The 72089-nt window shown below is 41.7% G+C and overlaps 1 protein-coding gene across 6 annotated transcripts; it reads left to right on the top strand.

The window, feature by feature from the left end:
• The first annotated feature begins 23707 nt into the window (after positions 1-23707).
• On the top strand, positions 23708-66016 carry CEP43 (centrosomal protein 43). Of its 6 annotated transcripts, none has more exons than XM_011751026.3 (13): positions 23716-24001; positions 24552-24605; positions 29020-29074; positions 29547-29635; positions 30079-30216; positions 36565-36645; positions 39272-39331; positions 48740-48966; positions 51183-51292; positions 52936-53004; positions 58532-58571; positions 59779-59875; positions 65589-66016. In XM_011751026.3, exons 1-13 carry the CDS (start codon positions 23900-23902, stop codon positions 65661-65663), a joined length of 1197 nt encoding a protein of 398 aa, XP_011749328.1. In that variant the 5' UTR covers positions 23716-23899; the 3' UTR covers positions 65664-66016. The 6 variants fall into 6 exon arrangements, 5 of the variants coding, with proteins under 5 accessions (XP_070952322.1, XP_011749328.1, XP_011749330.1 ...); XM_011751025.3 differs by having other exon boundaries at positions 23724-24001; positions 51180-51292; XR_011623238.1 differs by lacking the exons at positions 59779-59875; positions 65589-66016 and adding an exon at positions 54258-54383 and having other exon boundaries at positions 23708-24001; positions 51180-51292.
• Positions 66017-72089: the final 6073 nt, after the last annotated feature.

Here is a 72089-nt window from a genome sequence, read left to right as displayed (position 1 = left end):
GATTCTCCTGCCTCAGTCTCCCGAGTAGCTGGGACTACAGGCATGCACCATCATGCCCAGCTAATTTTTGTATTTTTAGTAGAGATGTGGTTTCACCATGATGGCCAGGCTTGTCTTGAACTCCTGGCCTCAAGTGATCTACCCACCTCAGCCTCCCAAAGTGTTGGGATTACAGGAGTGAGCCACTTGCCCGGCAGGTTTGATTCTTTTGACAAAACTACTTCATGGGTGGCGTTCTATTCATCTTCAAGAGGAACATATTGCCTTGTATCTTTGTGTGTGTGTGTGTGTGTGTGTGTGTTGCAGTCTTTACTGCTCAATGACTAGACCCTTGGAGGCTGAACAATAGTACTATCCCAATTCTGTCATTCTTTATTTGTCAAAATATTTCTATAAAGTGAAACTTTCCCACATATACTCTTTTCGAACTGAATAGTACAGTCTGAATAAAAAGGCATAATAAATTTTGTCTCAATTCTCTTTCTTTTAATTTTCAAAATAAAGAGTTGATTCTCTAGTGTCTTTTTTTCTTCTTCTTATGAGATGGTATCTCACTCTGTTGCCAGGCTGGAAAGCAGTGGCACAGTCATAGCTCACTGCAGCCTTGGACTCCTGGGCTCAAGCCATCCTCCCACATGGCTGGGATTACAAGCATGAGCCATCATACCTGGCTAATTTGTGTTTCACTTTTTGTAGAGACAGGATCTTGCTATGTTACCCTGGCTGGTCTCAAACTCCTGGCCTCAAGCCATCCTGTCATGGCCTTGCAAAGTGCTGGGATTCCAGGTATGAGCCAATGTGCTCAGCACCTAGCATCTTTTGCAGGTGGCCAGACACGTGTTTGTGTGTGTGTGTGTGTGTGTGTGTGTGTATGTTTGTATGTTTTAGAGGCTTTAGTAATTTTGAAGGTGTTTTCAATCCATTGCAGTTAACATCTTTATTGATGTTCAAATTGTCCCATTTTGGCAGGTGGAACGTCTTCAAGTCGGCTTCTGAATCCCATGGGTATGACGCTTGCAGTCTTTGCTTTCTGGCTCTCTAATACAATGTTCCAGGCTCATTTTGTACATATTATGCCTCAGACCTGGAATCAGCTACTTCTCCAAAAACTCTTGGAATTTTTTTTTTTTTTTTTTGAGACGGAGTCTTGCTCTGTCACCCAGGCTGGAGTGCAATGGCGTAATCTCGGCTTGCTGTAACCTCCGCCTCCTGGGTTCAAGCAATTCTCCTGCCTCAGCCTCCTGAGTAGCTGGGATTACAGGCTCCCACCACCATGCCCAGCTAATTTTTGTGTTTTTAGTAGAGATGGGGTTTCACCATGTTGGTCAGTCTGGTCTCGAACTCCTGACCTTGTGATCTGCCCACCTCAGCCTCTCAAAGTGCTGGGATTACAGGTGTGAGCCACCATGTCTGGCCTTTGGAATTTGTTTCCTTTTTTTTTTAAGTGAGAAATGTTATTCTAAGAGAAAAATGTGAGAATGAGGAATATTCATTTCTATTGGATTGATCATTGTTTTTGAGTTTTTCCACTGAACACATTCATCTATCATATATCTACATCTATCTATATGTATACATTCATTTATTCATGTGTATATGTGTGTATATATGCACATAGCTGATGAATTGATATGCGTGGGCACACACACTTAGATAAAGATAGACCTCATGAGTTTAAACTGATATTTGTAATTAAAATTCAAGACACAGGGTATTTAATTAATTTGTCTTATATCTGGTGTCCTCTTTTTCCAACACCAAGAGTCCTGGTTTTCTTTTTCTGAGATGGAGAATCTTGCTCTGTTGCCTGGGCTAGAGTGCAGTGGCATGATTTTGGCTCACTGCAACCCCTGCCTCTTGGCTTCAAGCAATTCTACTGCCTCAGGCTCCCAAATAGCTGGAATTACAGGCGCCCGCCACCACGCCTGGCTGAGTTTTGTATTTTTTAGTAGAGACAGGGTTTTCTCCATGTTGGCCAGGCTGATCTAGAACTCCTGACTTCAAGTGATCTACCTGCCTCAGCCTCCCAAAGTGCTGATATTACAAGTGTGAGCCACCATCCACAGCCGAGTCCTGGTTTTCAAAACAGAGAGGATAACACAACTGAATGTATCATATGATTATTTATTTACTTTAATTGACCTTGCACACACTCCATTCTCGGAATAACAATGCCATCACTATCACCCAAAATGATTACTGAAAGGCTAAAAAGACAATTTTCATATGCTCTTCCAGTGCCCTCCTCATATGTCTTCAGAGTGGTGGTGTATCTACATTGTCAAGTCATGCATCTGTTGCATACTATCTTCTCTTTTTTGAATCCATTGATGTGCTAGGATATGTTTAACAAGCAGCTCCCAGAAAAAGGGGGAAAAAGCCCTGATTCATAGCATTTTGCAGCTTTCCATGGAGTAAATACTTTCATCATTGCAGGTGTGAGCTATCAAGGTGATGTCATTAAATGTGGAGTTCGGGAAAAGATGTGTAGAAGCTGACCGTATCCCCACCATTCGACACAATCAATGTAAATAACCTCAAAAGCATAGATAATTGTAAAATGTAGTAAAATAATTATGAAGTGATGTGTTTTTAGTGTTTATTGTTTTTAATATAATTTATTTAAATGTATGTTCGTTTATATACTTTAACTGTTCATAATGTCTGTGTTTAATAACCAACTCATAAAATTCTTGAAAAGTTAATTGGCTCTCATAAGCTTGTCCAAATTGCCTCCAGCAAACAGCTGGTCATATCTATACCTGTGTCTACCTACCCACCCACTTAATATTTGCCATCTGTCTTTATGTCAATGTCTCTGCAGTCATTGTGACTGTTTGAAACTTGTTTACTAGTTGATTCCTTAGGAATCGCTTATGGTAACTGTATTTCCTGAGTCTTCGCATTTTGGTAACAGTTTGCTGCTTTTATACCTGAAAATTATTTTAGCTCATCTTTACTTTCCTCGAGTATCTTTTTTTATTTTATGTATTTATTTATTTATTTATTTTTATTTTTTTTTGAGATGGGGGATCGCTCTGTCGCCCAGGCTGGAGTGCAGATCACAGCTCCCTGCAGCCTTAAGCTCCTGGACTCAAATGATCCTTTCAGCTCAGCCTCCTCAATAGCTGGAACTACAAGTGCATGCCACCATGCCTGGCTAATCTTTTGTAGAGACGGGGTTTTGCCACATTGCCCAGGATGCTCTTGAACTCCTGGGATCAAGTGATTCACCCACCTCAGCCTCCCAAAGTGCTGGGATTACAGGTGTGAGCCACCACACTTGGCTTGAATATGTAATTCCATTTTGTTCTGATGTAAGGCATTGCTGTTGAAAAATTTGATGTAATTTTCTTTCAAAATGTCACTGCATCTTCTTTTGGTAGGGAAAGGAACCCCAAGAAATTTTATTTCTTCCCTCTTTCCCTTTCTTCCTTCCTTCTTTCCTTTCTCTTCCAATAATTTTACTAGAATGTCTTGGTATTGGATATTTGGACTCCATTTTCCAAGGTGTATAGATAATCTTTCAATATGTCGTTTCAAGTATATGATTATTTCAGGAAACTTTTCCTGAATTATACATCTTGTTTGTTTGGATCTATTCCTTTGATTTTATTTCTTTAGGAACTAATATATCTGTATGTGTGTCTGTGTGTGTGCACGTGTGCACGTGCACGTGTCCGTGTGTACAGGGTCTTCCTTGCCTGTTTCCTATATCTGTATATCTCTCATTTCCTCTTAAATCTTTTTCATCTTGTACTAATTGTCTACTGCTGCTGTAGCATATCACCATAAATTTAGTGTCTTAAAAAACACATTTATTATCTTACAACTTTGCCTTTCAGAAGCCCACCATGGGTCTCACTGAGCTAAAACCAGGGTGTTAGTAGGTCTGGATTTCTTTCTGGAGGCTTTAGGGCAAATCCGTTTTCTTCCCTTTTCCAGCTTCTAGAGATAGTACACATCCCTTGGCTCATGACCACTTTCCTCCATTCACAAAGCCAGCAATGTTTCATTTCTCAGACCATTTCTTCCACAGCTGCATTTCCTTCACACCACTGCAGTCAGCTCTCCACTGTTCAGGACCCATGTGATTAGGCTGGATTCAGCTAGATGATGCAGGATCAGGCTTCTTTCTGGAGATCCATAATGTAGTCACATTTGCTGTCACTTTGCCATGTCAGGTGACACAGTCACAGGTTCTGGAGATTAGGATGGGGACATCTTTGGGTGACCGTTATCCTGTACCACACATCTCTTTTATAGCCTCATATTTTTTCATATTTTCTTTTAATGCATTATCCGTTCTGTTTATTTACTCGTGTTTCTTTCTGTCTTCATTTCTGAAATGTTTTTCAAATTTTTACTTCTTTTCTGAGTTTGTCATCTCCTTTCTGTATTTTTCTAAATCTGACACATGTCATCTTTTCATGTCTTACGTCATTTTAGATGTTTATTAACTTATTTTAAAATATTTTAGTTTTCATCTGTTTCGAAGCCCTGGCTTTCTGCCACAATTTATTTTCTATAGAAATTATTTTTTATTCTTTTTTTCTTCATAATGACTTTGTATGGGATTTGACCTTAACTTTTTTGTTACTCACCTTTATGTAATGCTAGTTTTCCTGACGGGAAGACTTAATTAGGGTAGTTTTTCTAATTTCATGGCTCTCTTTTTTCTTTATTGATTCATCTCAAATTCAATAACAATTCAATAGGTTGGCCCTTGATAAACTGATTCAGTATCTTATCTGGATGAGAAAAGGCCTAAGAATAGCCAGAGAATTCCTAAAAGACAAGAATAAATGAAAGATAGCCCTATCAGATGTCAAAACATATTATACAGTTTTAATAATTTAACACTGTTATTAGTGTAGTTATAGAAACACATACAAATGAAACAGAATGGAGAACCCAGGAAAAAACCTGACATATATCAAGCTGATTTATGTTAGTGTCAGCATTGTAGCTATCTGGGTAAAGAAGCGACTCCTCAGTATAAGAGATGCTGCAATAATTGGTTATGTATGTGGGAAAAAATGAAAGTTGATATCTCCCTCACTCCATACACTAAACTAAATTCCAGAGAGATTAAGGATTCAAATATAAATAGCAACACTTTAAAATTTTCAGCAGAATACACAGAATAATATTTATAGACAGCAAGTTTGGTTTCTGAATACCATTCTCCACTAGAAGAAAATAGGGATCCGTGGAGAAATGGCTGGTTCCAGAGCTGGGAGAGGGAAGATATAAGATTAACCTGAGTGTCTTGTGCTGGGAAGGAAGAATATGCTCAAAGACGACGGGACTCTGTCAAAGGACAAAGGAGTCAGAAGGACACCAGCCAGGGCTGGGACAATCTGAGCAGCAACAATGAAAATAATGGATTATAACTCACTGAGTAAAATAGGAGTCTATACACCAAACTGATATAAATAAATAAATAAAACAAGAAGAAAAAGCTCTTCTTTAGAGTAGATGCCAACTAATAAATGCAGATGTTATAACGAAGTAAAACAAAACAATGAAACGTCACCCTTTTGCAGCCATCTTATTAGTAACTCATTCAAGAAAATAGTTTTCTTTTCTTTTCTTTTCTTTTTTTTTTTTTTTTTGAGATAGAGTCTTGCTCCATCACCCAGGCTGGAATGCAGTGATGGGATCTCAGCTCACTGCAACCTCTGCCTCCCAGGTTCAAGCGATTCTCCTGCTTCAGCCCCCCAAGTAGCTGGGATTACTGGTGTGCACCAACACGCCTGGCTAATTTTGTATTTTTAGTAGAGACAGGTTTTTGCCATGTTGGCCGGGCTGGTCTCTAACTCCTGACCTCAGGTGATCCACCTGCCTCAGCCTCCCAAAGTGCTGGGATTACAAGCGTGAGCCACGGTACCTGGCCAAGAAAAAAGTTTTCAATGGATGCTATATTAGTTATCTACTGCATATCACAAATTACTCCAAAACTTAGTGGCTATTTATTACTTATTTTTGGACAGTTTTTGTGGGACAGGAATTTGGGAATGGCTTTCCTGGGTGATTCTGGCTTGGGCCTACTCATGAGATTGCAGTCCAGATGCTAGCTGAGGCTGCAGTGATTTGAGGGCTTGATCAGGGCTATGGGAGTATCTCTATGGTGGCTCACTTACATGGCCATTGGCAGAAGGCCTCAATTCTTCACCATGTGCACATCTCCAAAGGGTGGCTTGAGTACCCTCATGACATGACTTCTGGCTTCTCCAGAGCAAGTGCTCCAAGACTACAAGGAGGAAGACACAGTGTCTTTCTTTACAACTTAGCCTCAAAAGTCAGACTGCATCACCTCCTCAACATCCTATTGGTTACGTAAGCCATTCCTATTCAGTGTGGGAGAGGACCACACGGACATGTAAGTGTCAGGAGATGGGATCACTGGGGCCATTTTGGAGGATGGCTACCAGATGCTAAAGTTGGTGGAGAAAAGTTTGATGAGGGAGAGGATATTTGCGTAGTCTCAAAGTGTCTCATATTAATCACAAAGAGGAAATAACAGTTTTACAATGAAAAAACCTCACACACGTCACTTAACCCAGTGGCCAAAATTGGAATTGGTATCACCAATAACGGGATAAACGGACATCATTGGCTTCTGATCCAGAGAACCAAGTAAACATCGTGTACATGGTATTCCTGCCAAAAATGCATAATGTAAATCTAATCCAGAGAAGACACTGGGTAAACCCTAATTGAAAGGCATTCTGCAAAACACCTTTTAGGAACAGCAATGCCCCAGTAGACAAAAAGAGGCTGGAACCACTCCAGGTTAAATGATACTAAAGAGATGTGACAAATGATGATACAGACCGAATCATGAACTTGGAAAAAACATGACTATTAGGGACATTATTGGAGCAGCTGGTAACTTTTGCATATGAACCATGGATTTTTTAACAGTAGCTTTGTGCTTACCAGTTCACTGATTCCCTGAGAGCTAGCTGATTGTTAAACAGCAAAACATGTTTTGAGCTGGTTGTTAAGTGGTTGATAACCTGAAATCAGCCGTCATAAGCCACTTACTATGGTATTTTGGGAAAACTCTCTCAAACTGTGTTTTTCCTCTGCTCTCACACTACAATAGCAATCATTAACACAGAAGACTCCTGTGACCATATGTGTGGGAACTTCTTTCCACCACCAAGCGGCAGACAAAGCTGGGACCTCCACCCCAGTTCCTTTACTATTTCTCTAGAGGTAGCATCAGATCCCACAGATTGAGGGCTCAGACCCCAAGACTGCCCTCACCCCAGTTACAAGTTGCAAATCTGGGCCTCAGGAACTTCTGATTGAGCTTCAAGTTGGGGTTCCCATGACCCCCTCTTTGAGTTTGATTTGCTGGAGTGGCTCACAGAACTCAGGGAAACACATTTGCTGTTTTATGATAAAGGATATTACTAAGGATACGGATGAAGAGATGAGGTGCTCATCTCAAGCTCTGAGGAAGGGGCTCAGAGCTTCCATGCCTGGGGCACCACCCTCCAGGAACCAGGAACCTCCATGCTTTCGGCTATCCAGAAGCTCTCTGAACTCAGTCCTCTTGAGTTTTCATGGAAGCTTCATGACATCAGCATTCCTTCCACCATTGTGTAGGGCAGGACCCTCTCTGAAAAGTCTTAAGACCCACAGTGGAAAGGTGGGAGAAGATGGAGTCCTGCCTTGGGGCAGGTGAAAAAAGGGAGGAAACAGATTCTGTTTCTTGAGACCTGCACCTGCAGCCTAACACACCCCACGTTTTAATAAAAGACTGTAACAAGGGCTATGGTAGTTATGAATCAAAGTAAAACATCACACATGGGAATTGGCAAATGTTACAAATCAGGTCCTCTCTCCCTCTCACCCTCTCTGGACAGTGCACCAGCTGCCACTTGGTAACAGTTTTATAACAATGCTATCTTCTGGTTTAGATAACTGTACTGTGCGGTGCAATGGTCTTATTCTTAGGAAGACATGTAAAGTGTTTAAGGGTAAGGGGATCTGATGTCTACAACTTAATCCCAAATAGTTCAAGATAGATAAGTCAATCGACTGAAAGAGAAACTGATCAATAGATAAAGCTAACATGGCAAGATTGTGACAACTTGTGTATCTGAATAAATAGGTCTTTGTAGTATTCTTGCCATTTTTCCTGTAAGTTTGAAGTTTTTTCAAAAGAAAACGTTTTTAAAAAAACCCTCCAACAGTTAACGTTACATGGGTTATTAAGTCTAGTAAACATGACTGACTTGCCCAAAGTCATATAGAACATTAATGTTTGGTTCAAAGCTATCATGACATCTTGAAGTGGCCTTTTCTGAAAATGTTTAAATTTCTTTAAAATTTCTTGTGATCAAATTCATGTGTGAATATTTTTTGTATCTCAAATTAATATGTGAATTTTTTTATATCTAAAAAATGTTACACATAAACTTTGAAATTAAAAACTAACTTGGTATTTGTTTGGGCCTGATAATTCCTTGTGGTAGGGGCTGTTCTGGGCAGTGTATGGTGTTTAGCAGTATCTCCGGGCTCTGCCCACTATTGCCAGTAGCAGAGTGTCCCTCCCCCTACCCACAACCAAAATGTCTCCAGACCTTGTCAGATGTCCCAGGGGGAGGGCAAAATCGCCCCAAAAAAGAAGCACAGTTCTAGAGTCAGTGTGATATAACAAAGTTAAAAGGGAAAAGAAGGCTGGGCACAGTGGCTAAGGTGGGAAGGTTGCTTGAGCCCAGGATTTCAAGGCTGCAGTGAGCCATGTTTGCACTACTGTGTTCCAGCCTGGGTGACAGAGCAAGACTCCTTCTCAAGGAAAAAAAAAAAAAAAAGAAGGCGGCCAGGCACGGTGGCTCACGCCTGTATTCCCAGCACTTCAGGAGGCTGACGCGGGCAGATCACGAGGTCAGGAGATTGAGACCATCCTGCCTAACACGGTGAAACCCCGTCTCTACAAAAAATACAAAAAATTAGCCGGGCGAGGTGGCGGGCACCTGTAGTCCCAGCTACTCGCGAGGCTGAGGCAGGAGAATGGCATGAACCCAGGAGGTGGAGTTTGCAGTGAGCTGAGATTGCGCCACTGCACTCCAGCCTGGGTGACAGAGCGAGACTGTCTCAAAAAAAAAAAAAAAAAAAAAAAAAAAAAAGCAAAAACAAAAACAGAAAAAGAGGTAAAGAGGTTGGCATTATGTGCAAGGTACATACATATGAAAAAAAATTTAAAGAGACCAAGGGTTTTTCCAATGGCTATATCCCAAACTTTGTGTTGTGTTTGTTTAATCTTTTTGTGCTCTTAGAGTCATCAATTAAATCAGTCCAATATTCTGTTTCACACACATTTTAGAGAATGAATTTATAACCATTTTTGGAATTAAAATAATACTGCCATCTAATGGCGTTAATCAATTAATTCTAGTCCTGATATACTGGCCAGATTCTGAGCCTGAATGTCAGATATTGAAGTAATGGGAGTTAAAATAGTCAAAACAGTGAGTTAACCTCAAATCAAAATTGTTCTTCAAAAAGGAGCAGTACAGAGCTTCCGACACACTGAGAATGTGCATTTCCAAGGTTTGAATGTACTATATATGGCTATGGTACTAGGCCCATGGCTTTTGAACCAATGAATTTTTTGTATACATGCAATTAGCAACACAATAATTACATTCATAAAGAGGGCTAGGCATTGTAAAGCTAAATAAATAACAAAATCCTCAGAGAAACTAGTAGAAGAAAAACACTTTCATATTGTTCTCAGCATTTATTTTAAAACATCGAATTTGAAGGTATCAATTAACACAGCCAATTAACTGATAATATTAGCTATCCATTTTCCCTCTAAAGCAGCCTCGTTGTCTGGGATATCAGCTGAGGTTCTTTATCTCATGGCCATAGAAATCAAGAATGCAGATACACAAAGGGTGAAGTTAGAGAAGTTTAACAGGCAAAAGGAAAAGGACAGCTCTCTCTCACAGAGAGGGGTCCCAAACAGGTTGTGTACTGCAGTAAAACGTAAGGGTTTTTATAAATGAGCTACTAGGGAGTGGGTATCTTATCTACATAGGGCATGAAAACCTGGTTAGGACCAGGTGTGTCATCTGTATAGAGTGGAATCTCTGGCAGCCCCCACCCCATTCTTTTACCATGCAGGCAGGCTCTTAGCTTGGGCTACTCCACACTGCCTATCTCCTTCCACCTTGTATGTGCTAACAAGAAGAGGGGGAGTTTCCATGCCTGGTCCCAGGTACCTCCCTGCAGCTGCAGGCATTCCCCCTATCCCACCATGCAAGCTTCTAGCTAACCTTAGTGTGTCCCTGTCCAAAAAAGGGGAAAGGAATGTGCTCATTAAAGCCTACTGTTTTTACTGGGACCCATTTATGTAAGTCTGATGATTACCCAGGAAACTCTCCCTCTGTGTCGGAGATGCTTATCTACGTTATACAGTCCAATGTTCCAGGCTGCTCTTTGTTAGAAGAGAAGTGATTTATGTGAACTGCCTGTGGTTAAAAAGGAAGTAATTTCTGACCTTCTGTTTTTTGTCAGAAGGAAAGCTTTTGCCAGGGACTCTTCCACCCTATCTACCTACCTAAATTATTTCTATCTCCTGTATCGCCTCTACCCATCTTAGTTCTCTGGCTGAGCTCCTGTAAATTAGACTGGCCAAAGACAGGTTTGTAGCAGGACGAGCCACAGACAAAACCCCTCAGACACCGAGTTGTAGAAGGAAGGGCTTTATTCAGCTGGAAGCATCGGCAGACTCATGTCTCCAAAAACTGAGCTCCCCAAGTGAGCAATTCCTGTCCCTCTTAAGGGCTTACAACTCTAAGGGGGTCTGCGTGAGAGGGTCGTAATCGATTGAGCAAGCAGGGGGTATGTGACCGGGGGCTGCATGTGCTGGTAATTAGAATGGAACAGAACAGGACAGGGATTTTTTTTCTATACAATATCTGTAATCTATAGCTAACATAACCAATTAGGTCAGGGGTTGATCTTTAACTACCAGGCCCAGAGTGTGGTGCTGGGTTGTCTGCCTGTGGATTTCATTTTTGCCTTTCAGTTTTTACTTCTTCTTTCTTTGGAGGCAGAAATTGGGAATAAGATAATATGAGGGGTGGTATCCTCCCTTAAGTTAACAAGAGAAAAACAAACAGAAGTTATTCACACATGCATCCCATATACACATAGGAAGACTCAGCCATGAGTAACTCCAAGGGGTTGTTAGAAGCTGGGCTTATACAGCATTTTAACAAAAGACCAATACATTTTAGAGAAGAAGAAAAAAGAAAAGGACTGAGTTTCTGGAGCAGCAAACTGTGGGAAAGTAAGTATATGGGTGATATGGTTTGGCTGTGTCACCACCCAAATCTCATCTTGAATTGTAACCCCCATTTTGAATCTCCATAATCCCCATGTATCATGGGAGAGACCCGGTGGGAGGTGACTGAATCATGGGGCAGTTTCCTCCACGCTGTTCTCCTGAATGATAGTGAGTCCTCATGAGATCTGATGGTTTTATAAGCATCTGGCATTTACCCTGCTGGAACTTTCTCTCTCCTGCGTTCCTGTGATACCTTCCGCCATGATTGTAAGTTTCCTGAGGCTTCCCCAGCCACATGGAACTGTGAGTCAGTTAAACCTCTTTTCTTTATAAAATACCCAGTCTTGGGTACTTCTTCACAGCAGTCTGAGAACAGACTAATACAATGGGAAACTAATGGAAGATGAAGGCTAGTTAGTAACGTTTGTTGTGTGGGTATTCTGGTGCCTTTCCCAGGTTGATATGGGGTCTAGAGTTGTCTCTGGTAATTTACTTCTGTCCTTTCTGGTGGGGGCAGGTGGTGAACTTTTATCAATTTATGTCCTGCCTTTAGGCAAAGAAGGGGAAGGCAGAGTTTTTCTTATATTTGTTTCTTCTCAATTGTCTTCAGCTCAAAATAATCCTTATACCAAAGAAGTATATGTTAGGGTGGCATATTCTGGTGTAACATCTTTGTCTCAGCAGACAGTGAAAAATAATTTAAAAAGCCAACTTCTCTGCCCATTGACCTGCTGCACACTGCCCCCTGGTGGCCTTCACTTTGACTGTCTTTGGTAAGGTAGCTTTTCTTTTTTTTGCTTTGAGACCGAATTTCACTCTTAGGGCCCAGGCTGGAGTGCAGTGGCGCATCTTGGCTCACTGCAACTTCCACCTCCCCAGTTCAAGCGATTCTCCTGCCTCAGCCTCCTGAGTAGTTGGGATTACAAGCGCCTGCCCAGCTAATTTTTGTATTTTTAGTAGAGATGGGGTTTCACCATGCTGGCCAGGGTGGTCTCAAACCCCTGACCTCAGGTGATCCACCAGCCTAGGCCTCCCAAAATGCTGGGATTACAGGTGTGAGCCACCATGCCTGGCCCAGAATGACCTTTTCTATCTGTTGACTTCTGTATCTCTTCATTCAATCATTTCCTCTAAAATAAAATAAAACTAAAATAAATTAGTTTATTTAATTCTAGTCAATTAAATTAAATTCTATAAATATTAAGAGAAAGCAAAATATCATGGAAAGAGCATGAGTTGAAAACCAAATAGACTTGGGTGGTTCATCTCAGCTGCTAGCTGTGTGTCTGTGGGCATACTACCTAGCTTATCGGAACACTGTCTCATCTGTTAAATGGAGTTGTTTAAAAATAACTCAACAAGCTCAGATCATGGAGAAAATGAAATTAGGTTGTATATTCAAAACAACTAATAATAGTTAATATTTTTATTGTGTTATGATTGAGATTTTGAATACAATCTACTATCTAGCTACACATATTCACATCTACAGAGATTTTTATCCTAATTTACAAACAGAAAACTGAGGCAGAGAGACATTAGCTAACTTGCTGTGGTTAACATAACTAGTAAGTGGATTTGAAACCATGTAATGTGGGTCTAAAGTCTATGCTTTTAACCACTACACACAACCTGGTAAATCCTTGTTGAAATAAGAAAGCAATTTCAATAAGGTGGACTGTACCAGAAAAATGTGGAATTCATCTCTTTTTCCCAACATGCTACTGTCTTTTCAACAATCTATAAAACATTAAAAAAAACCTAATAGGCCATTGAGAACCTTATTTATTCTCCACTACCTAAACTATCCTGATCTTTATGGGAACAGGATAGATGACTTTCAATATTAATGAAAGCATTAATATTACTGAGTGCAGACTGAAAGACTATCTCGATGATTAAAGACACATTTTCAATTTTTTTTTTTTTGAGATGGAGTCTCATTCTTGTTGCCCAGGCTGCAGTGTGGTGGCATGATCTTGGCTCACAGGAACCTCCATCTCCCAGGTTTCAAGTGATTCTCCTGCCTCAGCCTCCCAAGTAGTTGGGATTACAGGCACGTGCCACCACATCCAGCTGTTTGTATTTTTAGTAGAGACAGGGTTTCACCATGATGGTCAGGCTGGTCTCGAACTCCTGACCTCGTGAACCACCCGCCTCAGCCTCCCAAAGTGCTAGGATTACAGGCATGAGCCACCATGCCCGGCCTTCAATTTTTAAATTTAAGAAAAAGTGACATTCCAAGAATAAGCAAGTGGAAAGCCAGAAAGCATTTCCCCTATCCTGAGTTTATTCTCATAAGAATCTAGTTATGTAAAAACTAAGTTACTGGAACATATTTGTGATTAATTTTATGTGTCAACTTGACTGGGCCATAGAGTGCCCAGATACTTGCTGAAACGTTATCATGGGTGTGTGTGTGAGGGTGTTTGGGGATGAGATTAACATTTAAATGGATAGCCTGAGTAAAGCAAATTGACCTCCCTAACATTTGAGTGAGTCTCATCCAATCAGTTGGAGGCCTGAATAAAACAAAAAGACTGATGATCTTCCCTGAGTAAGACAGACTCTCTCCTGCCTTCTGGTCTTTCGACTGGGTCATCAGCTTGTTTCTTGTCTTCAGACTCAGATTGAAACATTGACTCTTCCTGGATTTCAAGCCTGCTATCCTTTGGACAGGAACCAAGCCATCAGTTCTCCTGGGTCTTCCGCTTGCTGGCTCATCCTGTAGACTTGCCAGCCTCAATGATCTTGTGAGTCAATTTCTTTTATGAATCTCCTTATATATATACACCCATACACACACATATATCGTATTGGTTCTGTTTCTTTGGTAAACCCTAATACAATATTTATATTTCTTTGTTTTTGTTTTTAGACATGGTCTCACTCTGTCTCCCAGGTGGGAGTGCAATGGCAAGATCATGGCTCACTGTAGCCTCAACCTCCCAGGCTCAAGTGATCCTTCTACCTCAGCCTCCTGAGTAGCTGGGACTATAGGCCACGCAATCATGCTTGGCTAATTTTTGTATTTTTTGTAGAGCGGGGTTTTGCCATGTTACCCAGGCTGGTTTCGAACTCCTGAGCTCAAGCAATCTGCCCCCTCAGCCTCTCAAAGTGTTGGGATTACAGGTGTAAGCCACCGCACCTGGCCAATATTTATATTTCTCAAATGCATCCTCTCTTTTTCCATGCTCACTTGTGCAGTCTTAGTTGATGTCCTTAATTCTTCCCTGGACTTTTGGAATAATTTCCTTGTTCCAGTGTCAGTACATCCAATTCATTCGTCCCCTCCTTGCTTCAGGAGTGCTCTTTCTAAATACAAATAGGCTAATGACAAACTGCTTTTAAACTTGTTTAGCACACTATTTCACATCTTCAGGATGACAGTCAGATTCATTAGATTGGTGGATAAAGTCCTTCCCAATCCAGTCATTTCTTCATCTCCAGCCACATCACACTACCTGCCACTTCTTGCCAGAGAAATCTGCCTTACCCTCTTGGTCTTGCACTTTTGTATGTTTGGTTACTTCTGCCTGGAATGCCTCTTTCTTCTTCAATCAGGAAACTCTCATAACAGGTGTGTGTGTCTGACATTGTCACCTCCTTAGCACACACCTTGGATTTACCTCCCTGAACTCCAGGGGTGAAGCAGTTGGAGGTCTTTTTCTATTCATTGCCTTCAATTGAGCATACTCTCAGGGTGTGTTAATTCCTTGGCACTTTAGGTCTTCCCAAAATGCAGGCAAAGCAGGCTCTGGTGGACAAAGAAAGTTGATATGCAAATAACTTCAGGTGCTGGCAGTTAGAAGTTGGCCCAATGTGCAGAACGTTCTGTTCAGGGGCATATGGGCTTGGCCTAACAGATCTGTTATAGCCCTAATATTATGCTGTTGTTGGCTTTTCAATCAATGCACAAAGCTGGAAAGATATAGAGCTGACCCTGAACAACAGGGGTCTGAACCAGTGCGGGTCCACTTATATGCACATTTTTTTCAATATATACAGTTGGCCCTCCATATCAGTGGGTTCCACAACTGAAACCAAGAGTAGGTGGAAAATACAGTATTCTTGGGATGCCAATGGTCATATCCACAGGTTCCACAGGGCCAACTGTGGGACTTGAGTATATGTGGATTTTGGTGTACATGAGAGGTCCTGGAACCAATCCCCCATGGATATCAAGGGATGTCTGTAATTTTACCTACAAAAAGAATGCAAATTCTTGACAGACTAAAAATAAGAATGAAACTAACAAAATTAGGAGGGGAAGAAGAAAGGACAAGAGAAAGTACGAATGCACCAACTCCTCACCTCTCCTAGTAGGGAGCCAATACACAGTGTGTAAAATTTATAAATAATGATTTAGGTAAACAACCTAAAGTCATGAAAGCTTCTAGCAAAACTAAAATACAGTTTTTTAAATTAGGAGCTAAGAATAAGTTTTTGTCCCTTTGAAGGATTTTCAGCTGGTGAATCAAGATGTATATGTACAGTATTTGAGGTTATAATGAAAAGAACCAGAAGAATTAAAAACAGAAATTGTTAATTGCAGTTGGGTCTAGGATATGGTAACACACAAGGTAGGTGGGTAGCTAGGAAGGGTAGGCGGGAGACTCTTACTTTTAATATGTTCCCCCCTTTTATTTGGATTTTTAACCTTTATTATGCATTATTTCCATAACAAACAAATGGAAATAAAGTATAGCTTAACTGCAAAAAGTAACTTTTAGAACACCCTTAACAAATATTTTGCAGGAGTCAAATCAAATGAGGTAGGATCTATACAGTATGTATGAACATCAAAAAATGATCAGGACTTCTTTAGTAAACTAAAAGACAATAGGCATAGGATCCAAATTACGGAGTGGGAGGAAGTATGTGTGTGTATGTAACATTACCTATGTACAGCTGACCCTTAAGCAACATGAGGTTAGGGGCACAGACCCTCACAGTCGAAATTCCACTCCCCAAAACTGTATTAACAGCCTACTGTTGATCGGAAGTCTTACCAACAACATAAACAACTAACTTTTTTTTTTTTTTGAGATGGAGTCTTGCCTGAGATGCAGTGGCGCAATCTCGGCTTACTGCAACCTCCGCCTCCTGGGTTCAAGGGATTCTCCTGAGACAGCCTCCCGAGTAGCTGCGATTACAGGCACGCACCATCACATCTGGCTAATTTTTATATTTTTAATAGAGACAGGGTTTCGCCATGTTAGCCAGGCTGTTCTCAAACCCCTGGTCTCAAGTGATCTGCCTGCCTCAGCCTCCCAAAGTGCTGGGATTACAGATGTGAGCCACCGTACCCGGCAATTTTGTATGTTACATGTATTATATACTGTATTCTTACAATAAAGCTAAAGAAAACGTTTTAAGGAAATCATGAGGAGAAAATATATTTACTATTCATTAAGTGTAAGTGAATCATCATAAATATCTCCATCCTCATAATTTTCACCTTGAATAGGCTGAGAAGGAGCAGGGGTTGGCCTTGCTGTCTCAGGGGTGGCAGAAGTAGAAGAGGTGGAAGAGGAGGCAGGAGAGGCAGGCACAGTAAGTGTAACCTGATGGAGATAACATCATAATTTGTCTGACTTTTTTGCTTTTCCATTTCTCTAAACATGTTTCCATTTAGCAACAATCTTTCTTCCACCATTTGCTTTAGATTCAGTGCCTGTTTTCATAGAAAAGTCCGTGTTCTAAGGGAAGTCAAAAGCCATGTTGAATAAGAGGAACCCTTCTTCCAGATTGTCTGGCACTGCATCTTCTTCCTCATCATCTGGCACTGGGTTCAGAAGGAGTCATCTCCATCAAGTGGTCTTCTGTTAATTCCTCTGGTATGGTGTCTCTTAGCTCTTGAATTTCTCCAAGTATCTTGAAATCTTTTTTGCCATATCCACATGATTTCCTTGATTGGCTCTGTCATAAATCCTGTGAAGTGATGCACAACATCTGTAGTTTCCTCCAGCAGGAATTTGTTTGGGCTTGATGGCTTTTCATGGCTTTTTTCTGAAACAACAATGGCATCTTCAATGGTGCGATCCTTCCATATGTTCATGATATTCTCTCAATTGGGGTTCTCTTCCACAGAGTGCTGTGTGTAATGATCCTTAAAGTCCTTATGACTGCCTTATCTAGAGGTTGAATTAGAGATGTTGTATTTAGGGGCAAGTAGACCATTTCAACGTGTTTGTATTGAACTCATGGGGTTCTGGATGGCCAGGGGCATTGTCCAATATCAAAAGAACATTAAAGGCAATCCCTTACTGGTAAGGTAGTTCCCAACATTAGAAACAAAGCATTTATATAACTGATCCAGAAAAAGAGTTGCTGCTCAGCCATCTTGCTGTAAAACCAAAAGAGTGGCAGGCAGTGTTTCTTTTCCCTTCAAGGCTCAATTTTATAGATAAGGGCAGTCCTGATCATAAATCTGGCTGCGTTTGCACAAAACAGTACAGTTAGCCCATTCCTTCCTGCCTTGGATCCTGATGTTCGCTTCTCTTCCTAATTAATGTCCTCTGTGGCACTATTTTCCCCCAGAATAGGTCACTTTTGTTTGCCTTAAAAACCTGTTCAGACAGATATCTTTTCTCTTCAGTGATTTTCTCTATTTTTAAAATTTTCATTTATTTATTTATTTATTTAGAGAGAGTCTCATTCTGTCTCCCAGGCTGGAATGCAGTGGTGCAATCTCACTGTAACCTCTGCCTCCCGGGTTCAAGCAATTCTCATGCTTTAGCCTCCTCAGTAGCTGGGATTACAGATGTGCATCAGCACACCCGGCTAAATTTTGTAGTTTTAGAAGAGATAGGGTTTTGTCATGTTGGCCAGGCTGGTCTTGAACTCCTGGCTTCAAGCAATCCACCCTCCTCAGCCTTCCAAAGTGCTGGGATTACAGGCGTGAGCCACCATGCTTGGCCTTTTGTCCTCAATGATTTCCTTAATGGTGTCTGGGAACTCGTCGGCTGCATCTGGGTCAGCAGAAGCTGCTTCTCCAGTTATCTTGACATTTTTTGAAAGCCAAACCTCTTTTTAAAGTTATCATACCATCCTTCATCTTCCTTTTGCTTTGTCAGATAACGACTTCACTTCTTCTTGAATATTAGATTATATAGGTATGCCTTTCTCATAGCAATCCTGCACCCACAAAAAGCTACATTTGCAATAGGAAATAAAAAAGTATTTCCCAAAAAGTGCAAGGTTTTCATGCCTGTTGGTGTAGCTGCAATGATGGCTTCATAAACTTCCTTTTGTTTTTATACAACAGTCCTTATACTTAGTATGTGTGGATTCTGGTGTACACGAGAGGTCCTGGAACCAATCCCCCATGGATATCAAGGGATGTTGTAATTTTACTTACAAAAAGAATGCATTTATCTTAAACGGCAGGCGACCTTAGCTGCAGACCTCAATCTACAATACATAGCAAGCAGTTCAACTTTTTCTGTAATGTCATGAACTTTTCTCTGATTCTTGGGAGCATTTCCAGCATCACTAATGGCACTTCATAAGGGTCCCATGGTGTTACTCAAGGTTTACAGTACTGCACTAACCACAATGAGAAATATGTGAGAACCTCAAGAGCTTACCTTTTACTGTGATATGCAATGTACTGGAGAGATCAACTGCTCACTCAGAGATGATTATGTTACTTGGAATTTTTACCCAATACCAGCAACACTGATGCTCACTGCAATAGCAACAGGAAGTGGCTACAAAATCATTAGAGTAGTACACTATGTACTACAGTGAATTTGATGCAGTTATGATTTAATATTGCATCTTTACAACTGTTTACACTTCTCTTGAACCTAATGGGTACCATGTAACTGTCTGTTTGTATGTGCAAGTTTTGATAAATTTTAACTTTTTATAACAGGCTTGTATATATTTTATGGTAGTAAATAATAAAATAGCCTTGTATCTACACATATTTTATGCATTCATGACATATCTAGCTTTTTCTTTTCTTTTTTTCCCATATTTCTTGGCTAAGAGATTCATCTGTGAGGTTTTTCACAAAATTGTTGCCTTTGCCCAAAATTTTCCATTTACTGAAAAAAATCCACATATAAGTGTACCCAAGCAGTTCAAACTAATGTTGTTCAAGTCAACTGTATAAAAGGTATTAATATGTCTGGAAAAAGATATCTTTCCAATTTAACAGACACTACCAGTGAGAAGAATTGGGCTAGGCAGGAAACTTCAAATTTTTTCTGTATATATTCTATTTGTATCTCAAATTATAACCTGTAGATCACGTTTATTAGAAGAAAATGCGGATTCCTGAAACTTCCTGCAGACCCCATAAGTGACAATCTCAGGGGGTTGGAGTTCCAGAATCTGCTTTTTTTTTTCATAGATATTTCCTTGTCATTCCTGTGTATATTTGAGTTTCAGAAGCACTGCTCATCAGTTGTTTGGGGTTCTCTCTCCTTTACCAACATATTCTTGCAAAACTAACCAAACACACACAAAGCGCAAACAGTACAACAGTGCACTGCACCTTCACGACCCTTACCTCTTCTAGCCTCTTCCTACCTCTTCCACATGCGATACATGTGTACATACCCACAGACGGAAACACAGAGACGTGTTTGGAAGCCAGTGTGGATGCCCTGTGATCTGTGTGTACATGTGACACGTGCATACACATGCACATACAGGAACACAGAGAAGTGTTTGGAAGCCAGTGTGGATGCCCTGTGATCTGCATGTACACATTTGATACCTGCATACACACCCACAGACAGAAACACAGAGATGTGTTTGGAAGCCAGTGTGGAATCCCTGTGATCTGTGCATACACATGTGACACATGCACACACACCCACATGCAGGAACACAGAGACACATTTGGAAGCCAATGTGGATGCCCTGTGATCTGTGCATATACATGACACAGGCATACACACCCACTGACAAGAACACAGAGATGTGTTTGGAAGCCAGTGTGGATGCCCTGTAATCTGTGTGTATGCACGTGACACGTGCGTGCACACCCACTGACAAGAACACAGAGATGCATTTGGAAGCCAGTGCAGGTGCCCTGTGATCTGTGTGTACACGTGACACGTGCATCCACACCCACTGACAAGAACAGAGAGACACATTTGAAAGCCAGTGTGGATGCCCTGTGATCTGTGTGTACACATGTGACATGGCATACACACCCACAGACTGAAACGCAGAGATGCATTTGGCAGTCACTGTGGATGACCTGTCATCTGTGTGTACACATAAGACATGTGCATACACACCCACATACAGGAACACAGAGACACATTTGGAAGCCAATGTGGACACCCTGTGATCTGTGCATACACGTGACACATGTGTGCACACCCACAGACAGGAACACAGAAACACATTTGGAAGCCAGCGTGGACAACCCATGATCTGTGCATACACATGTGACAGATGCATACACACCCACTGACAAGAACACAGAGGTGTTTGGAAGCCAGTGTGGACGCCCTGTAATCTGTGTGCACACACGTGACACATGCATGCACACCCACTGACAAGAACACAGAGACCCATTTGGAAGACAGTGTGTGTGCCCTGTGAGCTGTGTGTACACATGTGACACGGGCGTACACACCTACAGACAGAAACGCAGAGATGCATTTGGAAGTCATTGTGGATGCCTTGTCATCTGTGTGTACACATGAGACACGTGCATACACACCCACATAGAGGAACACAGAGACACGTTTGGAAGCCAGTGAGGATGCCCCGTGATCTGTGCATACACATGACACGTGCATGCACGCCCACAGACAGGCACACAGACACATTTGGAAGCCAGTGTGGATGTCCCGTGATCTGTGTGTACCTATGTGACATGTGTACACATTCACTAACAAAAACATGGAGACGCATTTGGAAGCCAGTGTGGACGCCCTGTAATCTGTGCATACACACGTGACACGTGCGTGCACACCCACTGACAAGAACATGGAGACCCATTTGGAAGGCAGTGTGGGTGCCCTGTGATCTGTGTGCACACGTGACACGTGAATGCACATCCATACACAGGAACACAGAGACACATTTGGAAGGCAGTGTGGATGCCCTGTGATCTGTGTGTACACATGACACATGCATGCAAAACCACTGATAAGAACACATAGATGCATTTGGAAGCCAGTGTGGACGCCATGTAATCTGTGTGTACATGTGACACGGGCATACACACCTAAGACAGGAACACAGAGACATGTTTGGAAGCCAGTGTGGACACCCCATGATCTGTGTGTACACGTGACATGTGTGCACACCTACAGACAGGAATATGGAAACACATTTGGAAGCCAGCGTGGACACCCTGTGATCTGTGCGTACACATATGACACATATATGCACACCCATGGACAGGAAGAGAGACACATTTGGAAGCCACTGTGAATGCCCGTACACGTGTGACACATACATGCACACCCACAGACAGGAACACGGAGACACTTTTGGAAGGCAGTGCAGACGCCCTGTGATCTGTGCCCACACACGTGAGACATGCATACACACCCACTGACAAGAACACGGAGATACATTTGGAAGCTAGTGTGGATGCCCTGTAATGTGTGTGTACACACGTGACACATGCATGCACACCCGCAGACAGGAACGCAGAGACACACTTGGAAGCCAGTGTGGATGCCCTGTGATCTGTGCATACACATGTGACACGTGCGTGCACACCCACAGACAGGAACACAGACACATTTGGAAGCCAGTGTGGACGCCTGTGATCTATGCATACACGTGACACATGTGTACACACCCACAGACAGGAACACAGAGACACATTTGGAAGCCAGTGTGGACACCCTGTGATCTGTGCGTACACATGTGACACGTGCGTGCACACCCACAGACAGGCACACGGAGACACTTTTGGAAGCCAGTGTGGACGCCCTGTGATCTGTGTGTACACGTGACACGTGCATACACACCCACAGACAGGAACACAGAGACGCATTTGGAAGCCAGTGTGGACATCCTGTGGTCTGTGCACACCCACATACAGGAACATACAGAGGCGTTTGGAAGCCAGTATGGGCAGACAGGCCCTATCCCAAAGCGGCCGGCAGGCGTCTCCCAAGAATGGTTCTTGGACACACCTCTGTGAAAGGAAAATACAACTCGGCACCGCAATTGACTTAGCCAAAGGAAAAAAACCTAAGCTGAAAGCTGAGTCCTGCCCGAAGGAGCCTTTCCTTTGGCGCCTGAGCCGAGGGCTTCAGGGTGAGGGTTGCACATCGCAGCGAGGCCGGCTGTCTTCCCGTAGCTTCAGTAAGGCGACGGCTCCCGCTGCTCCTTTCCGTCGGCCACGCGGGTCACACTGCCTTCCCCTCCCGCCCACCCTGAGGCGGTGAAGCCCTCGACGCCATCCTCGGGAGAGGCGCGGCCCCGTTTCTGATTCCCGTTTCCTTCCTCCAGGAGCGTCCTTCACCGTGGCCAAATCAGCCTCTCAATTGCTGGAGCCCGGCCTCGGGCACTTCTCGGCTTACGCCGCCATACAGTGGCGCACTCCGAAACCCCAGGACCGACAGCTCGGCTGACCTTGCGCACCCGCACTCTCCAAGGCAGGACTCGGTCCGGGGAGCTGGTTTTGCCAAGGCGAGGGGCGCGGGGCAGCCCAGGCGGCGGGATGGACACCCGGAGAGCGCGTAGTCTCCGGCGGGACGGGGCTTCCAGGGCCCAGAAGAGGTCCAGGACTCTCCGCGGGCGCCCGGCGGTCGGCGGAGGGCCGCGAGGCAGGAGGGAGTGGAGATTGCTGCCCCAGCTCGGGCAGCGTGGAGCCCACCCAACGCCCTCCTCGGCCCTCGGCTCTTCCTGGGGCCGTCCTGCCCCTGCACCAGGGCCTAGCGCCTTTCCGGTTAGCCTCGGAGACCCTGGCCGAGCAGTGTCCGTTCGCCTGGCTAGGGGGCCTCAGGACATTATTTCTGGGTGACAGCCCGCAGGGCCTTCCGCCCCTCGCGACCTCTCGGGAGTCCCTTCCCCGACGCCCGCGGGGCTGCAGGGGCCGCAGGTTCGGTCTCGGGGCCTCCTTTCCGCAGTCCGCCCAGCTCTAGGCTAGTATGCTTTAATTACGTCAATAACATGACTCCGGCGATCCTGTGCGGCTTGGGAACGCGGCCGTGGGCGGCGGAGTCCAGGCGGAGTCGGCTCTCCACGCGCGAGGGCGCCTCCTCCTCACCTCTCGCCGGGTTCAAAGCTCGCGCCTCAGGCGACGGCGGCCAACGGGTTCGCCGCGGAAGGCCCCGCCGAGCCCCGCCCCCCACGCCTCGACGCCCCGCCCCTTGCGTGCCCACCCGCGCCCCGAAGCCCCGCCCCCAGCGCCCACCCTGCGTTTCGCGGTTCGGTGGTCCGGCGCTCAGCAAGGCCGGGTGCCCAGCGTCAACCCCGAGGTCTCCATGCCCCGCCTCCCGTCGCCAGGGGGCGGGGATAGCGCGCTGGGCGTCGGGGCGGGGCCTTGGCTGCGTCGGCTGCGCAGCGCGCGCGCCGAGCGGACCGTGCTGCAGCCGTTGGCCGTTAGCGTGGCTTGGGCGGTTGTCTTGGAGAAGCAAGATGGCGGCGACGGCGGCCGCAGTGGTGGCGGAGGAGGACACGGAGCTGCGGGACCTGCTGGTGCAGACGCTGGAGAACAGCGGGGTCCTGAACCGCATCAAGGTGAGGCCGGAGGCTGGGGCCGGGTCTGGCGGATCTGCAGAGCCTGTGTGGACAGCGGTCGTCACAACGGTCGCGGCAAGGAGGCCGCCTCCCTGGCGAGGGACCGGTGCCGGGGGCCATTGGGGGCGCGCCCCGGCAGGGCCTCCGTCCTGCCAGCCCCACAGAGGAGGTCGGCTCGTTCGTTCGTTCGTGTGGTCCCGGAGGGCACCGCGGACTGGGGGCGCCTGGTCCGTCCCCTGCTGCGTTCCGTGGGGGCGGGACCGTGGGGCCTGGGGGCCACACGGGCGGCCCGCACCTCGGCCCTGGAGCGCGGCCCCAGCGTCTCTTCCTCAGACTTGGGCATGATCCGCGGCGGGAAAGCAGCGCGTCCAGCCAAAGCCTGGGGGTCACAGAGCTTGTGTTACTGAGAACGTTTCGGAAGGCGTTTCTGGCCTTTGCACCTGCCCGCCCAGCTCGTTGCCTTGCTTGTGTTTGTTGCTGGCTAAATGTGAGCTTGTTGTGAAAATTGTCTTGAAATGGTAATTTCTTGTTTCTTAACTTTTTTTTTAAGGCTGAACTCCGAGCAGCTGTGTTTTTAGCCCTAGAGGAGCAAGAAAAAGTAGAGGTATGAAGTTTCCAGATTTTAACATGGCTGTGTTCGTTAATACTTAATTTCTCGTTCATTAAAAACCGTCTTAAAAATAGTTTATAGTAATGTATAGCTAGGGATAATTTTGAACTGTTAAGGATTATCTTACTATTGAGAGAGAGCCAAAACTATTCTTTTTTCGTATAGTTTTTGAATTTGGGGGTAATCTTAAAGTTAAGGTACCGCAGTAACTCTGATACCAATGCTAAATCTGAAACAAAAGTTCATAGGAGTTTCTTGAAGAAATGGTTCCATTGTCAATGTGTTAAGTGCAGGTTCACTCACATCTTTTAATGAGCTGATATGTTATTAATTCCTATGAAAACGGGGTATGTAGTATGCAACTTTTCCCAAAATTATCTGACCACTCAATTATTTTGACAATGAAAAAGACAGTGATTATTTTAAAAGTGCAACCACTTCTCTATGTTTACGTGGGTAATTTAACTTTTTCTGAGTCCCACCAACCATCCTGAGTAAATATTCTGGAATTTGTCAACAAGAATAGAACCATCATCAAAGTCTTAAACTCTTGCTTTATGACATATCAGTCTCCTGCCCTCTCACTTCGTTAGACCTGTATACCTAATCTCTAATTTCATCAAAATCTTCAGTTATTTGCCCTTTCCATGTCTGTGCAGGCGTCAGTCTTCTCTTGGTGGCGTTTTGTTCTGGACCCTATGGGTCTGGACCCCTAATTACCTTGCCTTACAGTCATTCGGGGTCTGGAAGACATCTCAATGATCATTTAACCCAGCAAACTAACTCTCTTCCCATTTTACACATATGTGCTCCTGGAGAGGAGTCAGTCAACCATGTGGATTGCTGATGTTGCAAATTGGCAGGTACCAACCTGGTTAGGTCCTGAGCAGACCCAGCAGCTCTCTTCTTCACCCTACCTGTGCAGTAGCCTTCTGTGTCACCCCTGCTTCCTTCTCTCTGAACACTTGGTCTTGTCGCTTCCTCCACAGGGAAGGTAGAAGCCATTAGATCCTAACTTTATGTCCTCCTCTCCTATCCCTCAATCTATTGCTCACCTGTGAAAATGTTTACCCGTGTCTATATTTATCTGTACCTCTTTCCTTACTGCTTTAGAAGAGGCTCTGTCCTGTCTAAGAATAATCATTCTGTCTTCTGTATACTTTCAAGTCTTTAATTATTTACTGTGTCTTTGACCCCATCCTTTTCTGGTGGCTTTTCTTTTGAGCATGAAAACATGTTTAAATAACTATTAGGAGTAAACTGTTTTCCTTTACTTACATTCTGCTTTTAATACCACTGTGGTTTTTTTCCTTCACAACCTGGTTTGGTTTGCTTTGCTTTGGTTTTTTTGAGACAAGGTCTTACTCCTTTGCCTAGGCGGGAGTGCAGTGGTGCAGTCATAGCTCACTGCAGCCTCAGCTCCCTGGGCTTGATTTTTCCACCTCAGCCTCTGGAGTAGCTGGGACTACAGGCGTGCACAACCGCATTTTAAAAGAATGTTCATGCTTATTCCATTTATTATATCCTGGGCTGCCCTTAGTCCCTTAAAATCTTTTTTTTTTTTTTTTTGAAACAGTCTCACTCAGTCTCCCAGGCTGGAGTGCAGTGGCGCAATCTTGGCTCACTGGAACTTCTGCCCCCTGGGTGGGGTTCAAGTGATTCTCCTGCCTCAGCCTCCCGAGTAGCTGGGATTACAGGCACTTGCTATCGTGTCTGGCTAATTTTTTTGGTTTTTTTTTTTTTTTTTTTTTTTGAGACGGAGTCTCGCTCTGTCACCCAGGCTGGAGTGCAGTGGCCGGATCTCAGCTCACTGCAAGCTCCGCCTCCCGGGTTCACGCCATTCTCCTGCCTCAGCCTCCCGAGTAGCTGGGACTACAGGCGCCTGCCACCTCGCCCGGCTAAGTTTTTGTATTTTTAGTAGAGACGGGGTTTCACTGTGTTACCCAGGATGGTTTCGATCTCCTGACCTCGTGATCCGCCCGTCTCGGCCTCCCAAAATGCTGGGATTACAGGTTTGAGCCACCGCGCCCGGCCTTTTTTGGTATTTTTAGTAGAGATGGGGTTTCACCATCTTGGCCAGGCTGGTCTTGAACTCCTGACCTCGTGATCCACCCACCTCAGCCTTCCAAAGTGCTGGGATTACAGGCATGAGCCACCGCGCCCGGCCAATCCCTTAAAATCTTAAATCTACCACTACCAGCCTAAGTAATTTCTTTTGTTGCAGGCAAGAGGAGTCTCCTAATTGTGAGCATATTTTAGTTCCTACCTATCCTAGTTGATGATTGTGACATTTGACATTCTTTTTTTTTTTTTCTTTTTTTGAGACAAAGTCTCACCCTGTCACCCAGACCGGAGTGCAGTGGCACGATCATGGCTCACTGAAACCTCAGCCTCCTGCCTCAGCTTTCCAAGTCACTGGAACTACAAGCATGCACCATCACTCCCAGCTAGTTTTTAAAAAAATTTTTTTTCGTATAGATGGGGTCTCTCCTTTTACCCAGGCTGGTCTCGAACTCCTGGTTCAAGCATTCCTCCCACCTCAAACTCCAAAAGTGCTGGGATTATAGGTGTAAGCCACCATGCTAGGCCTGTGATTGACATTCTTGATTCCTCCTTCTTGAAAACGTCTTTGACCTTTGAGACCTTTTTCTGTTCTGTTTTTCTTTTTTTGACCACTCCTTGGTTTGTTTAGCATGATCTTTTTCCTGTACACCTGACTGAGACTTATCCACAGTTGTCATTCTGTACTCTCTCACAGACTGACCTTATTCATCCAGTAACTCCAGCCATGTAACTTTCATGCATATTTCTCTCCTAAGCTTCAGACCTGTATGTTAAACTGCCCACTATATTATGCCCTTAATGGGACCATCATTTATCTGGCAAGAAATCTAAGCGTTTCTTAAGCCTTGCTCTTCTTACTTCCTGCTCAGTCATCACCTGGCTCTGTGTGTGTCAGGTGTATATCTGAAGTGTCCCCAAGGGAGTGCTCTGCTGCCTCCTTTGTGCTTGTTTTTTCTTTTCCAGATTGCTTTATCCCCTTCCTATGTGCCAGCCTCCCTTTCTGTGGTGTCCCTCACCATCTCCTTGAAGTCATTTTTCCACATTGCTCCTAGACTGGCTGTTTATAGTACACATCTGATCTTGTCCCTCCATTCTCTTTAAATATTTCAGTTGACTTAATATCTTAGAATTCCCTAAACCAGCCTACCAACTACCTTTATGATCTCGCCTCTCCTTGTCTTTTATTTTAACAACTTTATTGAGGTATAATTGACCTACAATAAAGTTAAAGTATTTAATATGTACAGTTTGATTTTTTTAATAGTTAATTTATGCAGCTGTGAAATGATCACCACAATCAAGGTACTGCACATATCCATGACCTTCAAAAGTTTTCCTTGTGCCCCTTTTGTAACCCTCTCCTCCACCCCAAACCTTTTTAAGAATTATATAAATGGAATCATGTAGTATGTGCTCTTTGTTTTGGTCTGGTTTCTTCAACATAATGCATTTGAAATTCATTCATATTGTAGTATGTATTCATAAATCATTTCATTAATACATTGTATAGATACGACAGTTTAGCGATTACCTGTTGACAGACATTTAGGCTGTTTCCAGTTTTTGAGTATTACAAGTAAGGCTTCTGTGAACAGTCATGTACAAGTCTTTGCTTGGATCTGTGATTTCTCTTGAGAAAATAAGTAGGGGTGAAGTGACTAGGTCACATGCTAGGAATATTTGTGACTTTTAAGAAACACAACCAAATTGCTGTCCAAACTCATTATGCCATTTTGTATTCCCATCAGCAGTGTATGAGGCTGCCACTGTAGCAGCAATTAATGTGGTCTTAAGGAAGCTTACCATGTGCCACCTGTTGTAGCCTGTTCTCAGCAACACTCAGAGGCTTGATGGTCTAGAAGTATTTTTTCCATACTTATTCAAATGTATAATTACAAAAATACGTTGGCCTATGGGCCACATAAGATCATCTCACATTTCATGGATAAACTGGGAATTACAAGTGTATAATTAAATTCCTGTTCATAATAAGTATGCTATAAATGGTAGATACCTGAGATGACAAAATATCAAACTTCATATATTTGAAATAATAAACAGTTGTTGACATTTAATTTTATTTCACACAGGTATTTGAAAATATTTTCAAAAGTTTATAAAATATTTAAAATTAAAAATAAATACAAATCATATATGGTTTTGTTATATTAACTTTGAGAAATTACTAAATAGCACAAAGTAAGTCTTGTAGTAATTAACAGTTATAGAATGGATTTTGTAATACCATAATTTTATCGATGAAAACGTTAAACTTTATATTTTGTATTTGTTTTTAGGGTAAACACAGGACACTTAACCTTTTTTTTTTTTTTTTTTTTAACAGAACAAAACTCCTTTAGTCAATGAGAGCCTGAAAAAGTTTTTAAATACCAAAGACGGTAAGATGTTCAGCTTGTTCTTGTTTATCTATCTCTGAATTTTTGAATCTTGATACCATTTGGGAGAAATCAGGAATTTCAGGGAGTTTTTTTAAGTCTGCAATTCTTATAGGTCTTCATTTTAAAATAATATTTCATTGTACAACAATTGTGTTGCTATTACATATTTTCATACTTGGGATGTTGCTTAAAGCCAGTTTTACTACAAAAAGCCAATATTAACTATTAAAAAGCGAAACACTGAAATCTATGAGATGACTGTCTTACAGTTAGTTACAGACTGATGATCCCAGTGAAAAAATTAGGAGATTGAGATTTTCATTACTTAATCATGTTATTCAAAGAAGAAATTTGTAACTTAAAAAATTTAGAAACCTTTCTTCCTTAATTTAGTGTATCTATTTCATAATGTTAATTTAAAAAATTCGGTTTTTAAAGGTTTGCTTACTTACCTTTTTCTTGATCTTTATAGGTCGTTTAGTGGCTAGTCTTGTTGCAGAATTTCTTCAGTTTTTTAACCTTGACTTTACTTTGGCTGTTTTTCAACCTGAAACTAGCACAGTAAGAATAATGATTTTTACATCTATCCTTTGAAACCTTCTTTGATACAAATGAGTTAATATTAAGCTGAAAGTTAATAGAATTTGACAACTGATAGTTTTTTACATTTAGATTATTTTTGGTAGTTGATTATCTGTTTTTCTTAAAAGCCATATGAGCTTTCAGATAGCTGGCACAAGTGTTGCTGCTTTGTGTTACTTGAAAGCTTGCTAATAAAAGTGTTACTGTAGGGTTAATTTTGATACGATGTTAGATTGCACCTGTTAATGAAAACTTTGAAAGTAGAGGCTCTGTAAAAGAAATAGGCATAATTTTTTAAAATAGACATTTCATTCATTAGTAAGACGGTCTCTGAGTTTAAAGATGTTTTTAAACTCTGAAAATATTTTTTTTACTCTTAAAATAACTTCTGCTATTTTCTTGTGCACTTGCATCTTTTCTAGCTGCAAGGTCTCGAAGGTCGAGAGAATTTAGCTCGAGATTTAGGTATAATTGAAGCAGAAGGTACTGTGGGTGGACCCTTATTATTAGAAGTGATCAGGCGCTGTCAACAGAAAGAAAAAGGGCCAACCACTGGGGAAGTAAGTAGAATTCTGTGTTATCTTTTTCTATTTTAATTATTGGCTTCTTAGTTTAGCGATGCAGATTAGTGCATATATAGTAAATTAAGGTTTTCTTTCTTTTTTTTTTTTTTTTTTTGAGACAGAGTCCCGCTCTGCCGCCCAGGCTGGAGTGCAGTGGCCGGATCTCAGCTCACTGCAAGCTCCGCCTCCCGGGTTTATGCCATTCTCCTGCCTCAGCCTCCCAAGTAGCTGGGACTACAGGCGCCCACCACCTTGCCCGGCTAGTTTTTTGTATTTTTCAGTAGAGACGGGGTTTCCCCATGTTAGCCAGGATGGTCTCGATCTCCTGACCTTGTGAACCACCCGTCTCGGCCTCCCAAAGTGCTGGGATTACAGGCTTGAGCCACCATGCCCGGCCTAAATTAAGGTTTTCATACTGGAAGATATTCCTTAAAAACGAAATGAAATGCATTCAGATTGTATCAATGCAAATTTTAATGAAAATTAGGAATGTGCTGACTCTTGATTCTGTGGCACATCTGTTCTGGTTTTTGATCTTCAGGAGTGTTGGGTCATGAGCTAAACTGTCTGGAACAAATCCCAACTCCTCGTTGCCTCGCTTGATCCTCCATTCATTTCATACTGTGTATGAAGTGGGCTCTACCAGGCCCTACCTCAGTGTTCTGAGACTTCTCTGCATAAGCCAACAGAAGCACTCAACTTGCTGTTATTTTTATTAAAACATCTTAGTTAAATATAAAAGGGCTGATTTTTAGGATAGTTAATAAATTTTTGGACTTAAAGGCCTCTTTAAGCTTAAAACTAAGCTGTTGATTTTGCTTTAAACTGTTTAGAAACAGTTCAAACTTATACTTTTTTGATTAGTAGTACTTTTCATACTCAACCTTTTTTTTAGAAATTGTGCTAATGAGATTAATGATCTAATTTTTATTTTCATACATTAATTTTACATAAAGATACTCTGTTTTATAGATATAGGTAACATCTGTAACTGTTACAGATATTTGATTAAATGTGATCTTTTAGTCCAATTTATAGGTAAGAATGTGGAGGGCTATATAGGTTTCCTACTTATTTTCTTTGGTGAATCTCAGAGGATACTTTCTATTAGAATTTTTGAAAATTGATAAAGCTTGCCTGAGTACTAATATATATAAGGCATGGTAAATAGACTTCGTGGGTACCATAAGATAAAATATAAGAAACTTCTATGTCTCTGAAGAGCGCAAAGCTATTTAACATAAAATGTGCTCAAATGAGGAAGTTAACATTTAAATAACAGTTTAAGATTATGGAGGAATTGTCATTTAACACATTATTTGCAAACATATTATGAATAGTTTACAGCAGGAAGCAATTGTCACATGCCAAAATTTTATTGAAGTCAATTTTAAAGTGAGAGTAGGATGTCAGTTGTGGGGCGAGGATTGGGAAGGGTGTTCCGAGAAGTTGGAACAGTGCCAGCCAAGTGTGGGAGCAGGAGAGCATAGCCAGATCCCGGGCTGGCTGGGAGTGAGGCGGCTTGCTCGGAGCACAAGTTGTCACTTCAGCTTGTGCATATAATTTCATTCCTTCATTTATCAATATTCAGCAAGCTTTTATTGTGTGCTTATTTGATAGATACTGTGCTGGGACTAGGCAATCAAAAACAAACTAAAGAACCCAGTCTCCTGGGGCCAGCAATCTGTAGGTCTTGATGACCTCTGTTGCCTCTCCCCACTTGGCTTCTGTGCCCCTGAAGGACTCTCTTCTCTTTCTAACTGGCCTTTCATTTTCTTTTCTGTTTAGTAGTTGTGCTTTGGCTCACCTCATTGCAGTGGTGTTTATGCACATTTTTGTGTCTAGATTGATCTTTCTTCCTTAACATACCACTAGCATGGACTCTGGAACCAGGTTACTTGGGTGAAACCCCAGCTCTGCTACATTCTAGCTGTGTGAGCCTGCAGTCACTCAGCCTCCGTGTGCCCAGGTTCCTTATCTGCAACATGGAGATCACAGAAGTATCGTGCCTACAGGTCTGGAGGGGGTCTGAGGAAGCAAGATGTGTGAAGCTTTGAGCACAGTGCTTGGCACGGAGGACTCTGTGTGTCATTATAGTAGGCATCAGTGGATTCAATTAACTGCGAATTGAAAATATTCGGATTGGCTGAGCGCGGTGGCTCATGCCTGTAATCCCAGCACTTTGGGAGGCCAAGGCGGGCGAATTATGACGTCAAGAGATGGAGACCCATCCTGGCCAACATGGTGAGACCCCGTCTCTACTAAAAATAGAAAAATTAGCTGGGCACGATGTTGTGCGCCTGTAGTCCCAGCTACTTGGGAGGCTGAGGAAGAATTGCTTGAACCCAGGAGGTGGAGGTTGCAGTGAGCCGAGGTTGTGCCACTGCACTCCAGCCTGGCGACAGAGCGAGACTCCATCTTAAAGAAAAATGTTTGGATACAATACAACAAAAGAATGCAAATCTAGTATAAAACTATTTTTATAGCATTTACATTGTATTAGATATAAGTTATTTAGACATGATTTGAAGTACATAAATTATATGCAAATATGTCATTTCACATAAGGGACTTGAGCATCCTTGGATTTTGGTGTCCACAGTGGAGTCCTACAACCAATCCCCTGTGGATACTGAGGGATGACTGTATTAGTATTACTGTTTCTTGTTATTGTATGGATGACTGTTTAAGTTCAGTGTAGTCTGCCTAAGTCCGGCTCAGTCCTTTATCCTAGCTCCAAACTAGAATTTCCAGCTCTTCACAAAACATACCTCCCTGGATAACCCAATAGTACACTCGAATCCTGTGTGGAAAAACTTACTTTCTTCTCTTTACCTCTAAAAAAGTAAAAACATAAAGACAAAAACAAATCCCACCTTACTCCCTGCAAATAACCCTCTTCTAGTTCTTCCTGCTCACTTCTCTGTTTTCATTGATTCTATTCCTGTGACTCCTTGGTTTCATCCCAAGGAGCCGACTTTCACATGTGCTCTAGATTCAGTTATTCTGTCAGGAAGGATTCACTCTCCACCTTGCATCCAGTAGCTTTGGTAACAGGCTGTGGAAGAAAGAGTAATTGCTGGAGGGCTTTCTCTTCTCTGCTGGATAAGATGTGTACCTGAAAATGACACCCAGTAGCATTCCTGTGTAGTGGGTGTGATGTGAAAATGGACACAGAATCGCTGTTCTTCAGTACTCCATTCTGACTCGTGGATTTGAGGCCTCCCCTGAAGTTTGCCTTGACTTTTTTGTAGCTGTGATTCTGTCAAATAGACCCAGGATAGGAATTCTGTATCCTCAAAAGGTAGTTGTTTTACTCCCCCAAGTTGCTGAACCACTAAGTTGGGCATCTCATCTCCATTTTTTGCTAGTTTTCCCTTCCTAATATCTGGGTATTTAATTTTAATAGTTTGTGTGTATGTATATAAACAAATAGATAAAATATTTAAAATAGAGACCTCAGAGATGTATGTTTTGGCTCTTCATTATTTATTAGTGTTTTCTATTACTGTGGAAGAAAACCTGTCATTTATAATGAAATAAAAAATTAGAGCTTTTATTAGCTTTTGACTTTGGCTATAGAAAACTAGCTATAGGTTAAGTTCACTGAACTAAATTACTGATTTTTTACCACAACTGCATTTAAACCACCTCAAGAATTAGGTTGCTGTGCCCCACCCGCTTTAATGTGACTTTGGTTTGATTTTATTGGATGCTCCCCAGCCGTAGGTAATTAAAGCCCTTTCTTGTTTTCTGAGCCCCTCGGATCATTTTCATCTCCTTCAGCACCTCTACCATGTAGGTCCTTATGTCTGTCCAGGATCATTTCTTCCTAAAGGTTCTCATGCTTTCAGTCTGTCATTCACTGTTGCAGAATTATTTTAAACTTCAGCCCTTCCTCTGTTCCTTTCTTCTGTACGATTGTAGTGGCTGTGCGCTGCCGACTCAGGAGTCCCAGATTCTTCAGCCCTTATGAAATGTAATGTGTGATGTGGCCTTAACCTTTCTTTCTAGCCTTATGCCTTTTTTTTTTCTCTTTTGAGATGGAGTCTTGCTCTGTTGCCCAGGCTGGAGTGCAGCGGCGCGATCTCGGCTCACTGCCAGCTCCACCTCCCAGGTTCATGACATTCTCCTGCCTCAGCCTCCTGAGTAGCTGGGACTATAGGCGGCCACCATCAAACCTGGCTAATTTTTTTTTTAATGTATTTTTAGTAGAGATGGGGTTTCACTGTGTTAGCCAGGATGGTCTCAATCTCCTGACCATGTGATCTGCCCGCCTCGGCTTCCCAAAGTGCTGGGATTACAGGCGTGAGCCACCACGCCCAGCCGGCATAGTGATTTTTAACATACTGTTCACAGTCAGTGGAAGCCTTTGAAAATTTGAACAGGAATACCCATTTGGAAGATTTGTAGAGGTTGGATTGGTAAAATATGGAGAAGTTAGCAGACTAGAAGGAGGTGAAACACGTAAGAAGGCAAATCTAGACAAGAATGGTAGCAGTAAGAATAGAAATAAGTGGACATATAGGCTGGGCATGGTGGCTCACACCTGTAATTCCAGTACTTTGGGAGGCTGATGCAGGTGAATCACTTGAGGCCGGGAGTTTGAGACCAGCCTGGCCAACATGGTGAAACCCTGTCTCTATTAAAAATATAAAAATTAATGTCAGGCACGGTGGCTCATGCCTGTAATCCCAGCGCTTTGGGAGGACAAGACGGGTGGATCACCTGAGGTCAGGAGTTCGAGACCAGCCTGGCCAACGTGGTGGAACTCCATCTCTACTAATATCCAAAAAAAATTGGCCAGGTGTGATGGCTCACACCTGTAATCCCACTTTGGGAGGCTGAGGCGGGCAGATCATTTGAGATCAGCCTGGCCGACATAGTGAAACCCTGTCTCTACTAAAAATACAGAAATTAGCTGGGCATGGTGGCGTGCATCTGTAGTCCCAGCTCCTCGGGAGGGCGAGGCAGGAGAATTGCGTGAACCTGGGAGGTAGAGGTTGTGGTGAGCCGAGATCACGCCACTGCACTCCACAGAGCAAGACTGTCTCTAAATAAATAAATAAATAAATAAAACAAGAAATTAGCTGGGCATGGTACTCGGGAGGCTGAGGCAAGAGAATCGCTTGAACCTGGCAGTCGGAGGTTGCAGTGAGCCAAGATCTCGCCATTGCACTCTAACCTGGGCAACAAGAATGAAACTCCGTCTCAAAAAAAAAAAAAAAAAAAAAAAAAAAAAAAGTCGGATGTGGTGGTGCATTCTTGTAATCCCAGCTACTTGAGAGGCTGAGGTGGGAGGACCACTTGAATCTGGGAGGCGGAGATTGCAGTGAGCCGAGATCCACCACTGCATTCCAGCCTGGGTGACTGAGACCCTGTTTCAAAAAAAAAAGAAAGATTAAGAAAGAAAAAAAAATGAATAGATTAAGATGACCTTTTAAGAATCAACAAGACTTGGTAAACTAATATTTTGGCATGGGGCAGGGTCATAGAAGGCAATATGAGAAAAGAAAAGCTCTCAAAGGCCAGTTTAAGGATTTTAGCCTAGAAGAAGATAGTATCACCACCAGAAATAGTGGTACTGAAGAGGGAGAACTGAAGTTATGAAGAGCAGCACATTTTCCTATTTAAAAAGTTACTGTCAGTCATAAAAGGATTTTTGTAACAAACAGCCAATAGTTAATATGTACACAGTGTCATAGAGCTTGTGCTGGTAGTGGATGAATTGTAGGAAGTGATTTTCATTTAAGAAACATTTTAAAAACCTCCTCCTTTGCGTTAACCACAGTGCTCAGAACCCTGTGGTGACAGGGCACTGGGCAGCAGACACAGATGACTCCTGTGGAAGCTGGGCTAGAACAGGTGTGGAAGTAGAAAAGTGGAAGAGTGTACTACTATTTGAAGGGGTAAAGTATTTTTAATGAAAATTGTTATTTAGTATTTTTTCTTGAGATAAAATGAAGTAGGGAAACAAATTCAATGAGGGCAAAAAGTAGATCTTAGAGAATTACAGGATATTATTTGTCTGGAGAATAGGGAGAAGGGAAGTGAGGAAGTAAATGCTGGAATGGTAGACCTGGGACAGATTTCAGTGGAGACAGTATCCTGTTCAAAGTGAATGAATGAAATATTTTGCAGGTAATTAGAATCTAGGGATGTGTAGAAGGTTTTTGAGGGGGTAAAATTAGAGGAAAATCTAAAAAGAATGGTTACTTTAATAAAGAAGAAATAAAATACCAACATTGTATAGTATTTCTAAATGCTAAAATTCTATTGGAGTATAGTTGGTATATTCGTGTTTTATTTTTAAATGTATTTTAATTTTAAACTAAAATATTTTAGGGTGCACTAGATCTATCTGATGTACATCCTCCACCAAAGTCACCAGAGGGAAAAACAAGTGCACAGACAACACCAAGTAAGGTGAGTGAGCTGCGGAACCCAGAAGTCATGTCTGGACTCAGCTCCAGAGGGCTCTGCTCTTCTCTCTCTAGTCTTTCTTGTTACAAGTTGTATTGTTTTATAACACATGGGCTCTTTAGTTTCTTGAAGATGCTTTTTTTCCATTAAGTATACATTAAAAAATTTTTTTTTTGCTTTGTTGGTGGTGGTTTGACATTTGTATCGTAGAAAGGAATGTGCTGGTAAGTAACAGAATCAGAATATTTGGATTTATTTGGTACTTTGGACATTTTTCTCCTATTAACAAGGGGATTTACTTACTTTTCATTTATAAATTCCTAGCTTGAGAATATTAAGCTAGGAATATGTATTACAGGATATAATATTGAATGAATATTTTAGACTTCTAGATGGGTGATGAGATTCAGAATTGTAAATCATGATGGTTTTTAATATACATGGGCTGTTTTGATAGAATTTCTAAGAAAATGTATGTACTTTGGTTACATTTATGTGTGTATGCATGTGTGCATCTGTTTGTGTGTTTATGAGTTGTTAAAAGTAAGACTTGATTTCAGAGGTTAAGCATAAAGAAAAAAAATGAGCTGTACACTTTGACTTTAAGATCCAGGATATGTAGGAATGGATAGAAAGATGATTGTCAGGAAATTTGTTTTCTCAAGAGTATAGCTTGAATTGGTAGTCCCAGGCGGTCTTATCAAAGGATAGGTTTGGGTCTGTCTTAGTCTGTTCAGGCTGCCAAGTACCATAGATTGGGCAGCTTACAAACAACACATTTTTTCTCACAGTTCTGGAGGCTGGAAGTCCAAGATCACGGCATCACTGTGGTTAGGTCTGGTGAGGTCCCTCTTCTAGGTTGCAGAGAGCTGCCTTCTCGTTGTGTCCTCATGTGGTGGAAAGAGGATGAGAGAGCTCTCTGGGGTCAAGGCCCTAATCCCATTCACAAAGGCTTCACCCTCATGATCTGCTCACCCCTCAAAGGCTCCACCTTCTGATACCATCATATCGAGGGTTAGGATTTCAACATAGGAGCTAGCGGTTTGTGGACTACACAAACCTGCAGTCCATGACAGGTCAGGTTTGTATTCTTTGACTTTCCCTTTGATTTTCATCCCATAAGAACAGAGTGATGCTGTGGAATCCATTCCAAAAGATGAGGCCCCCATGTGGGTTTATGGTGGTGGATCGACTCTCAGATATAGTTGCATCTTTTTAAATAGATGAAATTCCAGAACGTAGTGATTATACTACAAGATTCCTTTCTTTTTTAAATGTCTAGGCACAGAACATTGCTGAACGATTGCTGTTATTTTTTGCTTGTTCTTTGATGTTGTTGCTCCTTTTATTTAAGTTTGGAAAACTAAAGGAATTTTATACTTTATTTCTAAACAAGGGAACAACTATTGTATTGTTTATAGTTGCTCCTTCTGAGATTTCTAGTTTGTGTTGGGAAGGCATTTAAAAAAAATTTTTTTTTTCCTAAATGCTCATAGGAAGCTATAACCCCAAAGACAGAATAAGGTCATGAGTAAGTTTTTAAAATTTCTTTAAATTAATTGCAAATAAAACAGCCTATGTAAGTAAGCTTTACTTTTCATGAAAATATCTGGCTTTAGAAAAATTAAAATTAATGAATATTCCAAAATACTTATCAGTACCTATAGCATTTGACTATTTGGAAGCTCTTTTTAGCAAATTATTACTGTGTTTAAAGCAAATTAGCAATCCTAACCTTCTACATATAGGGTATGTCTTCTGGGTAAAATAGTAAAGTCTGTTTTATGTACTCTTATTCTCTCTACATACATTTTAAGATCTAAGAATTAAAATGAGAATCTCAGTGTTTTAGGTCAGTCAGGAAATGATGCTGTGAGTTTTTCCAGAGAAGCGGGGACTGTCCTGAGGCTGCTTTAGAGAACAGCGTTTGTCCTAACAGCTGTCTCTGCTTCTCCTGCTGCCATCCCGTTATTTTAGTTGAGTCCCCATTTCTCAGTTGGCCTCATAAACCCTCTTCAGAAACACCCTAGATAGTCCTTGTGTAGGGTTGCATCTGTTCAAAGATAAACCCTTATTTTGACACGTAAAATGCAATGTCTGTAGTACTAAAGGACCTGGATTTGGGATCCAGTACTTTCCCTACCCTCTTCTTGCTAGCTACCTCCTACTGGCACCTAATCAGCCTTGAGGGCCCATGGGGAATGCTAGAAACTCTCCAAGAGTAGTGTCCACCCAACCTTTAGGAACCAGCTTTGTGTGCTCCTGAGAAAGATCAGATGAGGTCAGGACAAGTCTTCAAGGAAGTTTCCTAGGAACTCAAGTGAGGCTTATTTAGTATGCTGCTAAAATGTAGCATGAAAGAGGTGATTCTCCACCCAGTAGAAGCTGAGCAGGTGGAGGCTACAGTATCTGTGTTTGACCTAGTAACTATTGGAAACAGTAAACATGAGGTAGATCACTTTAGGAATAGAGTTAAGAAAGGACCAAAAAAGCAGGCCTCACAGAACATATTCACTAGATGTTGCACTTCTGAGACATTTTTCAATAGGCATCTTTGTTTGGTAATGAGTTAATTTATTTTTAAAGATTTCTATTTTGTGGTAAAATCTCATTTTATTCTCATGCTCAGATACCAAGGTATAAAGGACAAGGTAAGAAGAAGACAAGCGGGCAGAAGGCTGGTGACAAGGTAACACGCATGAGGGCAGAGGAGAAAAGCAGCCTGTGGGCATCAGGTCTCAACTCTGGGGCCTCCTGGAGTGCTGGGCTCCTGTCAGGTTGGGTTCTCAGTTTTCTTATGAAATGTCACTTGAGGCTGGGCACGGTGGCTAACGCCTGTAATCCCAGCACTTTGGGAGGCCAAGGCGGGCGGATCACTTAAGGTCAGGAGTTCGAGACCATCCTGGCCAACATGGTGAAACCCCGCCTCTACTAAAATACAAAAATTAGCCGGTGGTGGTGGCACATGCCTGTAATCCCAGCTACTCGGAAGGCTGAGGCAGGAGAATCGCTTTAACCTAGGAAGCGAGGTTGCAGTGAGCTGAAATCGTGCCATTGCACTCTAGCATGGGTGACAGAGTGAGACTCTGTCTAAAAACACAAAACAGTAAGGATGGCATGAAATAAAAAGTAAATTTCACTGTCAGCTTTTATCCAGGTGAAAATCATACTGTCGAATCTTAAAACCATGCTCTCAGTTTTACTTTGAAAATTCCTGTTTTGTTGGCAATTAAAAAAGAGTTGAAAATATGGATTTTTCTTTTGAATGGATGATTAAACACATATTTTTAACATTGATTTTTATCTGAGGAAAATAGAACATCAAACTATTTTTTGGATAAGTTCTCATTGATAAATTAAAAATTAAACTTACTTCCTCCAAGACATTTTTGTGTTCTGTCATTTTTCAGACAATTGCACTTTCGTGACCCTTTATTCAGAGCCCCTGCTCACAGTAGACTGCTGGGGGCCAGTGCTGCATACCACCAAGGCCTTGGCTGCTTTTTCCTCCTCCCCTAAAGATTGCAAAAATTGACTAATCTGGTAGATTAGCTGCTTATGAAATTTAAATATTAGAAGTTTTAGAAACATTATCAGTACAGTTTTTACATCTCCTTAGGATAAGACAAAATGTTTAATTTTCAGTTCTGTGAGATTCATTAGTCCTATGTTGAACTTCGGTTATGTATAGATATTTTCACTAAGTTGAAAATCTTCAAAATTAAAGCTTTTTAAAAATTCCACCTGTTGTGTTAGCTGGCTTTAGTTCTGGTAGTTTCAAAGGTAAATTCCTACTATTGTATTCTCTTTGTTCATACTGTTCTTTATGCGTTATTAAACAAGAAGATGCTCTAAAATAATGATTAAGTTGTTTTTTTTTTAACATTTACATAGTGAAAGTTATTGTGTGTCAGTGCTTTGGGCAACACATGTAACAGTTCTCACTTAAGGAGTTTATAGTTTAATTGGAGAGATGAGACATATCTTAAGTAAGATATAAAACTTCTTAATAGATTTTAAAAATCAATTTCTTGGACTTTTCTAAAATTTAAAAGCATATTTTATAGTGTTAAGCGTTTATAATCTTATTGCTGTTGTGGGTTTTAAACAACTTAAACATTTTCAAGAAGTTTATACATAGAGCCTAGGCGTATTAAGAGATGTGGTTTTCACTTTGTGTGATGTGATATAACTGTGATGGGCCAGACTTTTGCTTTTGCTGTATTTTGGGCAGAGTGTAGTGTGTGCCCTGACTTGAGAGGGGACTGAAGAACCTAGGTGGGCCCATATCCCAGGATTTAGTCTGTAATTTGGGTCTCTTCTATTTCATTGTTATGTTCCTGAAGGCCAGGATGCTTCCTCAATTACTTGGAAATCTTTTTCCCTGTACATTTCTGATCTGGTTTCTGAACTGCCTTGTGAGAAGTCTGTATTGTAGCCTGTGTAGCCTATTGCCAGCCTTACTTATATGGGTAAGCCCTTAGCTCTTTGTTTCCCTGCCTTTCTGCTTTGCCTTGTGCATGCAGTAAGTTCCTAGCAGCCTTAACATTCTCAACATCTTAATTATCCAGATGCTATGTTGCATGTGGTTGAGGCTGTACACAGCAAGACTCCAGATGGAGCCATCCACATGGTAGGTGAGTGGCGCCTCCCAAGGTGTGCAAAGCCATCATGGGAGCCCCGCCTGTCCTGCATTCGTGAACTGGGCATGCGATGCAGGAGGGCCAAGGGTACCGCTGCTCCCGGAACTCTGGAGCACTGATCAGGAGTGTCGCATGTGTCCAGTTACTTTCGAATGCAGGAGGGGGCAAGTACTAGTGGTTCATTCAGAGACCCTGGGCACTTTCTTCAGGGAAGCTATATTCATATTATAAATAAACTTTAAAAAATCATTAATATGTACAGTTAGAATTGATTTGTAGGGTTTTTGAACTGATGTAACTTGGGCAAAACTGAAGTTCTTATTTTTGTTGTTGCTGAGAGACAATAAAGATAAAAATAAAGGTTACAGATAAAAGATTTGGCATATAAGGAGTATAAATATGAAATGGGAGGGCAATTTTTAAATGAATTAATAATTTTGAAATATATATTAACACTTGTTGACTTCCAAAGTATCATCTGTGATAATTTATCTCATTGTATACCATTTAGTTGTACCAAACATCCCAATTGTTTGGAAAAAAAAAAAAAATAAGTATCAGAAAATTATAGCAGACTTTTGATAGGCCCTACTAGCTTAGGTTTTTGCCATTTGGAAATGTTGAGTAAGATTTATATTTTTTTGTTTTTAATATTTAGAATTAGTTGCTCTTTATCATTATACTAAATGTAATATGGAAGATCATCCTTTCTTCTGACAAATAGTTTTCAGGTGTCTTTTTCTTTTTAGAGACAAGGTCTCACTCTGTTGCCTAGGCTGGAGTTCATTGGTGTGATCATGGCTCACCACAGTCTTGTCCTCCTGGGGTCAAGTGCCCACTTCAGCCTCTTGGGTAGCTAGGACAACAGGTGCATGCCAGCACACCTGGCTAATTTTTTAAAAAATGTTTTTATGTAGAGGCAGAGGTCTTGCTCTGGTTGCGCATTCTGATTCTCAACTGTGGGTCTCAAGTGATGCTCCTGCCTCAGCCTCCCAAAGTGCTGGGATTACAGGCATGAGCCACCGTGCCTGGCCCAGTTTTCAGGTGTTTTAAAACTCATATGTATTGAGATGCTTTTTCACATCACATGTAGGTTTTGGGGCATATGTTTTTGTATCTTTGGCACTCAACCTCAGGATTTTCCAAACCAGATGTTATCATTCCCTATCACACTCCCACACCATCCTGAATGAATGGATTCTTGGATACATGAATGTTCCCACACTTAGCCCTTCCGTTTCTGCCTGGTCAGCTCTGTAATCCTAACCATTCGAGATTCTAGACTTGACATCTTGGCACCACTTGTTAACTGAACTCCATGAGCTGCTGGTTGGGTAGGGTGGGAGGGCTGAGGATGTAGAAAGTAGAAAAACTATTTATAGGGTCGTCTTTAAGTCTTACTCCTACAGCTAGAAAATCATGGTTCTATTGTGATCTGTAGGAATTACAGATTGTTTATAGATGGAAAGGATAGAGTTTCTCTAGAAGCAGTTGAGTTTTTAGACAGGTTTGTTTTGTGGTCCTGGAATTTTACAGTATTTACTTTTCTAGGTGAGCAAATTAAACTTTCAAAATATATGTCTGTTAGAACTGTAGTAAAATTACTTCTCTAAATAATTCATTAGTAAGTCATGGATCAGAAACTGTCGTTGGCAGGGAGGGAGGTGGGAGACAGAGGCATGGGTGGGGAAGAGAATTAAATACAGGCAGTCCTCATATCTGCAGGTTTCACATGCTTTGTTTTCACACCTGCAGATTCAACCATGTGTAGATGGAAAATGGTTAATAATACAAATTTTATTTATTTATTTATTTATTTATATTTATTTTGTTTTTGAGGTGGAGTCTCTCTCTGTTGCCCAGACTGGAGGGCAGTGGCATGATCTCGGCTGGCTGCCAGCTCTGTCTCCCGGGTTCACGCCATTCTCCTGCCTCAGCCTCCGGAGTAGCTGGGACTACAGGCACACGCCACCACGCCCAGCTAATTTTTTGTATTTTTAGTAGAGACGGGGTTTCATTGTGTTAGCCAGGATGGTCTCGATCTCCTGACCTCGTGATCCACCTGCCCTGGCCTCCCAAAGTGCTGGGATTACAGGTGTGAGGCCCCGCACCTGGCCAATAATAATACAAATTTTAAAATAATGGTATACAACTGTCTACATAACATTACATTTATTAGGTATTACAAGTAATCTAGAGATGATTTAAAGCATATGGGAGGATGTGTGTAGGCTATATGCAAATACTATAGCATTTTATATGAGGGACTTGAGCATCCTCAGACTTTGGTGTCTGCAGGGGTCCTGGGTACTGAGGGACAACTGTATTGCATGAATTTTTTGAATACTTTTTCAACACCATAGTGTTTCTTTGACTGATGTTTCTCCTACATGAACAGTTTGGAAAAAATTCTTTTTTTTTTTTTTTCAGGTTCTTAAGACAGTCTGGTGATACAATTCAGTTTTTGACTACTGAAAAATTAAGGTTTTTCACTGTGAAACTTCTGTAGTGCTGCCTTTTTGTTAGTCCAGAAATGATTGGCTTCTTTATTATATGAGTGTACTGTTGGGTAATTTAAATATATACTAAAGCTTTCTTATGGCTGCACTGCAATTTCCCATAGAGCTTATTATTAGTCTTGAACTCCAGCCAAGAGAACTTAATGACCATTGTAGTGCTGTGCAATAGGTCCTTCACTTTTATGAAAAGACAAAACTTGTTTTAGTTTTTTGTTAGAAATAAGTTGATTTGTTTCCTAGGGCTGATGTAATTATAAGTACCAATATTGGGTGGCTTAAAACAACACATGTATTGTGTCACAGTTCTAGAGGCTTAAAAATGTGAAATCAAGGTGCCAGGAGGGGCGTGTCTCCTGTTCTAGCTCTGGTGGCTGCTAGACTCACATGCTGTTTGGCTTGTAGATGGATTACTGCAGTCTTTGCCTCCATCTTCACATGGACTTCTGCCTGTGTTTCTCTGTGTCTCTTCCCCCTAACAAGGATACCAGTCATTGGGTTAGGACCTAGGCCCACCCTACTCCTGAATGGGCTCATCTTAACTAAATACATCTGCAGTGACACTTTCCAAATAAGGTCACAGTCTGAAGTACTGGGAGTTAGGGGTTTCAACGTATTTCATTTGTGGGATACAGTTTGACCCATAACTTCTGTGCTTGTCCAGAGAATGAATTCTAAGGCATTGCCATGATGTGTGTGTGTGTGTGTGTGTGTGTGTGTGTGTGTGTGTGTGTGTGTTTGAGATGGATTCTCTCTCTGTTGCCAGGCTGCAGTGCAGTGGTGCAATCGCGGCTCACTGCAACCTCCAACTTCCTGGTTCAAGCGATTCTCCTGCCTCAGCCTCCTGAGTAGCTGGGATTACAGCAGGTGCCACCACACCCAGCTAATTTTTGTATTTTTAGTAGAGACGGGGTTTCACTGTGTTGGCCAGGATGGTTTCGGATTTCCTGACCTTGTGATCTGCCTACCTCAGCCTCCTAAAGTGCTGGGACTACAGGCATGAGCCACCGGGCCCAGCCAGTGTATATACTTTTTATTTATTTATTTATTTTTATTGATTTATTTTTTTGAGATGGAGTCTCACTCTGTCACCAGGATGGAGTGCAGTGGTGTGATCTCGGCTCACTGCAGCCTCCACCTCCTGGGTTCAAGCGATTCTCCTGCCTCAGCCTCCTGAGTAGCTGGGAATACAGGTGTGTGCCACCATGCCCAGCTAATTTTTTTTTTTTTTTTTTTTTTTTTTTTTTTAGTAGAGACGGGGTTTCACCATGTTGGCCAGGATGGTCTTAATCTATTGACCTCGTGCCCGCCTCGGCCTCCCAAAGTGCTGGGATTACGGGTGTGAACTGCCATGCCTGGCCTTGTATTTTTTAAATCGTTATTTCTTGGTTTTTAAACAATACTTAACCTTAGTTATTTAGCTTCATTTTGAATCTTCAACTTAGCTAAATCCAGGTGATATAAAACTCAAGTAACTGAAGTTAATGTACATAACATAAGTTCGTCTTAACTCATGATAAGGGTTTTTAAAGCAGATTCTAGGGTATACATACGTATACAGATGGTCCCCAATGTTACAACGGTTTGATTTATGCTTTTTCGACTTTATGATGGTACAAAAGTGATATACATTAAGTAGATACCATGCATTGAGTTTTGATCTTTTCCCAGGACAGTAATTGGTGGTACGATTCTCTCTCGGGGCCGGGCAGTGACCTTGAGCCATGGCTTCCAGTCAGCCACGTGGTCATGAATGTCCAACATTTTTTGGATGTTGTGTTTTTGCACTTCATCATGTCTATGAAGTGCCCATTTTCAACTTTGTGATATTTTCACTTGACAGTTTATCAGGTAAGGCCTTTTGTGGTTTGAGCATCTGTGTACACGCATACATCTGCTGTATACTTGGAGGAACCATTGAAACTACTCTCAACGTTTTCAGTTTGGTTTTAATCTGCAAAATGTGTTGATGACAAATATTTCTCCTCTGTGTAGATTTTTTAAGTAGTGAAGTTTATTTGGAATTAAGTTTAGTGAATTCATTAATAACCTAGTTGGGTAATGATCTTTTGGCAAAAATGAGCCATAGTTATAAAGCAGTAACATGTTACTGTGTGGTTTAGAACTTGATTTTGAGAGCAGTTCCAAAGCAGATTGTTTCAGAATTTATTTTTACTTCCTGGATTAAGAGAACTATATTTTTAAAACAAAATAATTATGTTATGTTTACAAGTATGTGTTGTGTAATATAGTAATTCTCTGTAAAACTTGTCTTCCTAAAACTGGTCTTTCTGTCCATAGCAGGAATATTGCTCAAACCTGTCAAAAAATAATCATGGATACCTATTAGTTGTTCAGCTTTGATATTAGATAGTTCATTATGTGGATTTAAGTTACGTTGGCAGTGTGAATTCTTGGGGAAATCAGCATAATTATTGTTTCTCATAATGTTGCTTTACATTTACATTTTTCAGTTTCTTTCATGCCAGTTATTCTTTGGTACTTTCTCATGAGTGTTTAGAAGGGGAATCTGTCATGGCCACAGGCTCTGTCATTGTACATATGTTTAAATGTCACATCAGGGTATTTATTTCCAAATGCATATTCTTTTAAATAAATCCATTATTAATGTAAAAATCAGAAATTACAACTGGTGTGAATTACATACTTTTCGATATTTGATAATACCAGGAAAACGTCAAGAAAGTTGTTAGGAAATTTTTGAAAGTTTCTGCCTCTTTGAAAATATGTTGTCTAAAATTATAACTTGGTATTTATTTTTTCAGACATCTCTTTATAATCATTAATTTATATTAATAAAATGGAATGTATAGCTCTCTAGAAGGCACTAAATTTGCACAGCATGTATCTTGCCTACTGTCAACTAGTCAAGACCTCTACCTGGTGTAAAGATGTAAACGTATATCATAAGACATGCATAATGCATTCTGTCTGTACCCATATGAAAAGTGAAACCATCCTTCAAGAGCATCTTGTTTGATGATGTCTAACCCAAACTTTGGTCACCATGCTTCAGTAGTTACTACTCTTTAATTCTTTCTCAGCCATCCATCCCTTCTTAACTCCTAGATATAATTTGGTCTGAAAAATACGAATCTAGTTCAATTCTTGAGGAAACTCATGCCTAGGAAATTAATTTACTTAAGATTATATGGGCCGGGCACGGTGGCTCACGGCTCATACCTATAATCCCAGCACTTTGAGAGGCCAAGGCGAGTGAATCACTTGAGGTCAGGAGTTCGAGACCAGCCGGGCCAACACGTCGAAACCCCATTTCTACTAAAAATACAAAAATTAGCCGAGCGTAGTAGCACACGCCTGAAATCCCAGCTACTTAGGAGGCTGAGGCAGGAGAATTGCTTGAACATGGCAGGCAGAGGTTGCAGTTAGCGCATTTAGTCCAGATCGCCCCACTGTACTCTAGCCTGGGTGACAGAGCGAGACTCTGTCTCAAAAAAAAAAAAAAAAAAAAAAAAAAATTATACGACTGGGTGTAGTTTGTGCCTGTAATCTCATAAACTCAGCTACTTGGGAGACTGAGGCAGGAGGATTGCTTGAGCCCAGGAGTTTTAAGGTCAGCCTGGGTGACATAGTGAGACCCTGTTTCTTTAAAAAAAAAAAAAATGCAGTTAATAATTTTGGACTACATTCCAGATTCTTTGTTTCAGTTGAGTGCTTTTTCTAGTACTCCAGGTATTTTACACAATACTGCTCTCTTTAGTACACAAGGCTGATTTTTGGGAAATTGCCATTTTTAACCCATAAAGCCCACAAATTCATTATAATTTAGCCGAATAGCATAAATATTGAGTTAACCTCTGGAATCAGGCTTTGACTTTGATATGGACCTTACCACTTAACTAACTGGAGACTTTGACAAGTGACATAAATGTCTGTCTCTGTGTTTCCTTATTTATATCCACAGAGATAAAGCTGTCTCCAGATCATAGGGCCATTTTGAAGATTAAATGAGATAAGGTGAAGCATTTGAATGTTCACCATAAATGTTAGCTGCTTTTTATTATTACTACTTTTTATTATTACTAGCATTATTTATTTTTTCATTATTATTGTTAACATAGACCCGTCTAAGGGCAGAAAGAAATCTGACCAAGAATGGCGTGAAAGTCAGCCGTGAAGGTTAGGACTCCCTGAAAATAAGAAAAGAAAAGTGGTAACATCACTCTATATCCAAGGGCATGGATAAGGATGATTCAGAATTTTTTTTATAACGTTGTGTTAAGATATGTAGAGAAATAATACACGTACACACACATAGATATATATGTCCATGGACATCAAAATAAGTATAGGTTAGGAAGTTACCCTGGAAGTCAGAATTGAGATAATTATTTTAATTAGCAAATGTTTATGTTTGAGTGGTTGAAGGCAGTGTCTTTCACCTTGATGCCTGTTGTGTTTAGCACTGGATGGAAAATGGCTATTTTTACGAATGACTACTTTAATGCTTGGTTCATTCATATGTAATCTTTCTTTTCTCCTTTAATAGTAGTGGTCTCTCCTGTTTTCAAGTTGAAAAATGTATTAAGGTAATTTATAAAGCAATGACATATGGAAGAGGAGATGGGAAATTGTTTCTCAATGGGAAAGTGTTTATAAATGGGATAGGTATACTAAAGCTATTTCCATTTAGGGAAAGAGGAAAGGAATGGTATTAATATATTTCTCTAATATTTTTCCACCTTTGAAAGTTTGCCATGTTAGGAATCCTGGGGATGGAGTGATGAATCATGGCATTGGTCTGCAGTTCACACTGCTGGGAGCCGCCCCCCCACACACACACACAGAGGTTGCACACACAAACACAGGTTTCCTTATGCTCATGCGACTTCTTTTATTATTTAAAATATCTTAAAGTTTTATCTCACCAAGGAGGCCTTTTCTCTCTCTTTCTAGAAAGCCAACAATGAGGCCAATCAGAGTGATACAAGTGGCTCTCTGTCAGAACCCAAGAGCAAAAGCAGCCTTCACTTACTGTCCCATGAAACAAAGATTGGATCTTTTCTAAGCAACAAAACTTTAGATGGCAAAGACAAAGCCGGCCTTTGTCCAGATGAAGATGATATGGAAGGAGATTCTTTCTTTGATGATCCCATTCCCAAGCCAGAGAAAACTTATGGTTTGTGAGTAAATAGTTTTTGAACTGTGAGACTGGGGGTTTAAAAATAAATGTTTTCATTTTGTAGTTAAAAAATAATGAACTATGGATGGTTTATAATTATTGGATCCATAAATCTGATTATGCATTGTTAATGCCTTTGATGTTGTAAAACAACCCCAGGTTTTAGAAAAACCTAGACATGATTTATTCTAACAGGTAAGTGTAGATTGTCAGCCACTTGCCAGGGCTGTTCCAGGGTGGGGTACAGCAATGATAGAAGAGGAAGACTCCTGCCCTCAGGAAGCTCCCGCTCTGGCAACGGAGTCAGGCAATGAGGGTTATGCTGCGGTGTGTTGGGTGATGAGAGCAGAACAGTGATGGAAGCCGAAGTGTGTGGTCAGGGCAGGTGCATGTCAGCTGTCCAAATTGGAGGGGGCCTCACTTGGAGCTGCCCAGTAAGCAAAGAACTAGAGGAGATGAGGGAGTTGCCATGGGTTGATGGAGCTCTGGGGAGAGGAAACAGCAGACAGCAGAGAGGTGAGTGGGGGCGTAGCAGAGAGAGCAAGATGGGGATCAGATGAGGTGGACTCAGAGATGAGGGGCTGGATGGCTTTCCTTTGAGACTGGAAGCCCTGAGGGTCTTGATCCAGCATCCATTACAAAAGGATCCCAGGGTTGCTGAGGAAGGTTGGACTTGGAGTTTCCAGGTAGGAGGCCATTAATGATTATTCAGGTGAGAAGTGATAGAAGTGGTGGGGAGAAACAGGTGGGTTTTAGAAGTATTTTGAGGTTAGATGGAAAAGGATTTGCCAGTAAGTGCTAGAGAAAAAAGTAATATCCAGAGTGGCATCATGGTTTTTAGCCTGCAAAACTAGAAGGTTGGAAACCCATTAGATGAAGAATGGCAAGAGGAAGAGTGGATTGCACAGACAGGTGGCATGAAAGCCTGGAGGCCCCTGTCGCTGTGCTAAGTTAGAGAAGATTGCTAGTGGAAATCCGAAGTAGGCGATTGGGTATGTGAGTTGGGATTGGGAGAGGTCTAGGCTGGAGATGTAAATTAGGAGTCTTCAGTTTGTAGATAATGTGGGTGTGGGAGACTACAGAGGATCACCAAGGAAGCAGGTCCTGCACACCTTGAGGCCAGAGTAGGGAGCTGGAAGCAGTGGAGGAGATGGAACCAGGAGAGTGGTGTCTTTGGAGGTGGCGGTAGGGAGGAGTAGCTGTATGATGCCATTGGATTTAGCCATCTGGAGGTCAGTGATGACCTTGACACAGTTTTGTTGGAATGGGGGTGTGAGGCAGGTGAGAGAATTAGAGTACATTCAAGACAGGAAAGGATTGTAGATGACAGATAGTTTTCTGATGAGTTGTAAAAGTGTGCAGAGGAACAGGGTGGTGGCTGGAGGGGTAGGATTTAGGGCTGAAAAGCGTGTTTAGGTGGGAGAAAGAACAGCATGTATGCAGACGAGAACTGCTCAGCTTTAAAGATGGAAGAATTAATGATGTAAGGGAGTGAGAGGAGAACTCCTGGAGGGCTGCACAGCAATGGAATCCCATGCAGGGGCTTGTGTTTGCTGGAAAAGTGGAGAGCGTGTGGGTCCCGTTGTAGGCAGGGGGTGGATATGATGGTGGCACCTGTGCAAGCTGTCACCGTAGTTCATAGTTGCGTGAGGATGGAGGACGGAGGTTGCGATTTGAAGAGAGCGGAGAAAGTGTGAAATCTTTCTATAACAAAGTAAGGCGAGAAGGGACTGTGGAAACCTGGGGGGTGTTGGGCAGTGTTAAAGGTACCCTTGAGGTTAGTGGTCATGACTTTAAGGGGAGTTCATCAGCATGGCTGTTTGTGGTTTCTGTAAACAATATTTAATCTGTGAGGTGGCACTTATTTGCTAGTAAACTCCTGTATTGTCCCTTGGCTGCATGTCTGGGTGGTGGAAAAGGGCTTCTGGAAAAAATCACAGTGCAGAGGTCAATTTAGTTTATAAGATTATCAAACAGAATTCTAAAGAGAGGTGAGCTGATTTCTTACACCCTGGCTGTGCTGATTGTGGTTGATCTGTAGTTTGCACTCCCTTGGTATACTTTATGGTTTTGAATTTTTAAAGTCTATATTCTTGATTTCCAGCCACTGTGCATATAAAGTATCTTTTAAGTTGCTTTTGTTTCAGTGGCAGGATAAAAGTGTTTAGTGGCAGAACATAAGAGCACCGATTAACTGTCCTTGTTTCTTGCTAGGAGGAGTGAACCTAGGAAGCAACCAGGAAGCCTGGCCTCGCTCTCGGATGCACCCCCCTTAAAAAGTGGACTCAGCTCCCTGGCGGGGGCCCCTTCCTTAAAAGACTCTGAGAGTAAGTGCCCAAAGATGTGGGCTTGAATACTCGGGATATTTTTTCTCTAATTAAGCACTATATGATTATTGTTGATTTTTTTTTTCCAGGAAAATCACTAAAATAACCTATAATTTTATCACTCAGAAATCTTTCCTGTTAATATTTTGTTACTTCTTATGTGGTCATATTTTATATGTTGTTTTGTATTCTGCCCCTTCCTATACCTACATACCATCGGAATACTTTTTAGTTGATTTTTTAGCTGATTTGTATTATCTATAGAAATATAATTTTTAAATCATCTCTCCTTTTTTGGACATTTACAGTGACTTGAGTCGGATTTGCTTTCAATTAATTTTAAAAAATTTGTTTAGTGATACCACAGTAAGTATCATAAAATGTTAAATAAAAAATTATTCTGCAGATCATTTTCAAGAATGACCTGACATGTCATCGTAAATGCAGCAGAGCTAAAGAGCACTGATTACATGTGGAATAGTCTAGCTCTGGCACTAGTTACTTTCCCACCTCTCCCCACACAGTGATAGGAATTTAAACAGCATAGCCCTGAACAGGTAGGATGGGCAGAGGTCCTTTGGAAACCATATAATAGTAAATGTTGTATTTAATTAGCGTAGTGTTTCAGAGCTTCGTGTACCTCTTTTGGAAAGTTTCCAAAAGTAGATTCACTAGGAATTTGCAGTATGAGTTTTGCATAATTGTCCAGTACTTCCGAATCTTTTTGTATTGCTTGATATACTGTGGGACTTCCTAGGGCACATAAGAGAGCCGACCTGTTTCTTATCTTAAACCAGCCATGTATTTATAAGGTTCGTATCCCTTCTCATTTGCTTCTTTCCTGTGGTTACTGCCACCTTTAAGAAAGGAATCCAGGACATCATGAACGTGTCATTCTGACACTGATTAGAGAATGATCATTTAGAGAGGACATTGAGAACGAAGGACCAAAAACCAGTGAGGATTGTCACTTTAGTAAATGAAATAGCAGTTGCATTGAAGAAAAATTTAGAAGTTCAAAGGAAAAATAAGATTCATGAAAATAATTAACAGTAGTCTATGAATTCATACCTAACAGGGCTGTTTATGGAAAGTGATGTCTTATAATTAGGCAAAAATATTTTTTGGTGGTTGTGTTCCAATAAAGTAGTATTGTTTATGGTTTAAAAAGGGTTGTAGCCGGGCGCAGTGGCTCACGCCTTTAAACCTAGCACTTTGGGACGCCAAGGCGGGTGGATCACAAGGTCAGGAGTTTGAAACCAGCCTATCTAACATAGGGAAACCCTGTCTCTACTAAAAATACAAAAATTAGTCGGGTGTGGTAGCACGTGCCTGTAGTCCCAGCTACTTAGGAGGCTGAGGCGGGAGAATCGCTTGAACCTGGGAGGCGGAGGTTGCAGTGAGCCGAGGCTGCGCCATTGCACTCCAGCTTGAGTGACAGAGTGAGACTCCGTCTCAAAAAAAGGGTTGTAATGCATAGTTTAAGCATTCATTAATCACAGTTTATTTTTTCCTTAGTTTTAGGTTATTATGCTCCTGTCATAAAGAAGCCCCCATATTGAACAACAACAAAAATTGATGTGGTTTAGAGACTGTTGTATTCTAAAAGTCACTCTAATGCTAGTATTTTTTCCTGTTCACAGGTAAAAGGGGAAATACAGTTTTGAAAGATCTGAAATTGATCAGTGATAAAATTGGATCACTTGGATTAGGTAACTAGATTTCCAGTTTTTGTGTTGATCATTTTAAAGTGATTATTTTTAGGGTAAGGTTGTAAAAGAAGTGACTCAGTCTGCCTACGCTGAACACCTTCCTGCCGCTGCTCATTCAGCAGGTGTTTGAATGGCTTTTACGTGTTCAGGATTACACCCTATACGAGAGATGGCTACAGCAACAGCCATCATGTCCTCATGAACCTCTGTCTTCATGGAGTTTGAATTCTGGTCAGGAATATGAACATTAAACGGGCATCTACAGATAATTTTGAGTGTAAAAGGGTCAGTATATATTTGTATGGAAATGGCTAGTAGGTTACCTTTGTCCAGTCTTGGCATTCAGGGAAGACCTTTTATAAGAAGTGACTTCTGTGCAGAAGCTTCATGGTTAAGTAGATGTATAAGAGAGAAGGGAAGATATTTCAGTTCAGATAGAAAAATTTGTGCAGAGGCAGAGCCATTTGCTAGATGCTGGTAGTACATGGTCCAGGCCTCAGAGAATTCAGTCTAATGGGGAAACAGACTTATTGAAAGAAAAATTGTGAGATGTGTTCAGTTCTGTTCTATGGAGCAGAAGTTGGTAAGCCTGCCATGTAAGTACGTTCATTCCTATGGAAGTAAGAGTGTCAGTGTGAACATTACCGAGCCCTGCACCATATGCGAGAGCACAGTTCTCATTGAGTGTTCTGTTCTGTACAAGACTGTAGCAGGGTGACAGGCATACTTTAGGCAGACTCATTTATGTAAAGGCAAACTTGCTGACCTGAAGGAATCGGTGCAGCCAGCTTCTCGATGGCCACTTCCTATGCTCTCTGTGGATGTGATGGCATCGCTTCCTGGTCTGTAATCACTCACACATGGAAGCATTGGAAGACAGCTGCACAGGCAGGTTGGGGAGAAAGACAGCTGTGTCCCGTGTGCTTTTAAAACCCAGCCCTGTCCGAGGGGCAGCTCCGAGAACGCCCTTCCCTCTTCTGGAGAGACATTTTGGATAGTGCAAAGAACTTGGGCTTGGAGTTGGATGGAAGTGACATCTCAGATGTGGCACTGATTGATGGGTAGCGTAGGGAGATAAACTAAACTGCTACTTCCTCATCTGTTAAGTGGAACTAGTAACATCTGCCTTGTTTTAAAGAATAAATAGGATTTAAATATCTCTTCATACGTAAATTAAAGTACAGTGCCTGGCATGGTAGGTGCCTAGTAAATGTTAGTTTTCTTTTTATGTTACTTTGTTCCCCCATTTGCAGAAGAATAAATGTTCCCTGAGCCGCCTGGATTCTTGTTCACACAGTGCCCTGGAGTCCTGGTAACTGAGTTGCTGGTTGTGCTGCCCTCTGCTCTTTGTGCGTCCTGGTTGCTGGCTGGCCAGCTAGGTGGGCCTGCCCCCTTTCCCTCCCTTGTGCTTTTCCTGTCAGCTGTGGTTGTGGTTGCCATTAGATGTTCTTTTCCACTCGACCTCAATGGCTAACTGCCACTGGAGACTTTACTCCTGACTTCTGCACTGTGATGGCTGCCCTGTCCCCTTTGTGTTCTGTTTTTTTTCACTTTTGTGGTGTTTCACTCTGTTGCCAAACCTTTTAGCTTTTTTCTCTTGACTGCTCTATTCTCTTACCAAAGTGAGGGTTTTCCCGCCTGTTTCTGAGTGGGGAGCTGCTGAGAATTCTCATCCTTAGGAGGGAATGTGGTTACTGGGGCTTCAGAGTTGCTGGGTACAGGCAGGAGGGTGGTGTGCTCCTTCACTTCAGTTCTCTCGGGACTTAGGCTTACCTCGGGTTGGAATTGGGGTAGTTACGCAGGTGAGAACTACCAGTTCACTAGCTGGATGTTTGTTATTTAGCTAGGCATTAGGATTCAGTAGAAATAAAGATTTATTTAGTTTTGCAACAAGGTTGTGTTCTGTCTGGGTTTTTCACATTTTAAATATACAGTACTCTAGATATTTTGAGTAATACGTAGAGAGATGCTAGTGGACTAGCCTAGGAGAATAATGATGTTAGTGATAAGTGCCTGGTGCTGTACCAAGGAATTATTTTATTTAATTCATATCCTATGAGGTAGGTTTTATCACTGTCTCCATTTTTACAGATGAAGAATGTAGGTTAAGTCACTTGCCCAAGGTCATGCTGCTTTTGGAGTCCTGCTGCATCACACAGAGCCCTCGTCGTTGTGTGTTACTGCCTGTGTGTTGTTTAGACGGCACTGAAATAATCATTTCAATGGGAACTTAAATTCTGAGTTCCAAAGAAATAATCTACAAATAAAGCTTTAGAGCACAATCTATTTTAGTTTGGCAGACAAATATTAAAAGTGCCCAAATGGGGTGTTTATAGATAGGTACTTTGCATACTTAAAGCAAGAGTTACTAAACTTTTTCTGTAAAGGGCCAAATAGTCTATATTTTAGGCTTTGCTGATGGCATGTACTGTGTCACATATGGTCTTTTTTTTTTTTTTAAACAATCTTTAAAAATGTAAAAGCCATTCTTAGTTTATAGGCTGAAAAAAAGCAGGTCATCAGCCAGAGGCAAGAATGAAAGTAAGGAAAGCAGAAGGCTGTCAGGAAGTCCGGGCCAAAGATGACTGGGGTAAGGGCAGATAAGACAGAGGGTATGAGATGAGGAGGAGAGACTGTCAAAAAAGGAAGAAAACAAGAATCCTTGGCCTGAGGGCCAAAATTTGCTGACCCTTAAAGTAATGTAGTACAGGTTGAGTATCCCTTAACGCAAATGCTTGGGACCAGAAGTGTTTCGGAATCTGGATTTTTTTGGATTTTGAAATGTTTGCATTTTTCTTACCAGATGAGCCTCCCAAATCCGAAAATCTGAAAGTCTGAAATGCTCCAATGAGCAGTTTCTTTGACTATCACATTGGCACTCGAAAAGTTTTGGATTTCATTCAAGTTTGGATTTCAAATTTTTGCATTTGGGATGCTCAACCTATATGTATTCTGTTAATCATTTTGACACTGGCTTAAATTATTGTTAATACTAAACAATACATAACCAAGAAGTCAGAATCTAATGTGTTATAGCACATTATTCAGTAAATACCTTGTGTTTTGAATTGACTACAAATGCTGGCAGATGGGGAATCCAGTTAGCTTCCTTTAAGTCCACATTGCAGCCACAGCTGTCCTTGCTGTCTCAGCTCAGTGTCCACCTCTGCTCTCCTCACTGGCCTTCATACATAGGAACACCATGATGGGTCCTTGGAGGCTGACATTTTAGTAGCTGCCACTGCTGGTTTTACTTAGCACTTGCAAACCAGCCACATACACGGTTTGTTTAATCAGATTTCCACCTCTCCTACTCGGCCCTGACAGTGCCTAGTTTGCCCTAACAGTGCCTAGTTTCTGTCAAGCACTTGCAGCCCTTTAACCTTTGAGGCTAAGTGGAGACGAGCTCTTAATTCTCAAGAGGAGAGGAAGCTGGAAACGTCCCTCCTGACTGCTTATGGTCAGGGATTTCCAGTTCATTACTGGGCAAGATTTGAGTGTAGCAGTAACAAGGATTCATGTTTTCTTTGTTTGCTGATATTCTCCCCACCCCATATCATCTACCCATCTGTCTTATCTGTGGGACACCTGCCTTGACCCAAGCCTTTACCTCTGTTATCTTTGACCTGGACTTTCTGACAGCCTTCTGCTTTCCTTACTTTCATTGTTGCCTCCTGTAAGCACATTTCTTCTTGCGGTGGTAAGATTATCTCCGGGAAAAGAGAAGTGAGATAGTGCTTCCCTGGACTTTGTCACTCCTGTCTTCCCCCACCCCACCCCAGACGAGCTTCCCTTTGTATCCAGGCTAAGATCCTTATTGCGACCAGCCAAGCTCTCATGATCTGGCTTCTGCCAACCCCTCTGATCGCGACTCCTTTTTTCTCCCTCCACCCATTCTGTTCCCCAAATTCATTGTTTTATGGTTGTGTGGCTTCCTTACTGATAGTTTTTAAAATTTTTTTGAGACGGTATTTTAAAAATTTAAAAATTTAAAATTTAAAAATAAAATAAATTTTTAATTTTTGGGTAGATCTTGCAATGCCAGGCTGGTCTCAAACTCCTGGGTGCAAGTGATCCTCCCGCCTTGGCCTCCCAAGTAGCTGGATTACAGACGTGCGTCACTGCTCTGAGCTGCACTGGTGGTTTTTCAAACCACCGCACACTTCCCCACCTCAGGGCTGTCACATGTTTCCTCTTCTTGGAACACACTGTCCCCAATAATTTGTACCTCTGCAACCTAGGTTTCCACTCAGTTGCATCCTTGGAGTTCTTCCCAATTGCACTAGCAGTATTTGGTTTGTTCCACTGTTTCTCTTCACTAGAGTGTTTGCTCCTTGAGATCTGAGATACCATCTTAGTCATTGCTATACCTCTAGGGGACCTAGTCATCACTCATCTGCTTGATAAATTAATCATAAGATTTGACCATAAGAAGTCAAATCATAGACTTGACCTTATCTAACTGTCTGGACAGAGCTTGAATCCCCACAGCAGTCCGACCGATTTAGAGACAGTCCAGCCTTATCTGAGGGAGGATTGAGGACAAGGCCCACAGGATCTTTGAACGGCTCTTTGAAGACCTGTCAGCCAGGTCTTCTTTTTGTGATCCACATCTTCTGCATGTGGCTGTGCATAATTCCCGGGTCTTTCATAGGCCATCCATTCACATTTTAAGTTGGCTCTCATGTGCCTCCAAGTCTGCTTTGAGGCTGACAACCCTTTTTCCTTATCTAGCCCTCAGAAGTCCTAGGAGGGAAGGGCTGCTGATTTGCAGATTTGTGCTTTATAGCCTTAAGTTGATCTTAAGGTGCCCACTCTATCAAAGGCTCGTGGTGCACTTTGAGAAACTGGTAACACTGCCTCACCATTCACCATCCCACCTTCATTCAGTTGCCTTTTATTAAGATCTTACTGTGGACCAAGGTCTCTGTTAAGCACACCATGTACCTGAATCCTTGTGTTAACTCTGATTGGTGTGGCTTTGGCTGTACGTCAGAGCTGAGGACATGGCCAAGAAAGGGCACCTTACATTCTCAGGTGGCAGAGCTGTGGAGTGGCAGTTGAGCCCTGCTCTGTCTGACTGAAGGTGCCCTTTTTGCTGTGCTCTGTGGCCTCTTCACACTTCGTGAGTGTTTTTAACTTTTATAACGAAACAATTAGCATGTTGAAAACTCTCAGTAGTTCATCTAGTACTTAGAGGGGATTAATGATGACTTGCTATTGCTATATGCCATTAAGTCAAGGGACCTTATTAATCGTGAGCGTGCCCCATGTTAATTGCCTTAGAGTACCTGGAGTAAAGATGAGGTGTTAACCACATTTTATAGTCACTTGTAACAGTTTATTATTTCTTAGGTATTTCATTTGTCATTTGTCTTCATATTATATATGCTAAAAATGTTATTTCTAGTTCTGGACTTTTTAAATGATGCAATATAATTAGTTTTTTTTAAAGGAAATGTGTGTTTAATGGTAGGTAAATTGTGACGTGTATTAGATATAACATATCTTTTCTTAAACTTATCAGGAACTGGAGAAGATGATGACTATGTGGATGATTTTAACAGGTAAGAAAAACTATTGGGCAAATACATAAATATATATATATTTGTAAACAATTTCCAAACACAAACAAGACAAAATTACATTTGGTGCTTATTTTAGTGTATTTGATTCTGTTGTTCATATTGATTGAAGGTGAAGAAAAGATAGTTAATCCAAAATTAAATATTTGACTTTAGAGCATGTTTTTGATTTTACATTAGAATATAGACACATTATGTTCAGGAAACTTGGTAGTAAGAATGAGATGAAGAGAAACATTGAAGAATTAACTGAGAAGTCATTTAGAAGCAGTACAGTTGCCATGTTGTAAGTGTTGAATTTCTCTTCCTTCCATACCTTTTTGTGGCAGGAATTGTCTCCATTTGACTTGAAATAATGACGCTCTCAAATTAGGTTTTTGATTCAGATCACATTTCTTAATATGTGGTCTGCCCTAGTAAGATTGCCATTCTTTTTATTTTGAGACAGAGTCTCACTCTGTTGCCCAGGTTGGAGTGCAGTGGCGCAATCTGGGCTCACTGCAACCTCCTTCTCCCAAGTTCAAGCCATTCTCCTGCCTCAGCTTCCCATGTAGCTGGGATTATAGGTGCGTGCCACTACGCCTGGCTAATTTTTGTATTTTTAGTAGAGACAGGGTTTTGCCATGTTGGCCAGGCTGGTCTTGAACTCCTGACCTCAAGTGATCCACCCACCTGGGTCTCCCAAAGTGCTGGGATTACAGACAAGAGCCACCATGCCTGTTGATTCCTTTCTTATACACAGAAATATAATATGTAATGTAGAAGTAATATTTGTTGTGGATATGATTCGAAATTTTAAATTAGATGCCTGAGAATTTTATTTAGTTGACAGATTATCTTTCCAATTGGAAGTCTGTATTTTTTATAATTTATTATACAGTTTTTGAGAAAGAGCATGATGTAGTAGATGAAATTGTAAAAATCTGGGTTGGTTTCTTTCTTGCTGTTGTGACCAAAGTCACTGCTTTGAACCTTCATCTCCTCATCTGTTACATTGACTTGACTGCTACTGCCCTTGCCACATTATTTTAAGGGTCAAGCAGGACAATATGTATGAAATTAATTATAGTTAATGTTATATTTTACTTAAAGGATGAAAAGAAATATCTGAATGTTTAAAGAATGGTAGTTAATCTCTTTAAATGTTTATTTTCAGAGTTCTTATTTTTTTTTTCCCTCCTGAAATTAGTACCAGCCATCGCTCAGAGAAAAGTGAGATAAGTATTGGTGAAGAGATTGAAGAAGACCTTTCTGTGGAAATAGATGACATCAATACCAGTGATAAGGTGTGGTGTTCTGCATATCCCATAGAGCGCTTTTTTTTTTTAACCTATTTGTTGATTTACTGTAAAGCTTCAAAAATTCATACTAATTAGTAGAAAAACAGTTGAAAATTATGAAAAGTCATGACACAGTCCTGGCTCAAGTTTATAAAGAATGTCTTTGATGAATGTGTAAGATTGGTTTTGGTTGTCACTTCCTTTGGTACCCAAGTCTTGCTGCTGAAATACCTGAGGATTATTCCTGGGGCACTGGAATTGCTGTGGATTAAGAGGGATCAGGCTGGGTCAGGCCTGGTGAGAACTGACCACCTGGTATCATAGATGGAAGTCAGTATAGGGTACTGTGATCACAGGATGAAGCTGAGCCTGGAGTGCAGAGAGTGTGGTCATCTTGGCCAGTTGCAACATCTGAACATGCAAGCCACGCTGGGCTAAAAACCGCAGGAGACAAGACAGTAGGCCATAAAGTTATGAGTCCATATTTGAGATCCAAACTTGACCTTTTTATGTAGGCAGAGAACAGAAGATCCTTCGATGGTGAGCTGTAGCATTGCAGAGTCACCTGTCAGCACCCACATCAAGCTATCCCCAGCTCAGATGAGTTTACCAGTCAGGTCAGAGGTTGCCATGGCTGGGAGGGGACTTGCTTTCCAGAACGAGGTGGGATTCTCTAAGCGTGTGATCGTCACACAGGGAGAAGGCCTTTGAGAGAGGTAGCGTTTACAATGCAACCACACAATCTAAGTTAGCAACATCTATGTTTGCATTCTTATTCTTTCATATATTTTCTTAGTTAAGCTTTAACCTTTGACCCTCAGTTTCTTTACTTGTAAGGTGGAAGTATTAATACCTATGTGATAGGATTATTTTGAAGGTTAAATGATAATATGTAAAGCACTTCTCTAATTCCTGATGTATTATACCCTTATAGTTATAAATTTAGCTTTCTCTTTTCACCCTGCATCATCCTGAAGAGGCCTGAAAAATGTTGCTTTAAAGTTTATACCAAAGAAACTATAGAAGAATTCTTTAAATGTGAGGTAGAGGACTCGAATAAATGACTGTTAAACTAGGATTTGTGAAATGATGTGGGTTGAAGAGGAGGCGTGGCATCCCTTTGCCATTGAAGGCCTTGCATGGCGTCCAGGAGTCTGGGCTTTGTTAGGCTGCTTCTCACTGGGTCCTACTAACTGGGTTTGGCACATCAATGTTCCTAGAAATTTTCACTTAAAAGCTTAAATTTAGATAATTTTGCCATTTATTAGCAGCCTTTTACATAGAATGGACTTTGACAGTCAGTGTACTTCATTAGGAAGCATTTTCTAAAGCCTTCTGTGCAGAGAATTGATACTGGGCACCTGGGGAACACAAAAGCATTTGTGTTCTTTGCAGTCAGAATACAGCAGACAATTTGGTCACCTTTCAGCCAAGGTGACCAAAACCACTGTCCATTAAGCACCTACTATTTAGAAAGCACAGGGCTGGGGATGTGGGGGTGTGAGGAAGGAGATAGCTCAGTGGAATGGGCCAGTTCTGTAAGTTCATCACATCTGGGTTTGAGTCCTGGAGCTGCTACTTACCACTCCCAAATTTGGTCAAGTTGTTTAACTTTTGGGCCCTTGGGTCTCACATCTATTTTGCAAGAGAGATGGTGGTTGTGAAAATTAGAGATAAGCGTGTAAAGCATATAGCTCAGTGCTTAGCAGAATAGGCATTCAATAAATGATATCTAATACTATTATTGATTATAGTCACAATAGACATTTCTGTCATAGGCACAGATACAGACTTCTCCCCTCAAATTTATGCAGGATCAGAGAGAGAAAAGCCATGTGTACAAACATAGGAAAATCAAGTTTTATAGTGACACTTTTTATAGTAATTACTTTTTATAGTGACAAGTGCCATAAAATGCCAGTCATTCATGGGCTGTGAAAATCAGAAGCAGGAACTAATATTTGATCGGGATTTTGAAAGATGACTGACTTGGTTCTGTGAGGGCTGAGGAGGAACATGGTAAGCGCCATGAGAACAGAAGGGAGATCCAGGGACATGTCTGTGCCGCCCTGACTGCAGAGCTTCACTGGAGGGCGCTGTGTGAAGAGACAGAATGTTGGGAGGAGCAGGGTTGTTAGAAGGTGACTTTGAACCAGAAATGACAGAGGATGAACTAGCAACAGAGGCCCTGGGGAGGGTAGTCCCTGCACGGGAGCCAGCACGAGCAAAGACATAGGTAGACGTTGGAGGAAGAGTGTCACATGTTTGTAAGGGACAGAACATAAGTGTGCATCCCAGGTTTCTGTTAATGCACAGCAATCTAATTCAGCAAATGTGAACATTTACACTTCATAAAACTTTTCAAAATCTTACAAAAAATTCCTGTCGATTTGTATGAAACTTGCTATCACAGGGATCCTTTATTTCCCTTTCAAGACTCGAAATGTACCTTTTAGATATTTTTATTTTGTGATATAAAATCTATTTTTATAGTTTTGAACTAAGTTGCCCACTTTGAGTTCTTATTCTAAAACTAATGAGGCATGAAAGCCGCCTTTATTAGTTTTTTGTTTTTTTGTTTTTTTTTTTTTTGAGACAAGACTCTCACTCTGTTGCCTAGGCTAGAGTGCAATGGCTGGATCTTGGCTCACTGCAGCCTCCGCCTCCTGATCATGCAATTCTACCTTAGCCTTCTGAGTAGCTGGGACTACAGGCATGTACCACCACGCCTGGCTAGTTTTTGTATTTTTAGTAGAGATGGGGTTTCACCCATGTTAGCCAGGCTGGTCTCAAACTCCTGGCCTCACGTGATCCCCCCGCCTTGGCCTCTCAAAGTGCTGAGATTACAGGCGTGAGTCACCGTACCTGGCGGAAAGGCTTTATTAAATAGCCATTTATTTCTAGTTAGCTTTTGTTCATTCAGTTTTCTTTCTTGGTAACTACTTTAAATGAAGCTGTTCTTCTTGGAAGTTTCTGGTTGTTACTGTGTTCTTTTCTTTGCCTTAAAGCAAAACTAAATTAATGACCTCCAGTAACTGAATTATCTAGATTAAGATCCTTTTCAATCCACGATTTTTCCTGTATTCACTCTTGTCTGTAGCTTAACATTCGTGTTAATACAACACTCAATTACTTTGTAAACGAAATGGAAAACCTTACCGATTTCACTCTGTAACAATGATGGGAGGAGAAAATACAGTTCCAAGGTATCAGAGTGTTTTATAATCTCTCTGCAAGCTTTTCTGACTCTTCAGTTTTTGTGTAAACTGAATTTGAATTGAATGCATAAGAACTGTAATTAAGATTCCTAGTAATTTTCTTTGTGAGATAGTTTTACAGCAAGACTATATTTGGACCAAGAGGAAGGGCAAGGACTTATCTGTTGAAAAGGGTTTTACTTATAACTTAAATTTCTGAATATCTGAAGAATAACAAAATGAGAGGATATGTGGGGGGCAGATTAACAGACAAAAGCATCTCACAGTATATCAGGATGGAACTGTTGCATCTCTGCAAGATGTTCCTATTCTTGTGTGTTATTATCTGGCCCAGGTGTTGGCACACTTGTTCTCTAAAAGGCCACATAGTGAATATTTTAGGCTTTGCAGGCCATAACTACTCCACCCTGCCATTGTATGGAGAAGACAGCCATAGATGATGCCTAAGACTGTGTGTGTGTGTGGCTGTGGCTGTCCCCTGGTCTGTCGCCACAATGATGAGTCTAGGTGGGACTGGAAAGGTTGAGTTCTGTCCTTATTCAGCTGTCAGTGAGACCTGCCTAGCTGTATGTTCAATATTTTGGAGCCTGTATCCTCACCCTTACTTAAGTAAGGTTTTTTCCTTACTTAAGAAATAATGTTTTCTCAGCCTGCATTATGCTTAAATAGCTATTAATATTTCCTTTCTCCATCATCATAAGTTGTTTATACAAATGAATAGGTATAAGTTGGCTAATAGGTTAACTTTCTAGTTTACAAGTAGTTTAAACAGAAATAAAAATCAGTCATTTCTTACAACACTTTGTGAACCCGGGGCTAGGAGTCTGAGAGTCCATGGGCTGTTCTGTCTGCCTTTCTGTTTTCACTTCAGCCTCCAAAAGGACTCATGATCTGGCTTCAGGTGGCACAGTGTTAAAGTGTGTCACACCATATCGAGCTTGATGTTAGAAACTTAATGTTCTATACCATCATATGAACACGTAAGAAGGGATAGTTTCCAAAGTATACATTTTAGTAACTTTTTGTGAAATTTAATGTGGGTAAATTTTGGTTTTAGAGTTAGCAATTCATAGAGTGATACTGTGAACAGAATCATACATTGGGACTATGCTCAGGTAAAGAAGTTTAATACAATTTTTCACTAATTTGTTTCTTAGATTAAATTGGAATAATGTCTAAGATGTGTTTTATTTTAAATTTTCACTTGAAATATTTGAGAGTAATCATAAAACATTGAACTCAAACGATTGTGCTAACTTATTAGACATGATTTTAGGCAAATCACTTCTCAACACAGGTTTAAATATGAGTTGGTTTATGAAGTATAAAGTAATACTTTAATTACAACAACAGTTTTTTTAATTTTTAGTTTTTTATTTCTTATTTCCATAGGTTTTGGGGGAACAGGTGGTGTTTGGTTGCATGAATAAGTTCTTTAATGGTGATTCGTGAGATTTGGGTGCACCCATCACCCTAGCAGTATACATTGGGCCCAATTTGAGCCTTTTATCCCTAACGCTCCTCCCACTCTTTCCCTGGAGTCCCCAAAGTCCATTGTATCATTATTATGCCATTACATCCTCATAACTTAGCTCCTGCTTATACATGAGAAAATGTGATGTTTGGTTTTCCATTCCTGAGTTACTTCACTTAGAATAATGGTCTCCAATTCCATCCAGGTTGCTGCAAATCCCATTATTTTGTTACTTTTTTTTTTTTTTTTTTGAGTCAGAGTCTCGCTCTGTCACCCAAGCTGGAGTGCAGTGGCATAATTTCAGCTCACTCCAACCTCTGCCTCCCGGGTTCAAGCGATTCTCCCATGTTGAAGCGATTCTCCTGCCTCAGCCTCCCAACTAGCTGGGACTACAGGCACACGCTATATCGTCCGGCTAATTTTTGTGTTTTTGTAGATACAGGGTTTCACCATGTTGCCCAGGCTGGTCTTGAACTCCTGACCTCAGGTGATCTGCCTGCCTCGGCTTCCCAAAGTGTTGGGATTGCAGGCATGATCTACCGCACCTGGCCTATTTGTTCCTTTTTATGGCTGAGTAGTATTCCATCGTGTGTATATACCACAATGTCTTTATCTCCACTTGTTGATCAATGGGCATTTGGGCTGGTTTCATGTTTTTGCAATCGCGAATTGTGCTGCTGTAAACATGTGTGTACAAGTATCTTTTTCATATAATGACTTATTTTCTTCTGGGTAGATACCCAGTAGTGGGAATGGTGGATCAAACGGTAGTTCTACTTTTAGTTCTTTAAGGAATCTGCACACTGTTTTCCATAGTGGTTGTACTAGTTTACATTCCCACCAACAGTGTAAAAGTGTTCCCTTTTCACCACATCGTCACCAACATTTATATTATTTTTTGATTTTTTGATTATGGCCATTCTTGCAGGAGTAAGGTGCTATCTCATTGTGGTTTAGATTTTTTAAAATAACTTAAGACTACTCACATTCTGACACTTAATTCTTTTCTTTCTTTTGAACGACGAAGCTTGATGACCTCACACAAGACCTGACTGTATCCCAGCTCAGTGATGTTGCAGATTATCTGGAAGATGTTGCATAGTCACGAAGAAGGAAGTATTCTCATTAACAAGGACAGAGGACTGACCGGTTCCATTTTTTTTTTTCCCCAGACAATCACTCAGCTGGAATGTCTGCTCTCTATTGGTGCCTTGCATTTCAAAAACATTGCAGATATTTTTTAAAAGTAATTTTCATTTTACTAAACAAAATGCTTCCTATTTGAGCCCATGTGTGAAAGATTTAATATTCTTAATTTAACTGTACATTTCTTTATGGAAATTGATTATCTACACAGTTTCATTACAGGGAAGGAACCCATGAAAACATCAGTGTTAAGAGCATGATGAAAGGTGTCAATAAAGCCGTAGGATCGCACAACCCTTTGTGTGTGTGGCTGCTGGTACGTGTGGTCTTTGAAAACCTTGGCTTTAGCCCTCTGGAATCAGAGCTTACCCACCATAGTATATTTTGATATTAGGTGGTTCTACACATAGTTGGCAAAATGACTTGGTAAATTTGTAATACTGAAGTATATTAGTATAAGTTAAATTTGATGTGTCAACTTTATTTTGTATTTCCTTCCATTTGGAAGGTTTGTTAGACCATTAAGGTTATATTAAAGTACTCTTGTCTGTGCTATTTAGTTTTGCTTGTTTTAAAGAAATCTAGAAGTGGTTATGAGTTTTAATTCATAGAATTGTCAATAACAGATAACATTTGCAATCGTCATTCCTCCTGTTGTCCATGTAAGCAGCTTTAGTCGTAGGTTCTCTTCATTATAATTTATTATTTGTAAAGATTCCTTGAAACATATTCAGTACCAACATGCATCTGAAACCATTAAGCAGTGCTTTTATTTCAGATCTGTAAGTTAATTGTATTAAAATCCAAATTGGAATGAAATAGTAGTAATGGCCTAAGACCATGTTCAGTTTGACAAGCTTTATATACTGTACATAATTTCATTGTAATCCTTAAAAATAGAGCCAATAATAGAATTTCCGCAGTCTCATTTATACAGTTAAAGCATTATTGCTATTATGTAGGGCACGGACGTTTATAATACCAAAATATTTTAAAATGTGCAAGTAGAAAAAAACAGTAGAAAGTGATGCATGCATATTTATATATAAGTAAAGCTAGGATTATGCTGTTTTTGCACTTTATAATTTCAATTAAGTTGCGACTTTTTACTACAAGTTACCTTTATTAGTAAAAGGAGAAATTAGACCTAATTCATTGGTCTTGGTAAGTGAGCAGACTGCATGACTTGTGCAATGCCAGTTTCTCATTTCATATTAGCCAAATATTATAGAAATTACTCCTTGGGCTCTAACATGTAGAGGAAATGAAAATGTAAGGATTAAGGCTGTGTAACAGAATCTGGCTTTTTAAATTTTAAGTGAAACTGAGTTGTAAACATCAAGAGGAAGTAGGACATAAACTGGGCCAGTACAGCCTGGAAGCCCTGTGTATTTCTGCCCTCTGTCTGTGAGCTGCTATCTCAGTCTCCTTCAGCTCTTCATGTCTTAGTAAACAGCACCATGTGCAGATGTAATCTTGTTGCAGTCCCCCAGTGTGGTTGTTATAAAATGCATTTCCTTGTAAGTCATCTGTGTAAACAGTCACTTTCTAAAAGCACTATAATTCTGGCCCTCTGGAATTTGGATCACATGTATGATTTATTTTTAATATTTGATAGGAACTAGGTTTCAGTGAAATGATTTGAAAGCATAGCAGGATGTGGCTTTTTAAATTTATGAAACTGTCGAACAGTAGCAACTGAAATTTGTCACTTTTCTGTTACCCAGAGAATCAGACCTTTTGATAATATTTGGGAGGGTAAGAGAAAAATGCCAAATATGAAACTTTTTTGTCAGCACTACATACATCTTTTTTTTGCGGGGGGCAGGGGTACGGAGTCTCACTGTATCACTCAGCCTAGAGTGCAGTGGTGTGATCTCGGCTCACTACAACCTCTGCCTCCTGGGTTCAAGCGATTCTCCTGCCTCAGCCTCCTGAGTAACTGGGATTACAGGCGCATACCACCACACCCGGCTAATTTTTGTATTTTTAGTAGAGATGGGGTTTCACCATGTCAGTCAGGCTGGTCTGAAACTCCTGACCTCGTGATCCTCCCGCCTTGGCCTCCCAAAGTGCTGGGATTACAGGCATGAGCCACCATGCCGGGCCAGCACTACATCCATTTTATTGAATAATTTTGAATGACTTCAAGTTCAACTATGAAAAAGCTTTCTTTTCACATGTACTTTTTGATTAGGTATTGTCAACTTACTCAACTTGAAGATGTGAAGTGACAGGTTTTGCATGTGATGAGTGTTTTCTGTTAAAAAATAAATATTGAAATATTAACCCATGAAATACATTGTTATGGTAACCTTTGTTTTACAGTGGAGTTTTTTAAATGCTAGGTCTTTTATTGATAACTACAAATGAATAAAAAGCATTTATTCTCTCTTTGTTGATATTCAGTTGTGCTTTTATACTTTATGTTGGATAACAACCTGTGAGCAGTTGTGTAGATGCCACCATTAGTCCCTGCCTCATGCTTGCCCACAGCTCTTCCTCCCCTCCTCTCTTCCCTCTCCTGCCCATGCACCAGAGCTGGGCCAGCCCACTGCCACACAGCCTCTGCACCTGAGCTTGCCAAAGCCCTTCCTGCCTCAGGATGTGATATTTGCCCCTCCTTGTCTGGAATGTCCTTCCCCTAGAACTGCATGAAGCTGGTTTGTTTTGGTCTCATGTTCAAGGAAGCTTCCAGACCTAAGGGAGATGTCCATTCTCCTCCCTGTCCCTGCCCCACCACTTGCATTTACCCCTTTTATTTTATTCATCTCAGCATGCTCTGAAATGGTCTTGCTTATTATGTGTTTATTATTATTATTATTAACTATGAGCTCATGAGAACAGGGATTTTCTTTTAAACCGCTGTGTACCTGGCACAACATTTGTCCCCTAGTATGAGCTTGGTATCTTTGGGGCTGTAAACAGGCTTGAGCACTGACATGGGGCCTGGAAAATGTGGTTTCTGGCTAGGCAGCTGGGAGAATCTACAAAATCTGGGGGGAAAGCTGTCCTTACCCTAAACCTGGAGAGACCCTTAGGTTCAGGTCTGCAGCAAGGGGATCTGGTTCACGAGAAGGCTGTCCTGTGAATTTGCCCCACCCACCAGGCTCAGTGGAGCAGGGCCTCTGAAGGGGGTACCCTCTGTGCGGCTCTGCTGTGGTGGTGGTTCATGAAGGACATGGGAAAGGGGCAGGAGAGGAGAGGCAGCTCTTCTGGAGAAAAATGCACCCAGCCCAAGTTGGAGCCCTCCTGTGGCATAGGGTGGGGAGGGATTCCCCATCAGTTCTCTGTCCATGCGTGCTAATCTCACCCCTGCCCTCTAAGCAGTCCATGCTCCCAGTGTCCCTGTTCTTTTTTCTTTTCTTTTCTTTTCTTTTGAGGTGGAGTTTCGTTCTTGTTGCCCAGGCTGGAGTGCCATGGCACGATCTTGGCTCACTGCAACCTCCGTCTCCTGGGTTCAAGTGATTCTCCTGCCTCAGCCTCCTGAATAGCTGGGATTACAGGTGCCTGCCACCATGCCCAGCTAATTTTTAAATTTTTTTTGTAGAGACAGGATTTCGCCTTGTTGGCCAGGCTGGTCTCAAACTCCTGACCTTAGGTGATCCACCCGCCTCAGCCTCCCAAAGTGCTGGGAATACAGGTGTGAGCCACGGCGCCCAGCCTAGTCTCCCTGCTCTAGGAAGGGATATGTTTGGGGAGGAAATCCAGGGCAGCTACCTTTGTGAGTTGTCCTAATGCTGCATTCGGAGTTCCACACGTTCAACAAGGATATCTGACATTTAAGGAAAGTGAATAGCATGTCACGAAAGACAGACGAACAAGTAACTGATCTTGAAGAAAATGTAATTAGGGAACACGATAATTCAAGAACAAAAACCTGTGAAGGACTGAGTGTGTCCCCCAAATGTGTACGTCGAAACCTAATCCCACATAGGATGGAATTAGGTGGGGCCTCTGAAAGTTGATGAGGTCACTAGTGCCCTTATAGGAGGCCCTGGAGAGCTGCTTTGCCCCTTCCAGCGTGTGAGTACACAGTGAGGAGGTGTTGCCGATGAGGAAACAGGCCCTCCTAGATGCTGAACCGGCCGGTGCCTTGATCTTGGACTTCCAGCCATCTGAGCTATGAGCACTACACTTCCATTCTTTATAAATTATCCAGTCCAAGGTACTTTAAGAACCTGAATGGATTAAGACAAACCTGATTATGCCACTCCGAGATTTGAGGTAATATTTGAACCTAAAAGAGGCTGTATGAAAGAGGTTATAATTAAAACGGTCTTTGACTTAAAAATTGTTGGCCTAAGATAATTAAGTAGCAGGGCTAAATAATGGGATGACTCAAAATCAGTAACCTCAAAGGCAATGTCAAAGAAATCTCTATGTTTAACATAGAGATGACAAGATTTAGCAAGATGACAAGATCAGCCAAGAGACTTGTCCAGAGGACCTCCAGGCTGACAAAGTTTCCCCGAGGAAGTCAGATTGGAAAAGTGTCCTCAGGTTCAAGGAAACCTGGGTGTGCACTGGGTAAATAAGAGTGGCAGACAGAAGGAAACAGCAAGGCCTCTGAGGTAGGAGGGACAGTGTTTTTGAATGTGAAATGTATGCCCTGATATATGTTTTCAAAAATGAATCTTGCTGCCCTTAGAAAAGGAACCCCCAAACAAGGTAAGGTCGAGCTGCCCCCCGCATGTGTCATCGGACTTTGCGTTGTGGCCCTGCCTGTGGCAACGTGTGCTCTGCTACAGCCCAGGGAAGAGGGGCGAGTTCCTAACTCCTATCCTGCTTCTAGCACACGCTGTGCTTGGCCACGTCTCTGCCTGCTAGTGTAACAGCTGCATTGGGCAAGGTTTGCCCTCTGCACACCAGACCTGCTTCCCAAGAACCAGGGAACAGGAGAGGACCTGAGCTTAGTGGGCCGGGTTGAGGCAGGAGCGTGGAGGAGCATGGACGGTGGCATGCAGGAGGTCAGTCATTCTGCGGTTTTCGCTGGAGGTTTGCTTTTGGTAGTTTATAGAATCATCAGATTTGATGATGAAACTTTTTTCCATAAATGTTTAATTTTCAGACACTTGTATTTTTTTCTTTCTTTTTGAGACTGAGTCACTCTGTTGCTCAGGCTGGAGTGCAGTGGTACCATCTCAGCTCACTGCAACTGCCTCTCGGGTTCAAGCGATTCTCCTGCCTCAGCCTCCCAAGTAGCTGGGATCACAGGTGTGTTTCACCAAGACCGGTTAATTTTTTGTAGTTTTAGTAGACACGGGATTTCACCATGTTGGACAGGCTGGTCTTGAACTCCCGACCTAAGGTGATCCGCCACCTCCCCACCCCTAGCCTCCCAAAGTGTTGGGATTACAGGCATGAGCCACCACACCCAGCCCTGTATTTTCTTTAAAAACCAGTTTTGGCATGTTTTGTAAGTTGCCAGACTATTGGATATGTATCTTAATCATAGTTTGTTTGAAATCCTTTGTGCTTTCTAAAGCACTAGTAGCTTTCTGAAAGGAAGATTTTTAATGAATAAGTTCCCTTTTCACTTAAAGCATTGAACATTGTTCCCCCATCCTTCTCAGTCCATGTCGTATGTGTCTTTTGATCCTTTTTATCTGACTTAAGTTTTAAATTTTGATAGAACAATATTCTCCAGCCACACCGCATTGCACCTCGGGGTCCTGAAGACGCCATGTGCTGCGACAGGTCCTTGCACACAGTCGCTGGGGCCTGGGATGCCCCACCTTCCTCTATCCGCTTTGCCCTTCCATCCATCGTCCCCATCTAACCCAACTTGGGAAACTCCTCATCTTTTTCCCCTGTCTCAAGGCCCAGGTTAGAGAAAGCCACTTGTCTCCGTTCCCAGGGTATGCCAAGTCATCATCACCTGTTTCATTTTCTCCCTGCACATTCCTGTCATGGGAGAAATGTTACCAATATTTCAAAAAATGCCCCGGGTGATGCTCGGAAAGGTGCTGCATCAGGCGCGGATGTGCAGGGCGAGGCGTGCTGGTCCCGCCCACAGTGTTCAGGTGCCCAGTGCGAGGAGCTAGTCCAGGTGCGGATGTGCAGGACGAGGCGTGCTGATCTCCTTACTCTCAGCACTGTTCACAACAGATTTCTTAGCATCCGATTTGGGAGAATATTTTTTTCAGGCATGTAATAGAGTTCATTCACTCTTCCCTAGATAAAGGTACAAGCAGTGCATCGTCCTCTCCGTTGTCTTTTAGTGGAAAGTGGCCAAAGTGGAACAGGGTAAGAGGTGAAGGAACTGCCCCTGAAAGCTCCACGAATTCGAGGTTTGCAGAAATGGTTAGCTTTTTGCATCATGTCTGGCCGTTCTTGCAGGCAGTTACGGATTTGGAATACGGCCTTAAGGTACAGAGCT

The sequence above is a fragment of the Macaca nemestrina genome, chromosome 5 (assembly GCF_043159975.1).
Source record: "Macaca nemestrina isolate mMacNem1 chromosome 5, mMacNem.hap1, whole genome shotgun sequence".
Lineage (NCBI taxonomy): Eukaryota > Metazoa > Chordata > Mammalia > Primates > Cercopithecidae > Macaca > Macaca nemestrina.
The sequence above is the reverse complement of the archived record's forward strand: the minus strand, read 5'-3'. Positions and strand labels throughout refer to the sequence as shown.

Coding starts and splice junctions, on each gene's coding strand:
- CEP43 (XM_011751025.3), top strand. CDS start 23,900: ATGGCGGCGACGGCGGCCGCAGTGGTGGCGGAGGAGGACACGGAGCTG. Junction 39,332..48,739: donor GGCAGAAGGCTGGTGACAAG/GTAACACGCATG, acceptor CTCTCTTTCTAG/AAAGCCAACAATGAGGCCAA. Junction 51,293..52,935: donor TTCCTTAAAAGACTCTGAGA/GTAAGTGCCCAA, acceptor TCCTGTTCACAG/GTAAAAGGGGAAATACAGTT.